Source organism: Oryctolagus cuniculus, chromosome 6 (genome assembly GCF_051225735.1).
Source record: "Oryctolagus cuniculus isolate XC-2025 breed Fujian yellow rabbit chromosome 6, ASM5122573v1, whole genome shotgun sequence".
In the NCBI taxonomy this organism is placed as follows: Eukaryota; Metazoa; Chordata; class Mammalia; order Lagomorpha; family Leporidae; genus Oryctolagus; species Oryctolagus cuniculus.
Genome location: NC_142872.1, coordinates 130,413,933 through 130,486,021, shown reverse-complemented (window position 1 = coordinate 130,486,021; position 72,089 = coordinate 130,413,933). Strand labels below are relative to the sequence as shown.

Sequence of the window (72,089 nt, the reverse complement as noted above, 5' to 3'; positions counted from 1 at the left end):
TGGTGTGTCTAAGGGTAAGCAAACTTGCAAGAGGGATTGGACCAATGCATGGGCATAGGACACAAATAAGACCAATAAAAATTCCTTCTCTTGAATTTTTCCCTTGAAACTAGAGCTAGAAGAGAAAAATCATTTTTTCCTCTTTAATTGTAAAGTTATAGGAATCAGAGCCTGAAGTTTCCAGTGGTCTATTCTCTTACTAAGAGAATCAAACGGGTATACAGAGAGCAGCTGAGCTAAGAGACCAAGAGATTCCTCTGCCACTCTAAAGGCCAGCTGCATCCCTGCCTTGTGCATATTTTGGTTAAGTAAGCCAGAAGCTCCATTCTTCCTTTTTATATCCTAAACTAGTTGTGGTGGGTTTATGACAGTCCTGCTTCCACTGACTACTGCTTTTGCCTCTCCTTCTCTTTGCCCCTAAACTTCTTGAAATAGAAGTCTACATTTATTATCTCTCATTTTTTTACCTTCTATCCATTCATAATTCCTTTGCTATCTGATTCTCATCTACTAGTCTATTAAAATGTGACTAGCAAAATGATTAAAAACATCCTATTAGAAATTTAATGGCCTAAGGCAAGCATTGTGGTGTAGCAGGTTAAGCCACATCAGAGTTCAAGTCCCAGATACTCTGTTTCTGATCCAGTTCCTGCTAATGCTCCTGATAAGCAAAGGATGATGGCTTAAGCACTCAAGTTCCTGCCATCCAAGTGGGAGACCCGGATGGAGTTCCTGGCTCCTGGCTCAATCCTGGTCCAGCCCCAGCTGACTGTGGCAGTCATCTGGGGAATGGACCAGCAGATGGACGATACCTCTTTCTCGGCCATTCTCTTTCTCTCTCTCTCTCTCTCTCTCTCTCTCTCTCTCTCTCTCACACACACACACACACACACACACTTCCTTACAAATAAATAAATCTTCTTTAAAAAGCCCATTTTGTATCATTATCCCATATGATCTTGCCACAGAGTCAAGGTGTACCAAGCTTCTTCGGATCTTCCTTTCCAACATGCCAGTCCTTGCTGACTACCGCATCTGAATTTTCTTCACAGGTTCCTTCTTCTCTGCCAACTTTAACGGTCTAGTAGATACCAGAAGTCCATAATTCATTCTCTCTTCCCTTGAATATCTTTTCTAGGCTTCCACTTCTTTCTCTGCACTGATGACATCTCAGTTTATACCTTTAGCCTAGTTCTTTCCCCGAAGCATCAGGCTTACAAAAGAAGCATTCCTAAGGATGATGCTCTTCAAACATCCAAAAATAATTCTCCAAGACAATGCACTTCAAGGCCTCACCATTCACGTAACAAATACTGACTATCTCCTACATGCTGGGAACTACTCTTAGCACTGAGAATGAATCAATAAACAATGAAGTCCTTGCTCTAGGAAATCCTAGAATTTGGCCAGTAATCTCATTTTCTTCTTCTTCCTCTCCTTGCAGTCTAATTGGTCTTCAATCCTGTCGCTCCCCCTCTTCGTGGAGGAACGACACTAAGCCCTGCCTAGGCTTCATATCCGAGTCACGGCACCATTATGTCGCTCCCCCTCTTCGTGGAGGAACGACACAGGACTCTGCGTTGTTCTTTTGTCTTCTCGGCCCTCCCCGGGTTTGCTGCTGGTTCTTCCCGGGTTGGCTACCGTCCCTTCCACCTCCGTGGAAGGGCGGTTCCCCCTGGCCACTTTCCCCACTTCCGCGGGGGAGCGGCACACCGCTGGCCGGCTCTCTCGGGGGCTGCACAGGTGTTCCTTCAGATAGATGTTCCCCTTAGATGTTCCTCGTGCATGTTGTCTCTCTCCTCCTTTATAGTCCTCTTCCACCAATCCCAACTCTGCTACCCACACGCCGAGTACGCTGCCCTCCTCCAATCAGGAGCAGGTCCTGCTGTTTATTGGTTGAACTGGAGGCAGCTGTGTAGAAGCTGTTTCTCCCTTCTCAGCGCCATATTGTGGGAGAGCAGATGCATAGAATAAGTCTTAATTCCAGTAACATAGTCTAGTCCGGGTTGCTCCCCACAAATCCTATACACTTTTATCTCAAAAACTTGTTCTATCACCACCTTCATTCTCACTCACTTTTTAAAAAAACAGATACTATTTGCCTTTGAAGACTCTTCACAATCTATTCTCTATACTACTGCCAGTTTTCTCATGCACATACACAAAAATGTTTGTTTTCATTTTCTTGCTTCAAAATCCCTGCTGGCTCACTATCATTGAATAATAAAATTTAAGTTCCTTAATTAGACACATACAGTTCTACACAATCTGGCCAGCACCGGACTCTTTAGATTCATCTCCTCCCCATCCTACTCCCAACATGTGAGCCATCCAATGACACCAAGCATCACACATCTCTGAACACAAGGGCGTTTTCCCATCTTCACCCCTTTGTAAGTGCTGAATTCTTATTCATAATCGCCTTTCTCTTGTTCCACCATCCCTTTTTCCCCATCTAATGATTCTATAAAATGTCATTTCTTTTATGCCTTCCCTAGCTCATAATGCTATTGTTATTCACTTAATTCTCAGATTCTCAAAGCACTTTTATTTTTTTTTTTTTTTGCTTTCAAACTTTTATTTAATGAATATAAATTTCTAAAGTACGATTTATGGATTACAATGGCTTCCCCCCATAACGTCCCTCCCACCCGCAACCCTCCCCTTTCCCACTCCCTCTCCCCTTCCATTCACATCAAGATTCATTTTCAATTCTCTTTATATACAGAAGATCAGTTTAGTATACATTAAGTAAAGATTTCAACAGTTTGCTCCCACACAGAAACATAAAGTGAAAAATACTGTTTGAGTACTAGTTATAGCATTAAATCTCAATGTGCAGCACACTAAGGACAAAGATCCTACATGAGGAGTTAAGTGCACAGTGACTCCTGTTGTTGACTTAACAAATTGACACTCTTGTTTATGGCCTCATTAATCACCCTAGGCTCCTGTCATGAGCTGCCAAGGCTATGGAAGCCCCCTGAGTTCACTGACTCTGATCATATTTAGACAAGGCCATGGTCAGAGTGGAAGTTCTCTCCTCCCTTCAGAGAAAGGCACCTCCTTCTTAAAGCACTTTTATAATAATATATGGTGCTTAGACCATTTTCATATATATCTACTTACAAATGTGTTTCTTCCTGGAAACAACATGCCACTCAAGAACAGGAACTGTGCCCTATTCCTCATTGCATTTATTAGAATCTACTATAAGGTAACACATATATAGGTATAATGAAGAGGAGACTAGTTTTCATTTGTTCAGTTTTATATCAGTTACAGTTGTAGATGGAAACTAATACCAATGAGTTCAAGCACAAGGAGATTTATACAGCAATTATTTGGCTCACCAAACTATAGGAATGGATGAAGGTACAAGTTCTTGATCAAGCTTTCAGGAACAACTCCTGACCCCCAGAATCATACTTCCTTTGTCACAATAGGGAAAATAGCCACTGCTGTGGGAAGCCACTCTTTCAGGAAACTGGTGATAGCTGAATCACATCACCTCTGTCCCAGCCTGTGTCTGCAAAACGAGCACTCTGCTGACTACCAGTAGCTCTCCCTGTCTCTGTTCCATATTCAGGTCTAATTTGAGTGAGTACAATTGAGAGAAGCTACATCATAACCAGAAGTTTAGCTGCAAGGGAGTCTAATAAATATCCTTTCCAGCTTTCCAGCCTCTAGGCTAATTCATGGTATGCACAAGTATCTCCTATGTAGCAGGCATTTTGACAACTGAGTGGAGTAGGTGCTAGTACCCTCACTTTACTAACGAGAAGACAGAGCTTTGAAGTAAAAAAACTTGTCTCATGGAAGACTCTATTGAAATGGGTAGACTCTGTTTCCAAAGATTGTATTCTTCCTGTCATGCTAGTTACTTATGAGCACTTAGGGTATGTCACAAAAGTCTAACTGAAACAAAACAACAGAAATTTAACCAACTATACCTTTCTTGTTATAATTACTATATATTTTAGAGAATACGTGTTTGTTATAGAAATTTTTAGTTCAGTTTTTTTATTTTCCTAATCTATGGCCAAGCACATTGACTTCCAGACTACTTATGACAGACTGGATTGGATAAATGTAAGGTTGCATAGAGCTTATCAAGAAATACCATTGTACACTGAGAACTCATAAGTTCCAAATGCAGACAGAGTGATAACTGCGAAATAGTGCCTTGTTAATGTTCTAAGCCACGAAACACCATCATCTGACTCAAGTCTATGCAAAATTAACTCAAACCAGTATCAGCATCAAACTGGGACTGGACCTTCTGGCTGTACCGTGAACATCCTTTCATCAGTACTCTGAGTCATTTAGTGATCGGTCTTAAGACTAAGATCAGCTGAACCAGCTAATCCAAACAGCGTCAGTAAGAGAAAATCCTCAGAAATACCCTGATTTCACATCAGCCTTCCTACCTATGAAATGCTGAGAAAGAGCAACAATAGGCAGACCACCCCACAGGTACCATCAAGGAACCTGCATTACGGTGCAGTGCGTTAAGCTGTTGTTTTGACACTGGCATTCCATATTAACTTGCCAGTCCAAATTCCAGCTGCTCCCTACTATTGTGCCTGGGAATGCAGCAGAAGATGGCCCAAGTACTTGGGTCCTTGTCACCTACAGGGGAGACCTGGATGGACTTCTAGGTTCCGGGCTTTGGCTCAGTCTAGCCCTAGCTGCTGTGATCATTTGGGAAGATTTGGGAAGTAGATTAGTGCATGAAAGGTCAGCCTCTCTCTCTTTCTTTCTCTCTCCCTCTCTTTTTTTAAATAAATAAAAATTAATCTTAAAAAACAACATGCCTTTAAAAAGCAAAAGTGCAGAGCTGACACTGTGGCATAGTAGATTAAGCCTCCGCCTACAGCACCCGCATTCCATATGGGCACCAGTTTGTATTCTGGGTGCTCCTCTTTCAATCAAGATCTGTGCTTATGGCCTGAGAAAGCAACAGATCACCCACGTGCTTGTACCCCTGCACCAGCTTGGGAGACCTGGAGAAAGCTGCTGGTGCCTGGCTTCAGATTGGCCCAGCTCTGGCCATTGCAGACCTTTGTAGAATGAACCAGCTAATGGAAGTCCTTTCTCTCTGGCTCTCCCTCTCTCTGTCTGTAGCTCTACCTCTCAAATAAACAAATAAATAAAATCTTAAAAAAAAAGTGCAGGTGTTGGCATTGTGCTGCTGTCATCCCAAATAGGTGCTGGTTCATGTCCTGGCTGCTCCACTGGTGATCCAGTTCCCTGCAAATGGCCTGGGAAAAGCAGCAGCAGATGTCCCAAGTGCTGGGGCCTTGTTACCCATGTGAGAGACCTGGAATAAACTTTCGGCTTCTGGCTTTATTCTTGCCCAGCCCTGGCCTTTGTGGCCATCTGGGGAGTGAACCAATAGATGGAAGCTCTCTCTGTCTCTCTGTCTCTGTCTCTCTCTTTGCAACTTTGACTTTAAAATAAATACATAAACCTTTTTTTAAAAAAAGTGCCATCATGTCACTGCCTAGAGTGACTCTCTGATTGAAGGTCCCAGAGAGACAATGGAATCCAAAGATTCCAAAACCAAAAGAGTCCATGACCAGAGGGTAAAATGGAGTCTTTGGTTATAAACAAAAAGCTATATTCCTTATCTTATAGGCAACATGACAGAGAGAATTAATAAAAGCATTGGACTAAGAGGCAAGAAATCTGATATCCTATTTCGATTTTTAGAAGCCAAAGTTAACTCAGCCAGGGGTGGGTCTGTCCAGGAGAATCAGCATTGGTGTGTGTCATAGGGGCCAGCAATTTATGTGGATGCTTCCCTGGAACAATCAGCAGTAGAAAATGTCAATATAAAGGTCAAAACCATGCTTCGAGGACGTTCAAAGTCAAAACCAGAGAAGCTAAGTTCCATTAACATCTCAAGGGAAATATGGCAACTAAAAACTGGAAACCAAAGTATGGGAACAACAAGTTAAGACAGACTATAACATAACCACAAGGGAAAGTTAGGACTGAATTAAAACCTGGGATAACTGTCAATTTTCAGATCACCTGACACTCATTTATATTGATTATTGAATACCTGAATTATTGTCCTATCTTTGCAATGTTTGCTCCAAAATCCTAACTCAGAAGTGTATTATCCTATCATCATATCCCCTCCTCTCCTAGTTTAGCTGCACAACCAGCTTGACCACACCTATTCTGGGACCTTCCCCAAGACTCCTATATATGCTGCCTTCCTGTATTCAACTTGGATTGTTTGCTTTATCTTATCAATCACTCCTTTCTCCACACCCTCAAGGTCCTTGCTCATTTTACCCTTTCTTCATCTACTTTTCTATGAAAATCTTATGTGAGACTGAGCATACCTCATGCCTTCTTCATGCCTTACCTAGACTTCAGAGAAGGGAAACACTCAAGTGGAAAGAATTTTATCAATGAAAATTCATAGTTGACAAACTTCAATGGGCACCTCTCTCTCTCTCTCTCTCTCTCTCTCTCTCTCTCTCTCTCCCCTCTCCTCTCTTCTCCATAATAATCTGAGCTCCCAATTTACTTGAAGCTTGCATAATTCCTATCTAGAGACAAGTACGTAAGAAAACAACTTTATGAAAGAAAGAGAGTGAGTCTCTCAAGCAGCACTGACACCTACAAGCACTAGGAGTCCTTGGGCAGCCAGTATATTGTTGGCTAAGGGAGGGCATGACAAGAAGTGATGGCAGCTCAAAGTGGACTACTCAATAGAAAGTCTCTAGGAACCAAGCAATATGGCTTTGTAATCATGTGTCCCTTGGTCAAATGGCTTGGCTAAGATTAACTCAAGTAGAAACTACAAGGTAAAAACTTGAGAAAATATTGGTGGAAAATAGAGGCAATTGATGCATTTTGGACTTAACAAGGATTGATGACAGCCAGCCTAGAGTAGATCATGTAGGGAAATCAGGATAGGAGGAGCTTCTTCAGAACACAGTAGAGGCCACCTAGAGGTTGAGAGGCCTGGGAAAAGTCTCAGATTCCAAGATGACAAGGGGAGAAGGCACACAAAATAAGCATCTTAGTAACAATGGACCAAACGGTAGAACTCTTTTTCAAGTCTTCTGAATTGTGTAAGTCCTGAGGTTATGATACTTCCTCAAGGAAAGAAGTTTATTCCTCCACAGTAAGAATTGAAATTGAGTTTCTCACCAACCCTGGCTGATCTGGGCCACCTCAGATATTATCTGGTTTAATTTTAAAAATGACAATGTTTATTGCACATCAAGTGTAGAATGAATTAATACAAGTCAGTATGCACATATAAGTCATGTACATGCACATGGAGCTTAATAGTTGTCAGTTTCTTCTTGGGACATTTCTTCTTATAACAGAAAATTCTATACTGGTCAAGTTTGTTAATCTCAAAAATGATGAAAGAAGGCTCCTGCCCCAAATAGTGCCTCGTGTTGGAAAAATGAAGATGTTCTAGTTATTTGACCTCATTGCCTCTGTTTCTTGAATTCCATTCCTATAGCCAAACTACTGCTTCCCTCAAGACTGTTCCAACCACTATTTTTAGTCCTTGAAGACAAATACAAATACCTAGAACCAGGCCTTTTTCTTGCATCTATCTCTTTCCCTGTCTGGAATCATCTTCCTTCTTTTCCCATTCCTCTGTGTCCTACTCTTTTTCTAAGCATCAGCTCCTTCCTTTATACCTCTACAAAGACTTCCAAGTGCCTATCAACAAGCAATCCAAAATAGATTGCTTGCACTTAATAGAGGCCATTCATTCAGACATATTTCATGTTCAAATATCCATTGGTTCATTTTTTTTAGTCTGCTCAGTGGGTCTCTGAAAGCCAAGCTGTTTTGCCTAATTTGCTCATTACTATGCTCCTACCACCTGTTATTGTGGTTTATATTTAGTAGATGTCAATGAATGAATGCTGGGGATACAGTGGGAAACAGAAGAAATGAGATTCTTGTTATTAATCGTGGAGTTTCCGTTTTAGGGATAATAACAGAACTGTCTCTTCCCCATGACTAACACTGGTAGTATTCCCTCGGGCTCTATCCTGGATGTTCTCTCTGTGCATTCACTCTGGTGGCAATGCCATCCTCCCCTGCAGCTCCAGCCATCAACTCTGAGCAAATTTTTCTGATTAATGATTGATTTCCTTCTTCCAAGGGGAAAAGATAATTTCTTTCCTGACTACATGAGTAGACCTAAACAAAAGATGTGCATCCTCAGGGTAAAGATGCAATCTGGCCTTCAGATCTCCTCCTATTTCCCAAGATACAGAGGGGAAGAAAGATGAAGGTGCAGAGACACAGAGGGAATCAGGGTTGCACTTTTCTCACTCTCCAGGGAGGTTCAACTCATGCTATCAGAGGAGAAAATTCAGCATTTCTTTTTTTAAAAAATAAATATTTACTGTATTTGTTTAAAAGGCGGGCGGGGTGGGGAGTGGATTTCCACACACTGGTTCACTCCACAAATGTCTGCAATGGCTGGGGCTCAGCCAGGAAGAAGCCAAGAGGCAGGAGCTTGTTCTGGGTCTCCCACATGAGTGCAGGTGCCCGAGGACTTGGCCATCTTTTGCTGCTTTCCCAGGCACATTAGCGGGGAGCTGGATGAAAAGCAGAGCAGCTGAGACTCAAAAAAAGTGCCCATATGGGATGCCAGCACTGCAGGCAGAGGCTTAACAACTTTGTCAGCATTTCCCACATATTACTTTGTACCTTAGTTTTTCTGATAAGTGTATTGTTCCATCATTATTTTGGAAGTTCCTAAGTTTCATAATCAGCCTTCCCTGTTTCCCTGGTATGTTGGTAGTTTTATCTGTCGACTTCATTAGGCTCTAGGTGTCCAGCTGTTTAGTTAAATGCAAGTCTAGATATTACTGTGAAGTTATTTTGTAGATATAATTAACATTTATAATCAGTTGACTTTTCATAAAGTGAGTGAGCCTTGGCCAATCAATTATTGACCTTGAGAGCAAAAAGCAGGATTTCCAAGGGAAGAAGGAATTCTGTTTCAAGCTTGTAACACAGAAATCTGCCCCCAAGTCTCTCTCCTACAGATTTTGGATTTCCTAACCTCCACAATCATGTGAGCCGATTTCTTAAATATTTGTCTGTCTCTGGCCCTGCATCTCTCTGTATCTCTGTCTCTGTCTCTCATTTATTTACAGATACTCATAGGTACATATATATATATATATATGCATATATATATGTATGAGTACATATAATTTATATTTATGTATACAACATATTGATCAGGTTTTCGTCTCTGTAATTCAAATACCCAATAATAGCTTCTTGAGAGGGAAGAAGGTTTATGTCAGCTTATAGTTTTAGAAGTTTATAGATCAGGTGGCCCCATTGGTTTAAACAGCTAGTGAGGCTGGTGTATGATGGAGGGGTGATCACATGGCAAACCAGGAAGCAGAGGGGAAATCCACTTAGATAACTAACTTTCTCAACCCTCTTCTGAGAACTATTTTCCAAGAGCATGCTCCATTGACCCAAGGACCTCCTATTAGGCCTATCTCCTAGACACCATAATTAGATCAAATCTCCATCCTTAATCCATGAATCCATTAACTGTATTTTTAAGATTTGTTTGAAAGTCAGAGTTACAGAGACAGAAAGAGTGAGAGAGAGGGAGAGAGAGAGAGGAGAGAGAAAGAGAGAGAGAGAGAGAGAGAGACCTTTTATCTGTTGGTTCACTCCCCAGATGGTGCAATGGCCAGGGCTGGGCCAGGCGGAAGCCAGGAGCTAGGAGTTTCTTCCAGGTCTCCCATGCGGGTAATAGGGGCTCAAGAACTCGGACCATCCTCCACTGCTTTTTCCAGGCTATTAGTAGGGAATTGGAATGGAAATGGAGCATCCAGAACATGAACTGGTGCCCATATGGAATCCCGGCCTCACAAGTGACAGCTTTACCTGGTTTGTCACAATGCTGGCACCTAATCCATTACCTTTCAACATAAGACTTGGTGGTTTCAATGTGTGCGTGAGTTTGGAGAGCCAAATCCAGTTCAAACCACCATATATAACACACACACACACCAAAAACAAACACACACTATTTGTTTCTTCAGGCTTATGATTAGGTCACATTTCATTTTTTTTTAAATTAACTAATTCAGATCACTATTTCTATTTATCCCATGAATGTATTTCCTTTATCTATACAAATATCCCCTGCACAATTCCCCAAGCCACAAAGTAAGTCAAAAACTCCAATAAGATGGGAAATTGGGTCTGCCTTCTGAAATGCCCTGTTCTTAGCCTCATGAGTGTCTACCAAAAACAGTCCCTTAACCCAACATTCCAGCAATCCTGAGCAGACCCTGTTTGCTCTTGGTCATGCTCTGGAGTCCTGAACCTTGCTGGGAGGGCAGTGTTCCCTCAGGCTCAGGGAAGGGTGGGAGTAGCTTCTCTCCCCCACCTTACGCTGAGCACTGCTCACTGCACAGCATGATTGGCTTCCAAAGCCACAGTATGTCCTAGGCCACGAGGTGTTCTAGCGCCAGCCATGCCCTGTGTCTGCCAGGGAGGATGCTGACCCTGGCCACCCTGTAAACTGCCCTCCTCTCTTCTTGAGTTTCCTCTTCAGGTCTCAGTTACAAACGACAGTCTTCAATCATGGTCACTTCAATCCATCAGACACATTATAGAACCTGAATGCTAAATGCAAAGGAATCAGTTCCCTCTGTCCAAGAACCTTCTACACAAATTTGCCCTATATCCACATAACTAAAGGGCTCCAATTGTTCTTTCTTAAACAAAGAAGATGTGGATGTAATAGTTCCACCTCTAGTATGGGAAGCTACCAATAACGTATTTAGGACAGATTTTCTAGTTTTCAGATAGTTGGGGGGCTGGCAATGTGGCATAGCAGGTAAAGCTGCCTCCTGCAGTGCCCACATCCCATATGGGTGCCAGTTCTAGTCCCAGCTGCTCCATTTCTGATCCAGCTCTATGCTATGGCCTGGGAAAGCAGTAGAAGATGGCCCACGTCTTTGGCCTCTGAACCTATGTGGGAGACCAGAAGAAGCTCCTGGCTCCTGGCTTCTGATCAGCCTAGCTCCAGCCATTGCAGTCATTTGGGGAATAAATCACTAGATGGAAGATCTCTCTCTCTCTCTCTCTCTCTCTGTGCCTCTGCCTCTCTGTAACACTGCTTTTCAAATAAATAAATAAATCTTAAAATAAAAGGCTTATTTGGTTTAAAAAATAGTTTGGAATTCCATTCACCATTTATCTCCTTTCATCTCCTCCAGTGACTTCTCAGGCAATAGATCTCAAATGAATCAATGAGTTGATAAACCAGTTCCTCTTTGGTCAAAATACCCCATCTTTTCTGCTCTCTCTGCATCACTGGAATTTCTCCTATACCTGAATACTATATGTGATGGTATTTAAGTCCAATAGAAGTAAGTTGCAATCTCATATTGAGCCTGCAGGTGTTGGGTGTATGTGATTCCAGCCCTTTCGAAAGACAGGCAAGGATATTCATACTTAACTTTAGTGAATGACGGGGAGTGATTGAACCTGAGTCCATAATTTCAAAGTGATAAAAGATGAACTCTCTGCTTTATCATGACTACAAATTCAGCACATTACACATTGAGTATTTTTAAAGCAAGGGATATCTCTGTTATTGTTTCCTTCTTTACTGGTAAGCTTTTTATGACTGCAAGGCAGGATCAGGGTTTCCATAAACTCCTGTAAAAAATAAAAAGAGTTCACAGGTTGGAGAATTTTCAAATTCCTCTCATTTTTGCACATCACACTTCCAAAGACAGAGTAAGTATTTGCATATTCAAGGTGAAATCCCATGGAAAGATGTCTCGTGCCCAGTTTTGTTTAGTGATTATTTCTACACTTTTGAACTGGCCCTATCTTCAAAATATGTCAGCTCAAACTGCACAATACATTTAGGTATTAATTAGCCAGGCTAATTATCCAGACTTGTTTAGACTAAGTAAGTGATGAAACAGCTTCAATCTGTTGGATTTTTCCTGAACAACTAACAGTAAAGCATGAACTTGTTATGACTAGTAAATTGCACAAACCACAATTCGCAAGGAAGAAACAGATTCTGCCTTCCCTGAATGCAGGCCCTCGTTTGCCAAGTCTGGTCCCCAGCCCTCTCCGCCTGCAAAGGTACTTTGAAGAAAGGCCTTTCTGTCTCCTCACAGCAGAAAATCAATACGGCACGCTGGAGGGGAGGATGGAGAGTTAAAATGTCCTCTTCAAACTGGTGAGTAAACACCTCCTCCGTGCTGGGGATGGTGCAGCCCAGAACTGCAAGCTGCAAGACAGACTCCAAATAAAACCCTGCTCCAGCACAAAGCATAAAACTCTGCCCCAGCATGGAGCAGCGAGGAGGGAGCTCGGCCCTGGCGCTGGCACAGCCAGCCCTTTGCCTCGTGTAATTTCATTTCTGTGCAAAATGCAGATCTGTGTGCGCCCGCAAAATTGCATAATTTGCCATTTACCCAGCTGTTATCCAGCAAACCTATTCTTTGCACACTGATCTGCCTGGCTGCCTAATAAATCCACAGGAAGGGAGGGCGGGGGAGGGAAAGTTTGCACCATGCACTGAGTTCTCAGCTTCTCCCTCAGCTCAAGCTGCCTGCCCCTCCCATATTTAGAGAAAATCACAGGCCTCAAAGCTTTCATGAATAGGATCTTGGCGTGGGTCCTTCTCTCCCCAGCCCTCACCCCTTTCTGGTAGAGATATATGCTTTTTATGTCCTTTGTGTTGTAACCTGGTTATGTCTCCTCTGCCTCAGGTCTGAAACAAAGCTCCCTGTCCTCTTGCTTCTCCCTTGCTGCTCTCCTATTTCTCCTGCGACACCCTGGTATTTCTGGCTTCTCCCCTACATTGAGTCAGCTCTGAGTATGGGTTGCAGAAAGCCTCTCACGTCATCCCCAAACACGAAAGGTGGGCAGGCTCTGACAGCTTCTGGCAGCCCACTTCCTCAGGCTAGTATTTTTCCGCTACAATGATGACAAAAGATAAGACATTGTTCAAATGTTCCTAAGCCAGGGATCATCTAAAAGCAGAGCGTGGAAAATACAAAGCAGTGCAAGTTGCCAGGGACAAAATGCACGTGTCCTTTTTTTTGTGCCACCACAGTGCTCTCCCACAACCCAGTAGAAGGGAACCCTCATTAGTTGGGGTGCTCAGAGTTGCTGTGAGGAGCACCACAGGGAGCTGGAGCTTGACAATGGGGGACTGGGGTGCCCTGGCCTGGGGACCTACGGAAGCCAAGAGAAGTTGCTGTTTCCCTGCAAAGCCCCTGAGCTCTGCTCAGAGGGAGCCACTGTTTTCTACTGCTCTTCATCACTGCTAATGAGATCAGGATATAAAACAATTTCTGAACTAGTAATTGCCCCTAGTGGTGAACTCTGCCAGTGTTAACTCTTGTTGTAGCATATACAATGCACATATGTACTTGGGTTTACAACATAGATGTGTCTTGGGAAATGTGGTGGATGAATTATATTTTATAAATATAAAAAAATGCCCTTGGGAGGTTCATTATTTAAAGACATTGTACCATTAGCTGTTTGTAAACAACATAACATTTTGGGTAAATATAGGTTTTCTCGGGCAAGTAGGGTCATATTTTCTTCTTTTAAAATGAGCATGATAGCATATTTCTTCAAATAGAAAATTCTGAAAAATTTCCTTAGATTCCTATACAATCTATGGTAGTGCTCATTAAGGCTGGATTTTGAATAAACAACAACTGACTTCTGGACGAATCAGAGGCATAGCTTGTATATCCCACACAAGAGCTTTTGTTTTATCTTTTCAGGAAGATGCAGCCACTCTGCTTTCAATGGGAGTGTTTCCTTTGTAAAAGAAAAGCTGCCCTCACAAGTCTGTAGCCCCTCACCCAGAACCACATCTTTTCTGTAGGCAAAAAATATCAGTGTGGGGGACATCTAAGACATCTGACAGCCTTTTTATCCTGATCTGTCTCCATAGGTGATGGATTTTAATTCACATTAATAGTGAATTTCTGACAATTAGGGCTTCCTAAAAACGAAATAAGCTTGTACAATATGGATAGCCATTCTTTAGGTATATTGTAGAAGTTCCTTAGATATGGAAGTGTATTAGCCAACCTATCAGATGGCTTTTGTTGCTAGTTCTTGGCGTAGTTTTTTATTGTGGTAAAATATTCCTAACTCAAAAAACAGCCACTAATGACATTTCCTACATTCTCAAAGTTTGCAACTGTCATCCAGTTCCAGAAGGCTCAGCACCCCACGGGAAAACCTGTGCCCCTTGAGCAGCAACTCCCACCCACCGCACTCCACCCTCCAACTCCTGGCACCCACGACCCTGCCTCCCGTCTCTCTAGATTTGCCTTTTCTGGACATTTTATAGAAACAGAATCACATGATGCATAGCCTTCGTGTCCTGGCAGCCCCTCCAGGTACACATCACCCCTACACCATTGCTTCCAGCTCTGCCTTTTATTCCCATCCCTCTCCTTTCCCTCCCCAGACTCACACCAGGTTGTTTGTTCAGTGAAAACTCTCCAGTTCCCAGATTCCCAGCTGTGTCAGAGCACCCCAGGGACCTCACTGGCAGCCTCTGCCACCAAGTTTCAGGCTGACCAGGGCACCGCCTGTGGAGGTGGAGGAGCACTTAGTCACCTCAACATTTTCCCGGATTTTCATATTTTAAAATAAAATGTGAGAGGCGCGTTTTCCCTTACTGACAAATTTAAGTGATAATTAACTGGTAACAGAAGATCTCCTCTGAAGTGTCAGGATGTGCTTGCACTGAACAAAGCCACACCAAAGATTCACTCCAAGGTTTGCCTGGGACCAAACGAGCTGGCAGTGCTCACCCTGTCCCAGGTGTGCAGGGTTCTACACAGTATTCACATTGCACCTGCAATTTCTTTGTGTTGCCAGAAGCAGCATAAGGAAGAGCAGAATGTGGTATGATGGGGGTGAGTACTGGAGTCCAGGTGCAAAGACCCAGCTGCCTTTTATTATCGACGTGACCTTGGGCGAGGCGGGAAACCACCTGGGCTGTGGATTCAAAGGAGGGTCAGTTGTAAGGTGGCTCACTTCACCAGGTCACTGCCAAGATTGACGTCAAGAAAGGGATCCCACAGACAAAAGCTCTTTGCACACTGACCACACCCCCGAGATGTGCGCCAGCATCATGTTATAGATCAGGTTATGTCCATGTCCGCCAGTGTGACAGAATCCAGTGACAGAGCCTACAAAGAGCTCATACAGATTAAAAGGGGTCACAGGGTAGGGTCTTCACAGGGGGAGGAAGCGATCTCTCTCTCCTGTCTCTCCACATGTACACAGAGAAGACAGCTCTTTACAACCAGAGAGGCCTCCCTAGAAACAGAATTTGCCAGCACCAAGATCCCAGCCTACGAGGCTCCAGAACTGTGAGGAAACAAGGTTCTGTCATGGCCTTTGGCTATGGCAGCTCTCACAGGCAAAAACATGTGACACGGGCAAGAACTCTGTTGTATTTTCTGCTTCTGTGCCTAGTACATTGCTACATTGCTCAAGACATGGCAGATACTTCGTAAGATTTTAATGAATTGGTGAGAGGGAAAAAAATTGTGTCATTAAGATCCTTGATAATAACCCTCAAGGGGGCATTCTCTACTGACAGCTACCCAGATGGTTCTCCTACCTTGGAAGCAGCTTGGGACAAGCAAGCGTGTTGCCCCATTTATCTTTCTTTTCAATGTTATTGACTTAGAGTGGAGACAAGAAAACTTGCTCATTAATGTAAAAAATAGGAAAGAAAAAATGACTTCAATCTGAGATGTATTCCTTTAAGCCTAAGAAAACTGACTCCAGATGTATTTCTTTTGGGATTTATCCTGCCTGATCTGTAATGTTGTGATTATACTTTTACTTCATACAGCAAAGTGATTCTCCAGTAGGTACAACATTGTAAGTGTTGTGTTTTCAAGTCTAGAGGTTTCTCCCAGACTGGAAGTAGCTCACTTTCTCCTTAATTCCTCTGTTCTTTATTTCTTGTTATTTCAGTAATGATTTTAATTTGCTTGTTTTTAAAGATACTTTTTGAAGCATAAGTGACAACATTTTAATGGAAATCTCTAACTTCATATTATTAACACCTACATTTAAAAGACAGTTTTTTATATAACCACAGTGTCATGAAACCTAACACAATAGCAATAATTTCTCATTTCATTTAGTACCCACTCTACGTCTGTTTCGAATTGCTCCAAAAGAATTCAACGTCCTTTTATAGTGGGTTTAACTCAAGGTCTTCACACAGCCTTTAACGTGTGGGGACAGAAACTTTGTGTCTTGTAACTCTATTCTTGTCCTTGCTTGCTGCTAATCCAGTGCTCAGTGAAGGGCTTTTCATAGAACAGACATTTATTGAACTGTTCCATGTGCCAAACATGTCTTAATTGCTAGTGATGCAAATACAAATAGGACATGATTTGGCACTCAGAACTCCAATCCTACCAATTTGGCTTAACCAAAATGAATGTTGAAGGAAACGAATGAATGCAATCAAGGTGAAGCTATCAGCCCTGATAGCTGGCTATTTTTGCTTCAGAGGTTTTTGGATTGGAGTTGGCTCAGTTTTCTTATGAGAAGCACCAGTTTAGCATTTCATGTAGCTGAGGACAAGATTTAAGTTTTCATTGTTTGAGCACCATTTCAGAAATGTTGCTGAATAATATATTACTGTTTTTTGTTAAAAATCCTTTTTTATTTTTTTATAAATTTATTTGAAAGGAAGAGTTACAGAGACATACGTACACAGAGAGATCTCCTACCCACTGGTTCACTTTCCAAATGCTTGTGGCAACTAGGGTTCAACCAGGCTGGAACCATGAGCCAAGAACTCAATCTGGGTCCCCCAAATAGGTGGCAGGGATCCAACTACTTAAACAATCACCAGCCTCTCAGGGTGCACATTAGTAGGAATCTTGATCAACACCAGAGCCAGGACTCAAACCCACACAGTCCAATATGGAATGCAGGTGTCCCAAGCAACATCTTAACCACAGGGCAAAGCTCCTGCCCTTACTCATTTTTCCCATTGGAGTTGGTCAAGAGATATTTTTTGTATTTTATTTCCACAAAAAAAAAAAAAAAACAAACTAGATATTAGATATCAGATCACCCTGCTCATTGATGAAAGCAATCCATCCTTTAGTAGTGTTCTGCTATCCACAAGATACGAGGCCACTCCTTAGGCAGCCTGCCAGACTGTCTTTAAGCTGGGCTTGCCAACTTCTCAAGGCTTATCTCCTAACATACATCCTTGTCTCCACCAAAATAGATCATTGAAAATTGTTAACCCCAGGTCTGACATTGTGGCTTAGCAGGTTAAGCTGCTGCCAGCAGCACTAGCATCCCATTTGGGTACCGGTTCAAGTCCCAGCAGCTCCACTTCCAATTCAGCTCCCTGCTGATGCTCCTGGGAAAGCAACAAAAGATGGCCCAAGTGCTAGGACCCCTGCACCTACATGGGAGCCCCAGAGGAAGCTCCTGGATCCTGGTTTCTGTCTGGTCTAGCCAGACATTTCGGCCATTTGGGGAGTGAACCAGTGTGTGAAAGATTTCTTTGTCCCTCTCTCTCTCTCTTTGCCTTTCCCTTTCTCTCTCTCTAATTCTGCCTTTCAAATAAACAAAATAAATCTTTAAAAAATAGAAGATATTGGTGCCCTGACTTACGTCCCTAGCCTTCTCCAGGCCTCGGCTCCTGCTGTTTCTCTGCAAAGAAGGCTCCACCTGCCCTTTTCACGTCCTCTGCTCCTCTTCACCCAACCCCTACACATCACTGAATACTCAGGTCAGCTGCCCCTTCCTCCAAAAAGCCTTCTGTGGCCCCTTGGACTTGGCTGGTACTACTCCTTGGTCCTCTGGGGTACCATGTATAGATCTTGCTCCACAGACAATATACCGAGCTGCAGTGATCTGGCAACAGTCTGGCCTCTCCTTCCCTCCCCTCTCTTAAGCAGACATGACCTTCTCCAGAGCCAGGATCACTTGACCTTCATCTCAGTTTCCCCAGAGCTGAGCCAAGGCAGGACAATAGGAGGCCCGCAAGAATTTGTTGGGCAAAATCCCTAGAAGATTACAGTGGGAATTAAGTACTGAGAAGAGTTTAAGAGGTCAAGGTCAAGATGTTCTAAACTACTACAGTCAGGTGTTGTCAGATGTCAATCAGATGATGTTGGTACTGAAAAAAAATGCAAAGAATCTTTAAGGGTAGCACTTTCATTTGGCAGGAGAGTAAACGAAAGCCAGAGAAGAAATGAACATGGATGTTGTAGACTATCTGCAAAGGTAGGTATGAAGTATAGGGGAACCACAAGAAATAGTTCTAGACTAGAAACAGCAGAGGAGCTAGTAGCCATGATGTAGGCAGGGAGATAGCTAACATAGGGGAGCTGAGATTGCCAGCCTTTTGCAGTCCCAGTTGTACTGCAGTGCCATCTGTACTGCCAAAACCACACCTTTCTTTCCATGCAGGAAAATCAAAACTTCCTTGGCGGGGCTGGCGCTGTGGCATAGCGGGTAAAGCCTCTGCCTGCAGTGCTGGCATCCCATAGGGCACCGGTTCAAGTCCTGGCTGCTACACTTCTGATCCAGCTGTCTGCTACGGTCTGGGAAAGCAATGGAAGATGGCCCAAGCGCTTGGGCCCTTGCACTCGTGTGGGAAGACTTAGAGGAAGCTCCTGGCTCCTGGCTTCAGATCTGTGCAGCTCCGGTCATTGCAGCCAATTGGGGAGCGAACCAGCAGATGGAAGACTTCTCTCTTTCTCTCTCTCTTTCTGCCTCTCTTTCTCTCTGTGTGAAACTCTGCCTTTCAAATAAATAAATAAACCTTAAAAAAAAAAAAACTTCCTTGGTTTCGCAGCTTGAAATTGGTACCAGCTAAAAATAACTAACATGGCTGCCAGCAGCATCCTCATAATTCCCTTTAGCTCTTACAAAGTCATTGTAATAAAATTACCGTGGCTGATACACCTATTTCCATCATTCACTTGACAGCATGACATTTCCAAGTTTTGAAAAAAAAAAAAGGCCAGTACTTGAGCCCCACCCCAAACTCCATCCCTTATGAATATTCAATTAACCCCTGTGCCAGACACTATCCCTTATGCCTCTAGATCATTTAAAGGGATGGACTGGAATCTCAACGAGTGCAGCTCTCTATCGAGCATACCTGCACTCTTTCTTGAGTGTGTACTTTTGCTTTGCATGCAAATAAATCTTGCTTCTTTGCTGACCTTTGCCTCCATCTCATCCTTGAATTCTTTCTTGCATTGGAGACAAGAGCCTAGACCAGCCACCCGACAATGATTCTAGAACTAGGATGACAAACTTGCCCCCATTTGTCTGGGACTTCCAAGTATTTTGTGTGTTTTTTTTTTAAGATTTATTTTACCTGTTTGAAAGGCAGTCACACAGAGAGGGATAAACTGAGAGAGAGAGGGAGAGAGAGAGGGAGAGAGAGAGAGAGAGATCCTCCATCCACTGGTTTATTCCCCCAAATGGCTACAAGCACTGAGGCTGGGGGCTGAGCCAGGCCAAAACCTGGAGCCTGGAAATACATCTGGGTTTCCCATATGGGTGCAGGGTACCAAGCACTTGAATCATCCTCTGCTGCTTTCCCAGGTGCATTAGCAGGGAGCTGGATTGGGAATGGAGCAGCTGGGACTTGAATTTGTGCCTATATGGGATGCTGGCATGACAGGCAGCAGCTTAACCCACTGCACCACAACATCATCCCCAGATTCCCAGTTTAAAAACTCAAAATCCCATGTCTAGAAATGCCCTTAGCCCTGGCAAACCAAGATTGCCAACCACCTGCCCTAAGGATGAGCTAAGAGGGAAGGGAAGGGTTATTTAAACCTGAAAGGAAAGACAGTTCCCTGGAAAGAAAGCAGTGATCTTCACAACAAGGCCACATTTAACCCAAGGTGATGGCGCAGGGAGGAAGTTAGGGGAACAGAACTCTGACCTTACTCTCCTCCCTCCTTCTAAACTGCCCAGGCTCTACAACAGGCTCTCTCCCAATGCCCTGAAGCCAACTAGAGGAGCAAGAGGCATAGAAGAGGCACTTGGAGCTGCAAATAAACAGGCCTGGCCTGTGGACACAAGAACAGTCCAGACATAAATGGCCAAACCCCTGTCCAGTGTAGACCTCACCAGTCTAATTGCAAGTAACAGGTAGGTGTTTCTCTGGGCTGGCATGGTGGCGTGGCAACTTAAGTCACCCCCTGCAATTCCAGCATCCAATATGGGTGCTGATTTGAGTCCCAGCTGGTCCACTTATGACCTAGCTCCCTGCTAATGTGCCTGATAAGGCAGCAGAGGATGGTCCAAATGTTTGGATCCCTGCATCCACATGGGAGATCCAGATGCAATTCCAGGATCCAGGCTTTGGCCTGACTCGGCCCCCAGTTCTTGTGGCCATTTGGGGGAATAAAGCAGAGGATGGAGGATCTGTCTCTCTTTCTCTCTCTCTCTTTCTCTCTCTCCTCTCTCTCTCTCTCTGTCTTCCTCTCTGTAACTCTACCTTTCAAAGAAACAAAATAAATATTTTTTAAAAACAAAAATATAGGATAAAGTAAATCAATTTTTTAAAAGAAGGAAAAAAAAACTGAAGGTGTTCCTCAAATCCTCAAACCCTTCCCATGATTTCCAATCATTTCCAAAAAAGCAGCAGGAAGACAAGGTGCTGGTGCTTAACATTTTCCTACTCCCCCGCCCCTCCCCCCACCTTCTTCAGTCTATGCACCTCCTCACCACCCTGTGAATGCTGTCTCTGACCAGCAGTGCACAGGCCTGGAGGTATGGTGCAGCCCCTTCCTTGGACTCCACAAAACTCCACTCATAAAAGGTGATGTTGCTGTCGCTGTTGACCAGATTCTATTGGAGACCTGGAGGAGGGCTGCAGAAGAGCTCCCACTGCAAAGATCTTCAAACTGATCAAGATGCCCTCGGAAGCCCTCAGCCCTTCCACTGTCCTATGGCTCTGGGGCCACACTGTGTCTCTACACCTTACCCTCCACCACTGCTCTTCCGTCACCCTTCTCCAACAGCACAAAGATGTTTCTTGTCCTTGTGTTGAGAAGTGTGCCAGTGCCCTCGGGTCTCTGCAGAACCAGTTAACACAGGCCTTCTCCAGAGTTGTCCTCTAGTGCTCTGCCCACCAGAGCCTGTTCCATTCCTGAGATGAATTTTGCTGCCAGCTATTGGAGGAGAAGTTTTTCACCTCTTGTTATGCATTATTCCAGAGAAAGCTCATTGATGTGGGTGTAATGCTTTGTGCAGTTTATTAATCAACCTACATAAAAGCCTGTATCACTGGCTTTCTTGTCTCGTGGAATCCAATACTTCCTCTGAACATGTCACAGTGCATTACCCTGCTCAGAGTTAGCGTAGTCGAACATCTTGTAGTCATTCGGTAGCACAGCCATGGTAGATTGAGCTCATCTTTTCCTTTCAGAGGCTGTGGAGGCAACTTAGCACCTCGGCTGCCTGCATACAGACTGTCAGTCCAAAAGTAATTTTGATTTCCAAATCTTATAAGGCTCTATATCTTAAAGAGTTATATTCAAAATGCCATCTGTATGCCTAAGCCTTTTATCAACTTTGCTTTTGCCCTTAATGTAAATGCAATTATGAACGAAAGGCCAAACCCTTTCAAGAGTGCTCAGAATGTTTGAGAGAAACTTTAGCTTAGATACTGCGGCCTGGATGTAAAAAGGCAAAGGAGAGTGTATGAACTTGTCTTGGAGAGCTGGAAAACTGCTCCCTAGCTATGCTATTTCCTTTGTAGGCAATAAGAAAATGAGCTCCACAGTGCCTACCCACAGTGTGACTTCAAGGTGAAGAAGAATCTAAGAGAAACCCCACAGTGGCAGGCCTGAGGACAAAGTAAACTGCCATAAAGTATTTAAATTACAGAGTACAGGATTTCAGCGCTTCTACATGGTTTTGTATTAATCCAAACTTAAATATTATGTAGACTTGTTTATGTTGGGACCTACTCTCTCACATTGCTTCTGCTGGATTTCATCAATTTTAAAGATTCTTCTGAATTAAACATGATTTGAAATTATATCATTTTCTATCCTATTACCCACACATCTTATTGTTCAGTTGTATAAGTACTTGGCAAGTACTTTTTAAATTTCTTTGTTTATTTTTTAACTTTTTGGTATTTCATATATATAGTTTTAAGGGCATAATATCCATAGTATCCTGACTCCCTCCTTCACCCTCACCTTCACTTCTCCTTCTAGTTTTTCTTTTAATTTTTACAATGACATACTGTGAATTTTCTTTATACTCACAAGCTTAACCATTTACCAAATAAAGAATTCAGCAAATATTAAATAGAAAAACTATACTCTTCTTCAAGAATATAGACAAGGACTATAAAGAATAATCCAATCTCAAAATGTATATGTACACAGTGCTAGGGTGCCTGGCTATTTAAAGCAAATGCTAATGTATCTAAAGGGAGAAATAGGCTTCAACACAATAATAATGGGGGATTTCAACAACCCATTTTCATCAATGAACAGATCAACTAGACAAAAAATCAACAAAGAAACAACAGAGCTAATCTACACTATTGACCAAATGAACCTAATTGATAAGTATTTCTTTAACTTCATAAACTACATATACAGAGTTAGAGAGGCATAAAGAAGAGGTTCTACCAGAGCTCGAAAGCCTGGGGCTTTATCGTTAACCTTGGTAATGAGTGTGTGAACTCTGGTTGCTGACCTTCAGTGGCCATTGTTACTTTTAGCTGCAGGTTATAAAACCATCACTGGAAATACCACCAAGGAAACAAGAAAATCCTTATGATTTAAGTCCCCTCTTAGTAGGGTTTCCGATTATGTTAAGAAGCTGGTTCTGGATTTCTGCAGTTCTGTCAAGGAGAGACTTTATCCTCATGCTTCAATCCCCAAAAGCCCACACAACCAGGTATTGGGCCAGTCCAAAACCAGGAGCACAGAACTCATCCCAGATCTCCCACAAGGGTGTTAAGGACCCAACTATGTGAGCTACCCCCTGCAGCCACCCACGGTGTACAGTAGCAGGAAGCTATAATTCAAAGTGGAGCTGGCACTGGAACCCAGGCTTGCTGATAGGGACTGCAGACAACCCGAGTGGCACTTCAACCACTGGGTCAGATGCCCTTCCCAAAGTGGGTAATGTTATCATCCGATAATGGTCAGTGGTGAAGAGGGAAGGTTGTTAGGCATAATTGGGGCGATGGTTGTTCCTGCAAATCTCACATGACCAGTGAAGCCACTTGTGAGAGCTGCCGTATTTAAACCTATTTCACAGCCTCATAACTCTCGACCTGGCTGGGTCCTGCATCATTCAAATGGTGACTGTAAGGAAAACTTTCCTGGAAAAAAATAATTCAAAAAGAAAACCAGAAAATGGAACATGGGAGAAGATTCAGAGGAGCTGAAAGCTGTCAACCACACAAAACCCTAGGCCCTTCATCACTGTAGTCACTTACTAGTAAATCAAAACTGGAAAAGTGAGCAGCAATTCCTTCACTAAACCACAACATGCCGTGAGTTAAGAGCAACTGTCCTGATAAATTGAAATCACAAAACAAGTTGATCAAGGCCTGTAAGTCTTTCTTTCCAGAAATCTCACTATCCTTCCAAAAGCCACTTCTGAGTCCACTATAAACACGGCCCTGGTAGGCTGTGGGGCACACAGCAGAATTAGTGCAGAAATTAAGCCCCAGCTTAACAGTAAGCATTGGTGACTCACAGCGCCACACACCATGAGAGAAATGTCATAGACTTGGCAGACACAAATGTCTGAAAGAAAACATTCCAATAGAATGTACGAAAACACACAAAAGACAAGGAGCAACCCAGGCTTTCCAAAGCAGTCTGGGCATATCCAGGGGTGGTAGAAAGATCAGATAAGTGAAAAAAATATGTGATACTTAAAATAAAATTCCAAATTATTGCCTCTTTATTTCTGTATGGAAACAATACATCTGACATTTAAGCTACTGTGCTAAACAAATTCAGGTTAGGGATTTATTAAACGCTTTTTGATAGACTTGTGAAAAGATTTTTTTCCTAGGAGTAAATATAGATCAGCTTCTCTAATTGACCATCCCAATTAGAGATAAATCCAATCAAATCCATGTATGTCATATTTTCACCTGCAGTATAACAGCCACATAGCCACATACACTTGTTGTTTGCTTGGCTAATAAATACAGAATCAGAGGAGAAGTCAGTGTGGGTCTTTCCTTGACTTCCTTTCCTGGACTTTAGAGAGAACAGAAGAAAGAGAGGTGAAAAGGTGAATCTAATCTCCTCAGGAGCAGGAGTGACTGAAGGTGAAGTCACTAAAAAAGGCAGGGTAGGGATCCCACCAGGGCGGGAGACACCGCAGCAGGCCAGCCCAGGCACCAGAGAAGCTTCCATTCAGGGTGGAAGCCATCCAGAGCCTTTGGACACAGGATCTGTGCACAGTCCAAACAGAGCAGAGTCCCAGCCTTGGGCATGGCCTTGCCCCTTGCAGTGGATAGTGGAGATTTCTGGGGATATTTTGGTGTCACAACTAGGGAAATGGGGGAGTGTTGATGACACCTAGTGAGAAGCCAATGATGCTATGAAACATCAAACAACGCACAGGACCATCCCCCAACAGAGGATTATCAAAGGTCTAATATCAATAGTGCCCAGGTGGAAAAGTCCTGCCATGAACCACGAGAGAAGAAAGGCAAGGTTGGGAAAGGAGAAGAGCTGCATCTTCCTCATCTCCTTGCCTCCAGCATTCAGAAGTTATCCTGGAAGTAATGCAAGAATTCTAAACCCAAGTCTACTATTAATATTCTCAACAACCTTGAATTTGATCAAAGCCCTTCATCGCACTCTTCCTCAACTTCCTCACCTGTGAATTGGAGATGACAACAATAGCTACCTAATAGATTTGTTGTGAAGATTGAACTGAATAATTCACATATTATATTCTGAGCCTCATAAGGTCATTTGTTAATACTATTTATATATTGAGGTTTTTCAAGGACATTTAGATAAAATGATTCATGTAAATATATTATGGAGTTTTAAAACACTATACAAGCTGTCAGCACAGCTCAATAGGCTAATCCTCAGCCTGTGGCACCGGCACATCAGGTTCTAGTCCCGGTCGGGGCGCCGGTTCTGTCCTGGTTGCTCCTCTTCCAGGCCAGCTCTCTGCTGTGGCCTGGGAGTGCAGTGGAGGATGGCCCAAGTGCTTGGGCCCTGCACCCCATGGGAGACCAGGAGAAGCACCTGGCTCCTGGCTTCAGATCAGCGTGGTGCACCCGCTGCAGCGTGCTGGCCACAGCAGCCATTGTGGGGTGAACCAATGGAAAAGGAAGACCTTTCTCTCTCTCTCTCTCTCTCTCTCTCTCACTGTCCACACTGCCTGCCCCCCCCCCAAAAAAACACTATACAAATATAAGGGATAAATTCATAGAAAATTGTTTAAGTGAGGGGTTGGCACTGTGTTGTAGTGGGTAAAGCTGCCGCCTGAAGTGCCAGAATCCCATATGGGCACAGGTTCAAGTCCCAGCTGCTCCACTTCCGAACCAGCTCTCTGCTATGGCCTGGGAAAGCAGTAGAAGATGACCCAAGTCCTTGGGCCCCTGCACCAGCATGGGAGATCCAGAAAAAGCTGCTGGCTCCTGGCTTCAGAGCACCGCAGCTCCAGCGGTTGTGGCCAATTGGGGAGTGAACCAGCAGATGGAAGACCTCTCTCTCTGTCTCTATTTCTCTCTGTAACTCTGTCTTTCAAATAAATAAATAAATAAAAAAGACAGGGACATAAGCAAAGTGAAAGTTCTCTCCTCCCTCTAAAGAAAAGTACCTCCTTCTTTGATGACCACTCTTTCTACTGGAGTCTCACAGAGATCCTTAATGTTGGACAATTTTTGGCTCAGTGTCTCGGCTTTCCATACCTGAAATGCTCTCATGGGCTTTTCAGCTAGACCAGAATGACTTAAGTACTGATTCTGAGGTCAGAGTACTAGTTAAAGCAATTGTCATTCTAGGAGTCTGCTGTATGAGTGCAATAGCTTTAGGAACCATGGATTCTATTTTGGTGATCTATCTATTCTGAGAGTCAAGACAAGTCTAGAGGGTTGATACAGGTTGAACTAAGAGTGTGTGTACTTGTGCCCATGAACTCTTCAAAAGAAAATTGGCCCAAGAACCACAAGTGGATGCAAGGGGTGATCAAGCATAAAAAGAACATTATTTTTCTCTAGCCAAGTCTCAAGGATTTGTTTCTGAGTTTTCAAAAAAAGGGACAATTATTAGGAAGTAAAAATGTTAAGAGTTTGATATTCATAAACTTTACAAGCACTTTTAGTGCTCTGTAAAATGGAATTCATAACTAGTAGAGTGAATATATTTTTCTTACTTGACTTTAGGTCAAAACTAAGAATGGACACACCAGTCTAACAGGTGAGCCAGACCCGCTGATGTCTGGAAGTCATCACACCACAGGGTCAGAAGAATTAGATTTCAATTCAAGAGAGAAGGGAGTGAAAAGACAGATAGTCCTCCAGTTCCACAGAGATATCAGAAGATGATAGCAAAGGGGTGCTGGAATTTTCTCAATTCTGGTTTGGGTGGAATTATAGGAACACTTTTGTCACTTTCATTGGAATACTAGTTTACTACTCTGTAGAGTACCTTCCCTACCTCATTTTTTTTTTTTTTTTGCCCCTGATACATATGTCAAATTGACAATATTAACTGCACATTGTCACTTTCCCTGATACATTTAAGAGAAGGTGGATTTATTTTATGCCCCTACATCTACTTGACAGTTGCTTTTCTGTTCCACTTCCCTTTTCTGTGGGTTTTTGCCTGGAGTCCCTGTTACACAATCTTTCCTCAATATGCCCTGTTATTGCACACAAAACACAGCCAGATAATCTCTCTCTTTTTTTTTTTAACAGGCAGAGTGGACAGTGAGAGAGAGAGACAGGGAGAAAGGTCTTCCTTTGCCGTTGGTTCACCCTCCAATGGCTGCCGCAGCTGGTGTGCTGTGGCCAGCGCACCACGCTAATTCAATGGCGGGAGCCAGGTACTTATCCTGGTCTCCCATGGGGTGCAGGGCCCAAGGACTTGGGCCATCCTCCACTGCACTCCCGGGCCACAGCAGAGAGCTGGCCTGGAAGAGGGGCAACCAGGACAGAATCCGGCACCCCGACCAGGACTAGAACCTGGTGTGCCGGCGCCACTAGGTGGAGGATTAGCCTAGTGAGCCGCGGCGCCAGCCCAGCCAGATAATCTCATCCAGAAGCTACGCCTTCCTATATTCTCAACCCTCCTGTGAATGTACACAAGGAATTTTATTGAGGGACTAGGAAGAAATAGTTAGAATTACAAAGAAACAAACAAACTGAATCTGAAACCTGGCGTATAATACCCCATGTAATACTTTGCCTCATAGGAGTGCAACATTTCCCAATCTCTCCTTGATATTCGGGACCTGCTTTTCTTTTTCTCCCAGAGAGTTGTTACTGTGAACTGAATGCTTGTGTCTCTCCCAAATCCATATGGTAAAATCCTAAACCCCAATATGGTTGTACTTGGAGGTCAAGCCTTAGGTAGGTAATTAAGTCAGGAAGGTGGAGTGTCGCTCCCCGTCTTCGTGGAGGAACGACACTAAACCCTGCACTGTTCTTTTGTCTGCTCGGCCCTCCCCGGGTTTGCTGCTGGTTCTTCCCGGGTTGGCTACCGTCCCTTCCACCTCCGTGGAAGGGCAGTTCCCCCTGCCACTTTCCCCACTTCCGCGGGGGAGCAGCACACCGCCGGCCAGCTCTTTTTGGGGGCTGCTCAGGTGTTCCCTCAGATGTTCCTGGTGCATGTTATCTCTCTCCTCCTATATAGTCCTCTTCCACCAATCCCAACTCTGCTACCCACACGCCGAGTACGCTGCTCTCCTCCAATCAGGAGCAGGTCCTACAGTTTATTGGTTGAACTGGAGGCAGCTGTGTAGAAGCTGTTTCCTCCTCTCCCAGCGCCATATTGTGGGAGAGCAGATGCATAGAATAAGTCTTAATTCCCGTAACTTAGTCTAGTCCGAGTTGCTCCCAGTTGCTCCCCACAGTGGAGCCCTTCAGGAAAGGATATGATTTTTGTCTACCACCAGACAAGGACGCAGTAAGAGGTTGCCATTTGTAAACAAGGGAGAGGGTATTACCAAGGCCCCAATTATTCTGTCACCTCATTAAAATGAAAAATCTTCATAATGGTGATTGTTTTTGTGATGTTTGTTTGTTACTTTATTTCTGGCAACTACATAGCAGGCACAAAAAAATATTTGCCAAATGAATGGATGAATGCATGAACTTCCAGAACAGACACACATGTACCAATGATAAACAATAATTCTTGGAGGAACAGTCTAATTTTTTTAATGATAAATGGAAAATTGTTCATCAATATAACCTAATTTGTATAGCTTTCCTTTCTGGAAATGGGTACACCACATTGTTTTGCAAAGCAGCTTCAGTTCCCTTTTCCTGGTTCCAAACAATGTTCAGCAACCTGCAGATATAGGGAAAACAAGGACCTTTTCAATACTTCCCAGAAAAAAAAATTATCCTCTATTCTCTTCATTTGCAGAAAACTTGGTGAAAGTATAAACTACTCCTTTCCTTTGTGCAAATCAAATTCTTCAGCGGTGTTCTCTCCAATGGCCCCCCAATCTCTACCAACTGAAGAGCTGAAAAGAAGAAATTTATTTTGAGTTTGTCCAGAGAAAGCATTCAAGGTGCTGGGAATGGAAGGAGAGTTCTCTCAGATGTGCATGATTTGACCATTGCTCTGCTTAGACTAGTGTGTTTTAAATATTAAGACACCTCAAGAGATTACCCACTTCAGGCCAAACAAGGAAAGCTCATGTGCAGAGGCGGATTGTTCAGGGCTAGGCATCAGTGTCTTTAATCTCTCTGAATCTCTGCTTGTTCACCTGCAAAACTGAAGCAGCAATACTGTCTTAGAGCTGGCGCCGCGGCTCAATAGGCTAATCCTCCGTCTGCAGCGCCGGCACACCAGGTTCTAGTCCCGGTCGGGGCGCCGGATTCTGTCCCGGTTGCCCCTCTTCCAGGCCAGCTCTCTGCTATGGCCCGGGAGTGCAGTGGAGGATGGCCCAAGTCCTTGGGCCCTGCACCCCATGGGAGACCAGGAGAAGCACTTGGCTCCTGGCTTCAGATCAGCACAGTACGCTGGCTGCAGCGCACCGGCCACGGCAGCCATTGGAGGGTAAACCAACGGCAAAAGGAAGACCTTTCTCTCTGTCTCTCTCTCTCACTGTCCACTCTGCCTGTCAAAAAAAAAAAAAAAAATACTGTCTTAGTGCCTGCCAGCCTTAGAGAAGGCTTACTTTTGGGATGAAACCTTACTTAATTTCCTTGAATTGAAAAAGGAAGGAAGTTGCAGAATTCCAGAATCCAGAGACTAGTCCAGGAAGTTTTCTCTCCCTCTGTCGTCCACCCAAGAAGATGCTTCACAAAAGTCAGATCTCATCCTCTCTGCTCCCATGTGTCTGCCAGAGTGAGAATACTTTACTGTCCAGTAACCCCAGGCCTCTGAACTGGAACAGCTCACTCGGTCAGAGACAGGGACCTGGGGAGTTTGCCTGCCTCTTTCAAATTCCTCAGACATGAACTGGCAACTCCTTCAAAGAATTCCCGAGTGGAAATGATAGTACAGTAGAGACAGCCAGTCATAGCTCTCTGCCATCTTTTGGGATATATTTCTTTATCTCTATATCCATATCTAGCTATATAGTTTGTTGTCTGTTCTTCAATGGAAACATTGAAAGGTAAATTAGCATACTTTTAGATGAAGGATTTTCCCAGGAAATTTGCAAATATTGCATGTTCTCTTTCCATTTTAAATATGCACGGTCTATCTTCTGGGAAAGGGCACTTGGATCTTTACAGAATCTTCACTAAGAAAAGCAGCAATCGTCACAGTCTGTTAACTCTGCTTTCTATCAGAAAGAAAAAAAATTACATGGTGAGTATCAGTGGTGGGGGAGGAGGCTGGGGGATGCTTAAAGCCCATGAAAGGGATTTCACTATGGGAGTTAAAATCATAATTACATATTTCATAGGGGTACTATAAGCTTTTAGTGAAATCAGAATGTAAATGCACAGCATAGTGCCTAAGCCCTCTGCACTTAATAAATGCTAGCTCCCGTCTGTCCTTTGTATTGGTATCAAAATGAGTGGCTAGCGAAGCACATAAAATATGTATGATTTGTATAATTGATTAGGTAAAATTAAGTCAAATATATATAATATACATTGCATGTCTGTGAGCTGGTGTGACATGTATTATCTGAGAGGGCATAATTCAGAGAGTTAAACATGAAATGTGTCAGAAAGGACAAGAGTGTATTTTCACTTTTCATGGCACACATGTGGCAGAAACTTAATTCTGGTTGACTTCCATACACTCCTCCCGTTCTCCATTCTTCCATACAGTGAGATGAGGTCATGTGGATCATTCCAGCCCATGGTGAGCAGAAGTGACATTCAGCAATTTCTGTCAGGGACTCTTCAAGTTATGAGTCTTTCAAGCAATCTCCCTACAAAATAAAAGCAGCCAGGATCACAAAGTTACCCATGGAAGATATCCTCCCAGGGAGGAACCTAAGCTGAAATAAAGATGTAGTGTGGGGAGGGTATCATTGTGTAAAGCAACTGGGATGTGAATTAAATACACTGTATTCGTTGTCTATTGAAGCATGACAAATTACCCCCAAGCCCGGCAGCTATAATCAACACACATTATTTCACGGGTCAAGAACTCAGGAATGATTCCAGCTCAGGACCCCTCATGAAGCTGTAATCCTGATGTCAGCCAAGGCTGTGGACACTTCCAGGCTCAACTGGGGCTGGAGAATCTGCTTCCAAGTCCACTCATGTAGCTGTTGGCAAGTCTCAGCCCTGTAATGGCTGTTGCCCAGAGACACCAGAAGCCTCTCCATTAGGTAGCTCATGATAGGGCGGCTTGCTTCCTCATAGTTAGAAGTTTTTTTAAAAAAAAATCATTTATTTTCAATTTTAATTGGAAGGCAGAGAAACAAAGAGAGAAAAAAACAGAGAAATCTTCTATCCACTAGTTCACTCCCCAGATGTCTGCAACAGTCTGGGCTGGGCTGGGCTGGGCCAGGCTTAACCCAAGAGACAAGACCTCCATCTGGGTCTTCCCATGTGGATGGTGGGGACCCAAGTACTTGAGCCATCACTTGCTGCTTCCCCAAGGCGTGCATTAGCGGGAAGCTGGATTAGAAGCTCAGTAGCCAAGACTCAAACCAGCCACTCTCATGTGGGATGCAGACATTCCAAACAGAGACTTTAGTCACTGAGCCAAACACTATTTCCAGAGTGAAAGATTTGAGAGAGGAGAGGAGAGAAAGAGAAAACAACATACAATCTACAGTCTCTTTTAACCAATTCTGAGAAGCAACATCCTGACACTGCTGTCTTACTCTATTTGCTAAAAGCAAGTCACTAAATCCAGCCTCCAAGGAGATCAAGGAGACAGGGACTGCAGAAGGGTATGAGCACCATCCCTGGACCACTGAAGGCCATCTTTGGGACTGACTAGCTCGGGCAGTGTAGCGTAGCCTACCCCAAACAATGCAATATCACTCTCTATTGTTTGAAGCTTTTCTATAGTAAGTACAAGTAAAACTTTGCATGGTATTTAAAAAAAAAAAAAGCAACCCAGCTAGACTCTCAGAAGATTTCTCTCCCACCCCAAATAGCTACCTAATAGGATAGCCAAATAGTTAAATGATTCATTTTGCGTCTACCCAATGTAGCCCGTTATTCTCAAGTTCTTAAATGCAGATCTTAGAAGTGACTCATTTTATCTTTGCTCCATTTGTGCTTTTGTCACACTAAAGAAATTTTCTTTGCTACCATCTAAACTATCAGGAGGTCTCCTGAGCATTTTCTTCAGAAAAACACTTTTTTCTCCATTTCCTAAGTGTTAATTGCACAGAGCAGCAGCCTCTGAAGTGAAAATACAAAGTGAAGCAGACAGCACCTCCTTTCTAAAGTCAGGCTCCCGAAGCTGACATCAAGCTTAGGAGATGCTGCCTGCTAGTAATTAGCTATAGATCTGCTCCTGGCTGCTACCATACAACTGCCTTCTTATTTACCCACATCTTCCTGTAGCTCCTCAAAGTTCTGGGATGATAAGGCAACTGGGAGATTAGGCTACAACCAAAGCCCATCAGCACACCAAACAAGCAAGATTTGGGCCAATCTTGCAGAATTTTACCCATCTTAGGTGTCTGTCTTTCTGAAAACGAAGCAAGGAAGAAAGTGAATAAAATTAAATAGTGGGCACCTTTAAATAAGGGTTAAGGATAAAACAATCAAGGAATTTCCTTTGTATTTCAGAAAAAAATAACTAAGCAAAATCCCAAAGACATTTTTAGTAGGAAAACATTTTCAAGGTAAAAATAAGCAGAGCTGGGGCTGGCACTGTGGCATAGCAGGTAAAGCCGCAGCCTGCACTGTTGGCATCCTATATGGGTGCTGGTTCAAGTCCCGGCTGTTCCACTTCCAATCCAGTGCTCTGCTATAGCCTGGGAAAGCAATGGAAGACGGCCCAAGTGCTTGGGTCCCTGCACCCTTGTGGGAGACCCAGAAGAAGCTCCTGGCTTCTGGCTTTGGATCAGCCCAGCTCTGGCTGTTGCAGCCATTTGCAGATTCAACCAGTGGATGGAATCTCTCACTCTTTCTCTTTCTCTCTAACTCTGCCTTTCAAATAAACAGAAAAAAAAAAAAAGCTGATTTAAGAAACCTGATCTAGCAGATAAGAAACAAAATCAAATAAAATTGGAGGTATCAGGAAAGTACAATTGACAAGGATGGTGTAGTGATTTCAACTTTCTAAATAGTAGTCATCAAAATTTGAGAGTGGACAGGCTTTGACCATCTGTGTCCTTTTTAACAGCTAGGTAAGATTCAAGGGACTCGAACAGCATGGTAAAGTTGGCAAGTGACTATAAATCATTTTTAATAGTTGCAGTTTGCAAAATAATGGGTCCTGTGGGAAGAGAGTGAGGAATTTTCACCACAGCTGGGTAGTCCCTATAATTTCCCTCAATTTTCCTCTAAAAATCCCACATCAGCAATGTAATTGTCTGCTTCACTGTTTCCCTTCCACCCCAGATGGAAGACAGAGAGCACTGAAGAGAATAATAATGTGACATTCAATAAAGTGTTCTCAGCAAAGCTCCGGGCTGGGCTGCGGAGCTGGTCTGGGATGCAGAGGGGGAGGAGGCACAGTGAGTGTTGTCCTGGGCTTCCCACGGCCACAGCAATTCCGTGGAGCCTCCCCTAGAGCCAGAAAAGGAAAGACTCAGAATGCTGCCCTTTATCGCCATCCTTTTCAGAGCATTTTGGCTCATGTTTATTTTAATATTGGTTTTCACTGAGATTCCACTCGAAAGAACTCAGAGGCAGGAAAGCAAAAACATATTTTTTAGAGATATTGTCTAGTGGACTATCCCAAATGACTGGCATTAGCTCCTTTTTTTTTTTTTTCTTGTTCTTTCCAGAATAGGAAGGCAAGTAGGGTGGAGGCGAGGGAGGGGGTTGTATGCCAAAACTGGTAAGAAACTCATTCTCTGAAAATGAGCCCAGGACTTCCTAGGAAGCAGCAGAAGTGGTTCACCTGAGCTTTCTGCACTTGGCTTGCCTGTTCCAGGTTTTCTAGTCTAAGAGTCTATGGGTGGAAAAAGGATTTGTGAGTCTTACTAGTTAGCATTAAGTATAGCAGCATGTGCCTGATAATCTAGCCTAATGCTGGTCTAAATGAGACAGAAGTGGGGCAGCACCACAAATCGTTAGGGGCCATGTGCCTTCCGGCTCAGTGCCCCACCATCCCTGGAATCTGGCCTTCATCCTCACTCCTGACAAAAAAATCACTAGAGCTTTAGGGTCAAATCTGATTTTCCAGACAACAGAGGAAATGAAGGGAGAGAAGACACACACCAACTGTCCTTTAAGGAGGTTTCCTCTTTCAGGTAACTACTATACTGTAATAAATTCCTCTTGTGCCTGTGGCTCTCTGATCTAGATTGGGCTCAGCAGGATGGCTCTGCTTCATGCTCTGGCTCTGACCAGGCTTGGTGTCATACTGGGGTTTGGACTCAAGTCTGCTTTCTTTGTACTCACTCTGTGGCCCAGACTGATAGGAGTCAACAGCTTCCTGAATTGTATTCTTTGTACGGAGGAATTCAAACGTTCCGAGAACAGCAAACAAATCATGCCTCTGAGGTATAAGCTTCGAGCTGGCACAAAGTTGCTTCTATCCACATGCCAATGGCAAAAGCAGGTGGCCAAGTTCAATATCAATCAGATGGAAAGCTACTATTCTTATGGAAGTTGAGGGAGAAGAGTGAATATTTTCTGAATAATAACATGTTACACAGTCCCAATTTGGTGATTCACTAGGACTCACAGGTCTCAGAAGTCATTATACCCACAGTTATAGTTTATTACAGTAAAAGGATGCAAAGCAAATTTAACAAGAGGAAAAAAAAATACATGCACTCCAGAGAAAACCAACTGCAAAGTTCTGAGAGTTTCTCCCAGTGGAGTCACACAGGAAGCAGTTAATTCTTCTAGCAACATGTTGTGAGAACCCATGCAAAGTGTCGTCTGTAAGGAAAACACATCTAATCTGGGCTTCTATTAAGAGTAGGCGTTCTTTTCATTATGTGGAATATAATTACTGTGTAATTATAGTATATAATAATAACATATTTAATAATATAATAATATATAATTACAATTATGTGGATATATCCATTTGTCAGAAATACATGTTGCAAATAATTTTTCCAACTTGTGACTTGCTTTTCCACTCTTTTAGTGGTATATTTTGACGAATAAAAGTTTTTTGTTAATATAGTACATTCATTCATTATTTTCTTTATAATTAAAGACTTTGGAGTCTTGCTAAACACATATGTGCTCAACCCCACCTTATGAAGATGGTTTCCTATATTATCTTTCAGTAGTTCAATTGTTTTACTTTTCACATTTAGATTTGTAATCCATCTGGGGTTGATTTGGGGCATGGTGTCAGTCAGAGGAATGAAATTATTTTTCTCCCCAGTGAGGCCATCCAGTTGACTCACAGCATTCATTTGTCATAATCAGCTTTGTCATAATCAACACTTAGAATTCATTCTAGAATTCTGAAAGAACTCTTATAGAAGTACTTTGAAAAACCATCATACACCACTGTTTTGCATATATCATAAGGAAAATAAATAGGCTAACACATACCTAACACTTTGACTTATTCAGTCTGACTCTTAAACCTTTCAGCTACTCGGCTCAGGGTCACTGATGACTGTTTCTCCACAAAGTACGGTCCTCAGTGCCATCGAGAGTCTCAGTGATGCAGCAAACGAATGCCCCACTGTTGTCCCAGAATTTTCTTCAAAGGCCTCACACACATTCTGCGCGTTTTCCTATCCATGTGCAGAGAATGACAACTTTACCCCAAATAACAGCGATTTTAAGATACATTCTGACTGCACCATTGTGAAGTGTATAAAAATACATGTGATTTAAATTCAAAGAAATGTGGTTCTTGTTTTAGGACCAGTTACTAGAAGCCTGAGATGGTGTATATGCTTTTGTTGAGAAAATGCTTTATAGTGGGAAAAAATAACATGAATATGAGGGAGAAAAGCAGGATAGGGAAGGAGAGGAAGTTAAGAAAGAAAGGGATCTCAGGAAGTGCAGCTCTGGCCTGCTCCATGTTCAGGTGGAGAAACAGAGAGCTAGAGCTTGCAACCTTTGTTATACCTGTCGGTCAGTCATCGCCTGTCAGTGACAGAGGGCAGAGTGGCTAACAAACCTTCAGCTAGGTTCCTCCTCCTTGAGGAGAGCAAGTCTGAGATCTCTTCGCATCCACACTCAAACAGCTAGAGGCTTGGTGCCCTGGTAAAGGCAAAACTATTTACTGTAGTCGTTATACCTAAAATGTGTTTAGCATTACTGTTTGCCAGGCACCCTCTCCTTTTCTCACAGATGAGGAAACTGAAGTTTGGGGAGGGCAATGAACTTATCCAGGCAATGAACTTTTTTTGTTGTTTGTTCATTTTTTAACTTTTATTTAATGAATATAAATTTCCCAAGTACAGCTTAAGGAGTACAATGGCTCCCCTCCCCCATAACTTCCCTCCCACCCACAACCCTCCCATCTCCCGCTCCCTCTCCCCTTCCATTCACATCAAGATTCATTTTCAATTCTCTTTATATACAGAAGATCAGTTTAGCATATATTAAGTAAAGATTTCAACAGTTTGCACCCACATAGAAACACAAAGTGAAAAATACTGTTTGAGTACTAGTTATAGCATTAAATCACAATGTACAGCACATTAAGGACAGAGATCCTACATGAGGAGTAAGTGCACAGTGACTCCTGTTGTTGACTTAACAAATTGACACTCTTGTTTATGGCATCAGTAATCACCCTAGGCTCTTGTCATGAGTTGCCAAGGCTATGGAAGCCTTTTGAGTTCACCGACTCTGATCATATTTAGACAAGGTCGTAGTCAGAGTGGAAGTTCTCTCCTCCCTTCAGAGAAAAGTACCTCCTTCTTTGATGACCTGTTCTTTCCACTGGGATCTCACTCGTGGAGATCTTTCATTTAGGTCGTTTTTTTGTTTTGTTTTTGCCAGAGTGTCTTGGCTTTCCATGCCTAAAATACTCTCATGGGCTTTTCAGCCGAATCTGCATGCCTTAAGGGCTGATTCTGAGGCCAGAGTGCTGTTTAGGACATCTGCCATTCTATGAGTCTGCTGTGTATCTCGCTTCCCATGTTGGATCATTCTCTCCCTTTTTTATTCTATCAGCTAGTATTTGCAGACACTAGTCTTGTTTATGTGATCCCTTTGGTTCTTAGTCCTATCATTATGATCAATTGTGAACAGAAATTGATCACTGGGACTAGTGAGATGGCATTGGTACATGCCACCTTGATAGGGTTGAATTGGAATCCCCTGGTATGTTTCTAACTCTACCATTTGGGGCAAGTCAGCTGAGCATGTCCCAAATTGCACATCTCCTCCCTCTCTTATTCCCACTCTTACATTTAACAGCATTCACTTCTCAGTTAAATTTCAACACTTAAGAATAACTGTGTATTGATTACAGTATTCAACCAAAAGTATTAAGTAGAACAAACAAAAAAAAAATACTAAGAGGGATAACGTATTAAGTTGTTCATCAACAGTCAGGGCAAGGGCTGATCAAGTCACCGTTTCTCATAGTGTTCATTTCACTTTAACTGGTTTCCTTTTTGGTGCTTGGTTAGTTGTCACCGATCAGGGAGAACATATGATATTTGTCCCTTTGGGACTGGCTTATTTCACTCAGCATAATGTTTTCCAAATTCCTAACAGGGATCACTTTTCAGTTAAAATTTAAACACCTAGGAATAATTGTGTGTTACTTACAGAGTTCAACCAATAGTACTAGAACAAAAAAAATACTAAAATGGATAAAGTATTACATTGTACATCAACAGTCAGGACAAGAGCTGATCAAGTCACTGTTTCTCATAGTGTCCATTTCACTTCAACAGGTTTCCCCTTTGGTGCTCAGTTAGTTGTCGCCGATCAGGGAGAACATATGATATTTGTCCCTTTGGACTGGCTTAGTTCACTCAGCATGATGTTTTCCAGATTCCTCCATCTTGTTGCAAATGACCGGGTTTTATTGTTTTTGACTGCTGTATAGTATTCTATAGAGTACATGTCCCATAATTTCTTTATCCAGTCTACTGTTGATGGGCATTTGGGTTGGTTCCAGGTCTTAGCTATTGTGAATTAAGCTGCAATAAACATTAATGAGCAGACAGCTTGTTTGTTTGCCAATTAATTTCCTTTGGGTAAATTCCAAGGAGTGGTATGGCTGGGTTGAATGGTAAGGTTATATTCAGGTTTCTGAGGAATCTCCAGACTGACTTCCATAGTGGCTTGACCAGTTTGCATTCCCACCAACAGTGGGTTAGTGTCCCTTTTTCCCCACATCCTCGCCAGCATCTGTTGTTGGTAGATTTCTGCATGTGAGCCATTCTAACTGGGGTGAGGTGAAACCTCATTGTGGTTTTGATTTGCATTTCCCTGATTGCTAGTGATCTTGAACATTTTTTCATGTGCCTGTTGGCCATTTGGATTTCCTCTTTTGAAAAATGTCTATTGAGGTCCTTGGCCCATCTCTTAAGTGGGTTGTTTGTTTTGATGTTGTGGAGTTTCTTGATTTCTTTGTAGATTCTGGTTATCAACCCTTTATCAGTTGCATAGTTTGCAAATATTTTTTCCCATTCTGTCCATTGCCTCTTCACTCTCCTGACTGTTTCTTTTACAGTACAGAAACTTCTCAATTTGATGCAATCCCAAATGTTAATTTTGGCTTTGACTGCCTGTGCTTCTGGGGTATTTTCCAAGAAGTCTTTGCCAGTACCTATATCTTGCAGGGTTTTTCCAGTGCTCTCTAATAATTTGATGGTGTCGGGTCGTAGATTTAAGTCTTTAATCCATGTTGAGTGAATTTTTGTATAAGGTGAAAGGTAGGGGTCTTGCTTCATGATTCTCAGGCAATGAACTTATTACATAGATGGTCATTGGCAGAACTTGAACACAGGCAGCCTGACCCCAGGATCTCTTGTTTTAAATTGCTATCCTATACTACTTCTAAATAAGAGAATAGAATAGAGACTCAAGAGAATTGAATAGAGACTCAAGCACATTATTTTAAAATTTTATTTATTTTTATTTATTTGAAAGGGAGAGAGAGAGAGAGACAGATACAGATATCCTCCATCCACTGGTTCACTCCCCAAATGTCTGAAACAGCCAGAGCCAAGGCAGGCTGGCCAGGAACTGGAACTCAATGCACAACTCTCATATGGGTGGTTGGACTCATGTACTTTAGTCATCACTTGCTGCCTCTCAGGATGTGCATTATCAGGCAGCTGGAAATGGAAGCAGAGCTGGGACTCAAACCAAGCACTCCATATGGGATGCAAGCCTCACAAGTGGCTTCTGAACCCATGGACCAATGGCCAAACACCTGCCCCCAAGTGCATAATTTATGTAGGGGATATGATGAAGCCCCGTGTATATTTAATGTTGTATAAATAAGCAAGACAGTAAAATGATACTCATGTTTTAGATACTGGTGATTTTTCCAAACTCACGATTTTAGTTTGACTTTAATCTAATTTTCTTTATTTTCCTAGACAGATTCTCACTTCAACTTTGGAGTTAAGGGACAATATTAATAGAAATAATTACTAATAGAAATAATTATTCACCCCACTCCTTTAACTATGGACAGGAATCAGCATCACTGCTTTAGCCTTCTTAGACCAAAGTTGCTCTTCAATGTCTGCCACGTAGAAGTAGCAGTTCAATCTGTGTCCTGGGAAAATGGAAAAACTTTATAAAATATGTGGCTGGGTTTTGAACAGTGGCAATTGTTACCTTTATTCTTGTAATTGATTCTTGTAGTTTCATTAATTCTTGGTTTTCATTAATTCCATCTTTGACATTGAAAATCATTTTCTTCCTACATTTCTTCATTAGCTTTTTTTAAAAGATGGTAATGCCACCAACTGTGAAAGGTAAGTCATTTTCATTTTTAAAATTTGTTTATTGAAAGGCAGAGTTACAAAGAGGCAGAGAAAGAGAGAGAGAGAGAGAGAGAGAGAGAGAGAGAGAGAGAGAGAGGTCTTCCATCTGTTGGTTCACGCCCCAGATGGCTACAACAACCAGAGCTGTGCTGATCTGAAGCCAGGAGCCAGGAGCTTCTCCCCAGTCACCCACACAGGTTCAGGGTCCCAAGGACTTGGGCCATCTTCTACTGCTTTTGTAGGCCATAGCAGAGAGCTGGATTGGAAATGGAGCAACCCTGGGACTCAAACTGGCACCCATATAGCAGCAGCTTTACCCTCTATGCCACAGTACCAGCCCCCTTAATTAGCTTTTTAAATTGTATTTGTTTATTTATTATATTTTTAAGAGAGACAAGGAGACATGGTAAGACACAGAGAGAGAGACAGAGAACTCTTATCCACTAGTTCACTCTCCAAGTGCCCACAATGGCTAGGGTTGGGTTCCAGCCAAAGATGGGAGCTCATAAATCAGTCAAGTTTTCCCACATGAGTGGTAGGAACACAAGTACCTAAGCCATCATCTGCCACTCCCCAAGATACACATGAGCAGGAAGCTTGGTCGGAATCAGGAGAGCTGGGACTCAAACACCAGCACTCCAACATGAGATGGGATATTCCAAGTGATGACTCAACCAATGCACCAAAACCCAGCCCTTCAGTAGTTTTAAATAGCCCCTGTTTAGACCCAGACAGCAGAATGTTAAGAATCACTTTTGTGTCTATTTGAGTGGCTTGTCATCAAAAGAAGCACAAAACTGGGTTTTTGCAAAAACTATTTGGTCTCAGAAGGAGGTACCTTTCTCTGAAGGGAGGAGAGAACCTCCACTTTGACTATGACCTTGTCTAAACAAGATAAGAGTCGGAGAACTCAAGGGGCTTCCATAGCCTTGGAAACTCATGACTGGAGCATAGGGAGATTACTGATGCCATAAACAGGAGTGTCAATTTGTAAAGTCAACAACAGGAGTCACTGTGCACTTACTCCTCATGTAGGATCTCTGTCCTTAATGTGCTGTACATTGAGACTTAATGCTATAACGAGTACTCAAACAGTATATTTCACTTTGTGTTTCTATGGGGGTGCAAACTGTTGAAATCTTTACTTAATGTATACTAAACTGATCTTCTGTAAAAAAAAAAAAAAAAAGAAGAAGAAGAAGAAGAAATTATCAATTCCCAACTTGACTCTCACTGGGATTAAACATGACAATAGGTCTGATCTGGTTTCATCATCATTTAAAAAATCATCTATTATTTTTCACTTTATGTTTCTGTGTGGGAGCAAACTGTTGAAATCTTAATGTATGCTAAACTGATCTTCTGTATATAAAGAGAATCGAAAATGAATCTTGATGTGATTGGAAGGGGAGAGGGAGTGGGAAAGGGGAGGGTTGCGGGTAGGAGGCACGTTATGGGGGGGAAGCCATTGTAATCCATAAGCCGTACTTGGGAAATTTATATTCATTAAATAAAAGTTAAAAAAAACTATTTGGTTTCATCTAATTCTCTGGTCACAACAGTTATTGATTCACCTACATTCTTTACTTTACCTTCTTAGCTTCCATATTAATGTCCCCCAAAAAGTGTTACTAATATGACAAACCAATAGAACATATAAGCTGTGTCCTAAACTAGAAACCAGTGACAAAAGAGGCTGTACTGCAATCTTCAAAATTAATTCTAGGGCACCCCTGGCTTCTCTTACAATAAGTTGCAAGTCCAAGATTATATGGGTTACCCAGGGACTATACCATGTCCCATATTAGCTCTTCTAAGTGTACCTAGCATTGGTCTATGTTCTCATAACTAACTTTATGCTTCATAAGTGAGCCATGGAATAGGAAATCCACCCCCTCAGTGGTTCTTTGACAATACTATAGGAGGAGAAAATGGCACTAGGATGTTGGAAGGAATGAACACTGGCAGTTAGCTGAGAATCTTCATAGACATGAACGTACTCTAAGAGCAAAACTGATATCCAACTTGAATGTTGTGTGTAATCTTCAATTTGCAAGTGAGACACCTACAGAAATATTACAATTCACATTGCTGCATCAGTCCTTGCTGTTGAGCATCTTTCATACTACTTCGAAGGCGTCAAGGTGGGGCAGAAGGAATTGTTGCTCTGCAGAATAAACCTAGGTTGAACTCGGAGGAGATCTCCAGTCTTAATTTCCTCTTTAAGCCATTCTTTCCCTTATGTAACCAGTGTCTCTTTCTCTCCAGGAATACCTGGCCTGGACCCCACTTTTCCCTTTCTTCTGTGCAACAAATCCAAGGGATTTGAGCAGAAATTAATGCTTCAGTGCAAAAAAAAAATGGAACCTCTGATGATGAACCTTTAGGCAATGATGATGGAACTGATCACACTTTGTAATGTCAATGAAAAGGAAAACTGCTGGCCTGGAAGGGGCTAGAGATGAGGACATGTAAACAGTCTGGAATCCTTGTCTCCTACTCAGTTTGTGTCTTTCCGGCTGCCATTGTTTTGTTTCTAATCTTGAGAGAAGGAAGAACAGCTGAGGGCTCGATTTCCCAGTTGATGACTGTAGACACAGAAGACTAAAAGGATTTGCTTCCCTGGTGTGAGGAAATGGAACATTGTTGGGTTTTTCTTCATGGGGATTCAAATGAACCTTAGTGCCTTTGTCCTGTAGGCTAATAAACAAATCTTTTTAATCCTGGAATAAATGATTCCAATATTTATAGGGCACTAACAAAAATGGATTCCCAAATATTTCCTCTCTCACTTTTTCACAACTCTGTGAAACAGGATGGCTTGTGTATTTTTATCCCTACCTTAGATTAATGGACAGGCCCATGTATATACACAAGAGTTGGTAAAAAGAAAAAAAGAGTTGGTAGATAGGTCAGAATGTAACCCAGCATTCTGGCTTCAAGTCTTGTGGCCCTTCCACCATAGCCTTAGGACTCAATGTTTGTACTTCTTCCTAGGATTCTGAGGTTTGAGCTCATACTGCAATCTGTAGCAATTGTTACCTCCTCCTCTGTTTCCCTGAGCCTGGCTAATAAAATTGGCTTTGTCAAAGACTCCATTCAAACTAATTTCATTTGTTTTATTCCTTCTCCCCAGTTCTGTTGGTTTTGGTCTAAGTCAGCTTACTCAGTGCCTCTTCTTCCCACTGTTAAGAAAAAACACATAGATGAATTGTCTCCTCCACCTGGGAAAGAGGTTAAGTGAGACATTGAAAGGAAAAACAAAATAGATCAATAGGAAAACAAAATAGGAACTCATATTTTTTATTATCTATATTTGAAGATTGCCTTTATGACAAAGCTACTCTGAATCACTTCTTCAAAATCCTAGTAAACAGTCATCAAATGCCATTTTAGTGAAAGGGCCATTTTGAAGAATTCAAGGGCTGCCATAAGTAGGAATTAAATCCAAGCAACATTATGGTTGTTATAGAAATGGGTTTGATGAGCCATCCTTTCTTGCCTGGAAATCCTGACTTAGCTAATGGCTGCTGCAGAAAGCAAGTGTATTCTATATTTTATCAGTAGAATGGGTACTTAGGATAAATCAATAAGCAAAAGGATAAAACCTCAGAGAGAGACAATAAACTTATTGAGTAATGACAAATTCAATTCTACAGTGTGCTACCACTGTAGAAAAAGAAAAAGTATCATAGGCTACAAAGAATTAGGAGTGCTGAATTTATAGCTTGCAGTTTTGAATAGAATGATGAGGTAGACCTCAGAAAGAAAGGGATGGTTTAGCAAAGACTCCAAGGAAGTGAGGAGGTTAGCCAGGGAAACTCAGTGCAAAGGCCTTAGGGCACAGGCGTGCTTATTACAGCTGAAGGATAGCAAAAAAGGCCAGTGTGCTTGCAACAGAGAGGGCAAGGGAGAAGCATAACCAGAGACAAGGTTCAAGAGGGAAAGGAGAGCTGCTTTCCTGAAGCCTCAGAAGCCATTGCAAGGATTTAGGCTCTTGCTCTGAGAGTGATATGGTTTCTGAGGCGAGGACAGGCACAGTGGAATGTGAGTCACTCTGAAGGTTTTGAGGTTATGTCAAAATCCTAGGAAGGAGAGAATGGACAAAAGTGGGAGTCCAATTCAGTTCATGAATTCTTAGTCTTTTCTTTCATGATCCAGACATTGCTGATGAAACTAGCTCTTATTACTCATTTATAAATTTTTCATAGATGGACTAACTTCTGCCTTGAAGTGTGGGAATACTTGGAATCTGTTGTTCTCAGCTGTAAGGCTTCAGACCAGACTGCAAGATAAGAAGAGTCTTGTTTTCACTGGCAATCACTCACTAATGAGGCCTCTTCTCCCGTTCTGGCTATCCCGAGGGGCACCCTTCCTGGGGATGCCTGCCACAAGGTAACTGGCAGTGGCAGGGTCCTCAGATTTTATTCTACGTCAGCCCTAATCACCAAGGCCCTGGTAGCATCTCATTTGTTGTCTCCTGAGAATCAAGATCAGTGCTAAAGATCCTTCAACAGCAACACCAAAATCCTTTATCTTCAAGAGCTCTGAGAGTAATTGGAGAAAACACGTCTGTAAATAATAACTACAATACTGGAGAGAAAATGGTGGGTGCACCAAGCCAGGTCTGAACCAAGTGCTCTGGAGACAGACAGGCACTTCCTTCTGCTTGACTGACAGAAGAGGGCCCTCAGACAAGGCAGCATTTGAGCTCTGCCTTGTAAGTTGAGTGGGCTTAGCTAAGTGCACATGGGAAAATACATTTCAACAGAAGCAGGCAATTTGACCTCAGCATCAATGCTGGCAATTACATCGCAGATTCAAGGCCCAAGAGAGGGGTCTCCTGGGACTGGCTTGTCATCAGCATGGGAGCTGGTGTGTGAAAAAGGCGGCAGAGCATATGATGGCACTGGGGGTGGGGGTGCCCTGGGCACTTGTGAGGTGCGAGTCACTGGGGCCTTCCACATTATCCCAATCAGTGGAGAGCCAGCAGCAAGATTTAGGCCAAGTTGAGCAAATCGTCTAGAATGTGGAGGATTAAAGGGAAATGAATCATCAACTAGCATCTTTTAAGATAGGTAACAGCCGCCCACCCCAGCCAGAGCAGTGACCCAAGAAGTAGAAAAGAAGGGACAAAGTCAAGGACACTTTGCAGGTAGACTATAAAAGGGGCTGGCGTGTGATTATCATGTAAATGACAAAGGAAAGAGGAGATAACGCCTTCATTCTGAGGGAGTACAAGGCAGCAGTACCATTATGAAACTAATAACCACAAGGTGAATACAGGACTAGGGAGAGAAGTCAAAGTTGATGGTCATAGTTTCTGTGTATGAAGATTATTTTCTTTCCTTAACAAGTGCTTATTACCATGCCGATGATTCTGTACTGTAAATCTATCATGCTAGCAGAGTTTGAACAGAAGAAATCAGATGAGTAGGTAAGTAGAAAGCAAAAGTAAAACTGGGAAAGGGCTGTTAAAAGAAAAATATTAGATAAGTTAAATTGAACAGAATTTATTCAGCAGAGAACAATTTATGACTTCGGCAGCACTCAGAATTACAAGAGGTTCAGAGAGCTCCACCCAGCAGAAGGAGCCACAAATTCTATAGGCCAAGTACAAGAGTACACTTGATCTTAGCCAAAAGGCCGAGAAGCAATCAAACACAAGAGTAAAGTTGGAAAAAAACAGCCAGTTGGCCACAACTCTCCATTTGCTGTAGAGTTAAAATCAAAATGGAGTGAGTGTGGCTAAAAGCTAATTGCAGATCTCTTGCTTCTGTACCTATTAGCTTTGCTTGCTAATGGCTAAGGGTGCATCTTGTGAACCAATGTGGGCCCAAATTCCAAAGAACTGAGAAAGGACACAACCTGAGTGTTTTGCCTAAGTTGACAGAAATGCTCCCTGCACTGTTATCTTACAACCTTGTGTTGGTTTTTTGTTGTTGTTGTTGTTCCTGGGTTTATTATTGTTAACTGTTATCTTACAATCATATTCTGGATTTTTTTATTTTATTGTTCACTGCATACCAGGGATTCGGAATTGTGAGCCCTAGTGGACAGAATACTGTAAAAAGCTGTGTAACTCGCTGTTGGGGGCCACACTCTGATAAGGTATATCAGTCCCAATCCGTTGCCTTGCCTCTCATTTTCAAAGCAATTCATGTGTGACTGTCACTAGTTTTTGTAATATTCTATTTTAGCTGACGAGTGGAAGCAACATTGCTTTTTTATTATTATTTTTTCTGATCAGTGTGCTGTCCATGATTGGCTGGAACTCAGCTTTTTTTTTTTTACGAAATATCATTGTTAGACTTTAGTTTTTGTAGGAATTCAAAGTACAAGAAAGTTTTAAACCTGTGGCCTCCTGCTTGTATAATTTAAACATCCAGGCAGGTAAGAGGCCACACCTACAGGAATTGGTTAAGATCTCACCTAGCACTAGAAACGCTCTAAGCAAGTGAGGCAAGAGTCGCGAGTTTACAGCACAGGGCATTCCAGACTGAGCCTGTAGAGCTGTTGCTCTGGGATCCAAAGAACATGTGGCTGTGATGCCCGCCTCGTTCTCTGCTGCCCACAGCGGATGGAGAGCCCTGGTCGGGGGCTGCTCCAGGCAGCTGAAGGGCAGTTGGGAACCTGGGGCCAGCTCCTGCCCTTGACAGAGGCCATCCTGGTCCCTGATTTAAACTGCTTTCTTCCAACCTCGCTCCTTACTGAGATAATAGTTTGGCATACAGTGAGAGCATATTTTTCCTCGTTAATATTTTAAAACACAGCAGGGGCACATGCCGAAAATACAAAACTGTTCCGAAAGCACAGAATGACAATTTCCCCTGATAACGGCACTGGAGGAATATATAGAATCAGGTATTCAGGCCCTGGAAGTCCCTTACTACCTTTCTTTTCTCACTCTCGTCTTTGGAGACAGAAGTGAAGGAGGCAGGAAGAGGAAGAAGCACTTCAGAGAGAGAAAGGTGTGGGTGTACTGAAAGGGAGTCAGGAAGGCAAATCAGAGAGGCTGGAAGAGGGAGGGGAGAAGGGAGGACAGTGTGAAGCCAAGTCACCTGAGCCAATTCAAACACCACCCACAAAACTGTGCATGAGTAGGGAAGGGAGGGAGGGAGGGGGACAGGGATGGATTCTCTCAACATAGAATAGGAGCGAGAGTGCAGACCATCCTCAGGTACATGGTTCAATTAGTTGTTCTTGTTCTGCAAGAGGGTGTCCAGGTTGGGTGACCAAGGTGGAACCCGCACCTCCGTTTCAGTGGTGCCAGGAATCAGCCAAGACAAGTGTTATTTATTTTCTGATTTTCACTGCAAGCCAACATTTCCATGGCACACCTGCCTCTCTTCTCAATTAGTTTAAAAGCATCCATTTGCTTGTCTGCCACCTCATCTTGTCCTAATTGTTTCACCAGGCCCTTCTCAGACTTCTGGCTGACTCTCATGTCCCAGACCTGGGGACAGTCCCTTCCTGGATCATTGATGCACGCAGTGGGAAGCGCAATGAGAAACTCCAGGTTCACCTTCTCTTCAAGCCCCTGCTTGCTTTCTGTCCTTGCACAATCAAAATAGCTCAAGGTTCTAGGTTTGCAATTCAGAACTTGAACAGCTCTCCAACAGTTACCTGCATAACTTAGGTACACTAAGCTTCCACAAGGCTGAGATGCGGGGGTCTTTCAGGCAGCCATTAGGAGGCTGTGCTTTGCACAGGGAATGGAGGGATTCTTAGTGGCCAGAATGCTTGCTGGTGTCCTCTTTACTCTGAATACGAGCAGGTCACTTTCTTCAGTTCTGCTGGCCTGATCTCAGTTACAATATGATGATGATGTCAAGGCTTTGGGTAGGATCAGACAGGGTAGAGTACACAAAAGTGCTTTGTAAACTAAAAACACTATACCAGGGTTTTTAAATGTATGTTTCAGAAAAGAATTCCCCAACAGAGCCTTAGTGAGTGAGGGAGAAATGATTGAACAAGGTTCCGGGCCACCTCCTCCCAGTTCAACCAGGAAGTTTAGCTTTTTCTTAGAGTTGGGTATGCAATTTACTTCAAAGACAAGGGGTTTGGTAACCTTTAAAACTCAGAAAATTATTATACTTGACAAATTGTTCCTTTTTCTTCACTTTCCCTCATGGTAATCTCCAAAGTAAACCCTTTCCTCCCTCCTACTGTATTTAGGAAAAAGGAGACAACAACTCTTCCTTAAGCCCAGCCATGATCCTGCACTTGTCATCTATTTTTCATCCTTCTTGGTGACCCTCAGAAAGCATGGAGATCAGTGGTTCCCACCCCATGCAAAAGGTACTACTGAACGTGCACTCAGTGCACCTCAGCTGTGTCCCCCCAGGCCAGCATTGTCTCCCTTCCTTCTTGCTTCTCATTGGTGTTATTTCCAAACCCTGATGTGTCTGCAGCCAGCAGCCCACTCCCCAACTGAGCCTCAAAACCAAGATGGCTACAGATAGAATGTAAGAAGGGTCCCAGAACCCAGTGTAGGAGGAAAGGTGAGGAAGCCAGGAGGCGCACAAGCACAGAAAGTGAGAGTTAAGGGTTCTATTAAGCAGACCTTCCCTCCCAGGACCTGAGGACCTGACCAGGACGCTAGCCTGGAACTGTGCAGGCAAAGCAGCAGCAAAGAGCCCCACCTCTGCAAGACCCTGCATAAATTTGGAGTTCAATTTTTGGCAGCCTCTGCTTTCCCTTTCTGCTCTCTTCCCTACAGCCTTACCTCTCTTGCTAATTAGTTTAATGAATTGCCTCTCCTGAGATGTGTACTTTTAAAAAGGCAGCTCAGGCCGGCGCCGTGGCTCAATAGGCTAATCCTCTGCCTGCGGCGCTGGCACCCCGGGTTCTAGTCCCGGTAGGGGTGCCGGATTCTGTCCAGGTCACTCCTCTTCCAGGCCAGCTCTCTGCTGTGGCCCAGGAGTGCAGTGGAGGATGGCCCAAGTGCTTGGGCCCTGCACCCGCATGGGAGACCAGGAGAAGCACCTGGCTCCTGGCTTCGGATCAGCGGGGTGCGCCGGCCGCAGCAGCCATTGTGTGTGTGTGTGGGGGGGGTGAACCAATGGAAAAAGAAGACCTTTCTCTCTGTCTCTCTCTCTCTCTCACTGTCCACTCTGCCTGTCCAAAAAAAATAAAATAAAAAATAAAAAAAAAAGGGCAGCTCAGCCATGTCAACGTTTAACACAAAAAATAGGACATGAACCATCAGAAGTCAGTGACAGGCCAGTCAGGAGCTGCTTGCTTGCCTGCCTGTGAAAGTCATAACTCAGAATCCCGAAATTCCACCTTCTCCACCTGGGATACAGGTGAAATCCCGGGCCTAATACCAGCTCCATTGCTGACAACTCTTTTTGGATCTTCAGCAACACCCTCTAGATCTCTGTCTTAAGAAATGTCAGCAGATCCTGGCATTGTGACACAGTGGATTAAGCTTCCCCCTTGCAACACCAGAACCCATATTGGAGTTCTAATTGGGAGTTCTGGCTGCTCTGCTTCCAATCCAGCTCCCTGTTAATGTACATGGGAAAGCAGCAGAAGAGGGCCCCTCTCACCCACATGGGAGACCTGGATGGGGTTCTAGGCTCCTGGCTTCAACCTGGTCCAGCCCCAGCCATTGCAGCCATTTGGGAAGTGAACAAGAGGATTAAAGATCTCTTTCTGTCTTTCCCTCTTACTCTGTCACTCTGCTTTTCAAATAAATAAAATAAATTTTAAAAAAATTAGAAATGCCCTAGATCTTCTAGGGTGGGGGGATATTGACTTGCAAGGTCCACACCTCTAGCCTCCTTCCCATCTGTTCCCCTTCTCTGTCACTTTGAATTGCATAAGGCTATGGCCAGCAAGCTGTAGCTTCTGAAAGCATGTAATGAAGTGGCACTGCAAAAGGGATGGCTTGATTGCTACCTTGATGAGAGTGCCATTCTTCTAATACACAGAATCGCAACAAGCACGTGAAGGCATTACGTGACCTTCCATCGGGTCCTCAGGACAACAAAGTAATTAACTTGCTTAGCCACTGGTTTCCCCCAGAAAAGATTTAGCACTCTGGTCTATGGGCATATTTATGTTCTGTATTCCTTGGAATAGAGGGTTGTTTTCCATGAGAATTGCAAACATCTTTATGTTTATTTTAAGCTGTCTATTCTCTGAATTTGTAATTCTTTAAGTATTAGTTATGGCTTATCTGGGACTTAAGAACAAGAAAGAGGCTACCACTCCAAAGTGCATTAAATAACGTAATGTGTAAGCTCCAGCTGGGTAAAGAAATTGTAAAGCTAAAGAATTCAATTTAGTTTCCAACTCCCTCTGGGCTATGTAACCTTACAAAGCCTTTGAGGCACGTTCCAGAATTCCTGCCGGGCTGAATTGGGATATTTTTTAAAACATTGTTTGAATTAAATGGAGATGGGGTCCCTAGGATTCCACAGGGGACAGTCCAAGGTTATACAATAGTTTTCCCGCAGGAAATTTCTTGATTCATGAAACAATCCACTTCAGAATTAATGGCCTCTGTCTATCAGAACATCCCAAAGAAGTCACCCCTCCTCAGCCCAGTTTCCTGTTAAACCTCCATTAACCTATTGTCCATCATCATTGGAGCTTAAATTTTTAAACTCATTGAATATTTTCTGTACAGACTTGCTCTAAGATGCCTCAAATGACCTAGATGCTGCTGTCATAATCCAGTTTTGGTTGGTTTATCTGGGAAACTCCCAGAACAGTGAATTGAGGACAAATAAGAAATTCTTTCAGACAGTCGTCTGGAAGGCAAGAAGAGGGCTGTCCCACCGCACAAGGTTGGCACTGTAATTTGGCATCTGTACTTCAAGCCCAGCTAAATCATACTGCCTTTGAAAATGCTTAATGAGATGCCCATAAGTGGGACAAGAACAGTTCTGCACTCCTATGCCTTGGATGCAGTTGTGAATACTGCTCCACAGGAGAAGAACTGAAAATATTTTCAAAGCAATAGTAACTCCCCACTCCCAAGCACAGGCCATTGTCTACGGTACATATCCTACATTTCTCTAGTAATTCTAGCCCTGTTGTTTCTGGCATACAAAATACATCTAGGCACATCATTTTTTTTTTTTTTTGACCCTAATACTAAACCCAAGAGAGCAGATGTTCAACCTGCATTTTACAAAGAGGTTAGTCAAAGTCACGTTGCTATTGAAAGGTGAAGCTTCATTTAATCCAATACCCTCTCATTCTGTTTCTAAGTTTGGTGCTACTTTTAGATCCCTGGGTTGCTTCACAGCCTGACTTTGCAATAATTTCTCTAAGATGAGTCAGGGGATAGAACTGTCTGCCACACTCTGGATAGAGGTTAACTAAAGAGAAGAAGAGAGTTTCTTGGATATGGAAACCCTGGAAGGCTGCAGTGAATTATATTTCTAGGTGCTCAAAGACAAGTTGCCTAAATGAGTGAATGATTCAATATCTGCTGGGCGCTAGGGATTCAATACAAATTAGGAGCCGGTGGAGAGTTTTAAATTTAATGGCCAGCCATAAACATAACCAATGGCTAGGGCATTGATTTTAGGGTTCTGGAAGATTGCACAAATAAGGATACTTTTCCTGGTTGGATCTTAGGAAATAGGATTTGACAAATTCCATTGGACTAACCAGTTTCAAAGGAGATAGGAATTCTATTATTTTTTTCTTATCCCTATGATGTTAAAGACAAAACCAAACCTTGCATTTTCACCAAATATTAGCACAGAGATTTTTAAAATTTTTGGGCAACCATACTCCTAACCAAGAATATTAAGACAAACTACTTTTAAACATAGCAACTGTGAAATATAATATTTATACAGAAAGGTAAATACATTATAATAATATGGCTTAATTAATTTTCACAGCCACTCACCCGGTAACCAGTACTCAGGTCAGGGATGTTTTTAGCACCCCAGAGCACCCCCTTGTACGTATCCTTTAAGTCAGTTCTATTCGCCCAACAGCTGCCCCTCTCCTAACTTCTAGATTTGGTTCATCTCTCAAAAATGAATAGTTTAACTTCCTGTTAAAATATTTCATTTCAAAGCACCTCTCAACTGTGTGAAAGCTGAGGAAGACCTCAAATAATTACCGATTTACAATAGACAGCTATAATAACAATTCAGGGAGTATAGCCAAAGCACATACACCATTTTCTAAGGCCTTTTATTCTCCACAGAGACCAGCAGAACCTCAGACGTGCCGGATTCACAGACAGTCAGGCCTGACATCTGAATCTTCAACTTTTTCTGAGAAAGAATTCTTTTGTAAGATGATGAGTGCGAGTAAATATTTTCAGGCCATTGCAAGAAGTGCTTTTGAAATCTCTTCTGTAAGAGCTTGGGTCAAGCTCTCCATTTCTATCCGTCTTCATTCTTTCTGTTAAAATCTTGATCTATTGTTCAGTACAAGGATTATTCCCCTGTCAAACTCAGAGCTACACACGTGTTGTTAGAAAAGTAGTTAGTATTCAAGGCACCAGGAGAAGTCTTTTCTAAATTAAATGAAATTTCAGTGTGGTTATATAATACCAAATCAGATTGTCTGATTTTAACAGAGATTTGGTTAAACTCAATTTTATATGTAATTTTCTATTTGTAGAAACTAATAGAACGAAATTGTAACAGACATGAAAGAGAACAGGAATCTTATAGAGTTTGTCATATTCTGTTATGTATTAAAATGATAACACTGATTTCATGGTCCACTATTTCATTAAATTTCCTGCTGTCATTAATGCTTTTATAATTAAAATAACCTTAAATTTAATTCAGAACTTACCACATATTTACAACTTTCCCCTAGCACTTGGCAATCAGATTTGAGAGGGTTTTCCCTTAAAGGGATGTGATTAACCTTTGCACCAGAACCTGTATTTGATTTTTGTGGTCCAAAAAATCAGGAAAGAAGAACTTATTAGATGAGAATTTTGCATAAAGGATTTTCTAGTGGGTAGGATTACATATCAAATAAGGTTTAGTATGCTCTGAGGGATTTTCTTTTGAATTATTAGTCTGTTAGTAAGGGATGTCTTTTCACTGAGTGTAGTCCTCTTAACTCTTTGAAGTTAACACTTTATTACACGTGTGTGCATATAGACATAATGCACTCAGTCATGTAAAGACACAAATGTTTCCCTTCTCTATTCATATTTCTTTTATTATAAATGTTTATGTGTCTTCATAGCTATAATATATGTACTGTATGTATTTATTTATTTATACATACATACACATATAAACATGTGTGTATATGTGTGCATGTGTGTGCGTGTGTGTGTTTCTTCTCTGGTTATGTGGGATATTTTCTTTGTTAGAATTACATTCTTTGTATGGAAAATATACATGAATTGATCAAAGATAATAGATTCTCACTAAATTATTTGAAATCTTGCACCATTTCCAACTAGATTTGTGATATATTTTATATCAGTTAAAAATTACTAATAGCCAACATTTAGTGAGTACTAACCAAATGCCAAGCATGTTGCTAAGTACTTTAATCAGTTCAGCAAACTTACAAAGCAATTGCTATTACAAGCCCCATTACACACATGAGAAAGCTGAGGCTTAGGGAAGTCAAGTACCTTGGCCAAGTCCCAGTTCTGCATGAAAGCACCTAGACTCAAAGGCGGATCATTCTAGTGGCAAAGTCACATTATTATCCACACTGCTATACTGCCACCTCATGCTCTTAACTTCTATGTTACTCATCTCTCTTTTCTAGAATTTCATTGCCATATTATGTAAGGTGTTGTTCTCTATAAATTTACAATTAAAAATATTATTTCCAAGCAGCTTATTTGGATTTTGATTGCAATTACATTGAACCTGTAAAAATATTTAAGAAGAAAAAAATTTTTTCACATATATTTAATCTTCCTATGTGAGGAATATAGCATTGTTTTCTATTTGTCAAGGTTTCTTTTTTAATTTGAATGAACTATTCCATTTTTCTCATATAGATAAAAACTACTTTTTCCATAAATTATTCCAATATAATCCATATTTTTATTGCTACTGATGGAGTGATCTCTCTTTGTTATGTTTTGACTATTATGGAGCAGGGTCTCAGATTTTATACTAATAACAATGTAATAAATTTGCTTGTTACTGTTCTATGAATACTGGCAGAAGACATGAAGCTCCTAGGTCAGAAAAAGAACATTATTATTCATAGCTAAAGCGGTAAACAGTGCATCGGCATGCAGTTCATGTGGGATCCCCATATTCCTACAAGGATGAAGCAAAGTGTCCACGAAGGATGCCTGCATGTGTAGCAGGCTGCATTTTCCTGTGAAGAACACAAGTTTGGGCCATTCTCCACTTCAGCAGTGAACAAAACAAAGACTGTCCTGAGTCTGAGTGGAGATGTTACCTTAGCCCTCTAAGGGGCTTGCTGCAAACACAACTGAGAGATGGCCAGGGTAAAGAATGGTCAGGTCAATACCTTGCATTCTGTAGCAGATTCAACAAACATATGCATGGCTACTAGGGCTGATAGTGAATTGGCCCTCACAAAAGGCCCATGTGAAAGCTGTTGGGTATATGTGCTTGTCTCTTATGTAGTAAACTTGTTGAAGTCACTCTTTTGGATCCATCTACATAGATAGATAGATAGATAGATAGATAGATAGATAGATAGATAATCTATAAGCATATATGTTCTTATGGTCAAATAACGTGATCAAGGTACCTAAATAGCAAACTCTGTATCTGGAAATTAAACCTTAATTTTCAAATGCATTACACAAAGAAAACTAAATGTCTATTTTATTAGAAAATATATTTTAATAGAATTTATATTATTATATAGTTTGCCACTATTGTTTACACATCAGTCTCTGAACTTGGGTTGTAAGATGTTTGATAAAAGGCTGAATTCTTTCACCTTACAGCTCTGATATCTCATGCAGAGCCTGGAGTGGGTCAGGATAGATATGGCTGGATGGATGGGTAGATGTTTGTTCTACATTTTCAGTATGTCTAAGAAGACTTATTTCTTTGACAACAACAGAAATTTTCATCTAAATAAGATTGTTTCTGGATAAACAGAAACCACCAGTGTGAGTTTATAAAGTGGCCTCACAAAGGTTAAATGGTGAGTTTAATTTTAATGAAGACTAATATTAGATAGGACTAATGAATATAAGTCCTCACATTTACTGCTACTTAACAAGCAAATATGAAGCAAAGTCAGCATACTTTGGTGTGCTGCCATTCTAAGTTCTTGTTTCTATATGCCGTTTTTATAAAATGAAGATAAAAAGAACCTGCTACCCACAACAATTTTACAGTTTGCTTTACCTAGTATACCTGGTACTGATGTGTACTGCCAAAGCTAGCTCTCAAAAATGCACCTCTGATCACCTCATTGCTCTCCTTGAGGAAAAAATGTACACACATACCTTTCAGAGTTTCCTTCTTTGCCTTCCAGATATGATCAAATTGCTTGTGAAGATGCAAAAACCACCATGATCTGCCCACTTCTGAAGCTTTGCCACTCAGCATTACATTTCTCCAAACCTAAGCTTTAGGAGTTGGAGTTTCCCAAGCAAGTCCAGACCTCCAGGCTTTCTCTACCTGGAAAATCTATCCTTGCACTTTCTGCCTGGCCAGTGCTTCATCATCTTCAAGATTCACTTGTAATTTCACATTCCATAGAAAGATTTTCCTGGATCTTCCCCAAAAGTAACTTAACCATACTCTTCGTCATGCCTCCACTGAACTCCAATTGTATTTCATACAGAGTTCCCATGATACTTTGCTGCAATTACATATTTGCAAATGTGTGTATTCATATCATGTCTTATTATTTTATCTCTAGAGTTTAGCAGGGGGCCTGGCATATAGTAGGTACTTACAACCATTGGCTTTTCTCCCTTCTTTTCCCTCCCTTACCTAGCCCTCATGGAAAAAGTCATTACCAATAAGGGTACTGGCGAACTTCTTAACTCTGAGACCTACTTCCTGTGAAACTGATATACCTGTACTTCCTTAACTTGTCTTATTATTTCATTTTATTTTATTTTATTTTATTTTATTTTATTTTTGACAGGCAGAGTGGACAGTGAGAGATAGAGACAGAGAGAAAGGTCTTCCTTTGCCGTTGGTTCACCCTCCAATGGCCGCCATGGCCAGCGCACTGCGCTGATCTGATGGCAGGAGCCAGGTGCTTCTCCTGGTCTCCCATGGGGTGCAGGGCCCAAGCACTTGGGCCATCCTCCACTGCACTCCTGGGCCACAGCAGAGAGCTGGCCTGGAAGAGGGGCAACTGGGACAGAATCCGGTGCCCCGACCAGGACTAGAATCCGGTGTGCCGGCGCCTCAAGGTGGAGGATTAGCCTAGTGAGCAGCGGCACCGGCCCCCTTAACTCGTCTTATACTCACTTCAAGACATCTTATACTTGATCTGCTGATGCTTCTTAGGAACTTAGGAAGTCTGAAGAAAGAGGCATTTTGCATTCTATGTGAGAACACAGATTCTGGGAGTAGAGAACAGTTATCCCCGTACTTCAGAGCAGTTAGTGCTGCAATAATAGCACAAAACAGAGCCAGCCTTGGGCGGGTGTCGTGGTGAACTTCCAGATACCTGATGTTTCAGGTGAGTCCCTCTCTGGAAATCGTTTCCACTCTGAAAGTTCTTCCAAGATCTTGATCCGCCTTTTAAAGAGCCTGCTAGAATAAAGTATTGCTCAACTAAAAGGAATACATCAGAGCAAAAAGTGCAGAAGATATCTGAGGACAATAGGAAAACCCATGTACCTATCCAATCAAACCCCACAGAAATCATCAATTCCATCATCCCTTTGAAGTCCAGAGAGGTGATATGTGCCCATCTCACAATGTCTAAAATAAATGAGAAAAAGAAGATAATACCCAATTCTCTCTCTCTCTCTCTCTCTCTCCTTTTTCTTGCATTTCTGAAATAAAGGTCTTAGTATTTTACTGATATGAAAAGAAAAAAGTAACCACAAAGTGTTGTAATTGTTAAAAGAATTCTTCAGAAGACAAAAATAAAACTAAAGAACTAAAAATCAAATGCATAAGGACAGGCCACCTAAAATGGCCCCAGTTATAGAGCTCTGGAGAAAGAGGCAGCGGCCACTTCCTAATGACTCATACCAGACAAATGCTCCCAGGCTGGGAAATTGCATGTATGCTGCCCACACTCTGATGCAAGCAAACAACACAAGGTCTTGGCACCAGATGTTAAAAATAAACCATGAGCTCTCAGAGAAAAGACAGTCTTTGTGCTGAGGACACCCCATAGCGACTTCAGTAAAGAAGCTGTGGAGAACCTCCACAGTGGACACAGCTGCCCCAGCCCTCCCACCAGCCCCAGGGATAAACCCAGAGAGATCCTATTGCCTCCTTCCTGAGAAAGGAACAAAGAAAGAAGCAGTGCTGTTGAGTTCTCCAGTCATTTTTGTTCTAACATTTTCAAGAGAGACAAAGCCAGCCCAGATGGGGGTTAGTAATCAAGCATCTATCATTTTCTTGCATTCCCAAGTAGGCTCAGCAAAAGTCTCTGCAATTTTCCAAGGATATTTTTCTCTGCATCTTGAGCTCATGGATAGTTTAAGAGAAGATTAATCTAAGGGCTTGCTGTATTATACTTCCTTGTTAAAATATTGCCTTGAAAGACATGCTTAATACCCAAGAATCCTGCTGATCCTCTTTATTAAACTCTTTAAAGGAACTCTTTAAACAGTGAACAGAGCTGAACATTATAGTTTCTACTTAAGCTCAAGATTGACTTTACTACCAGGGTGCTTACATTCAAAGTTTGATGATCCCCGAGGGCATCCAGGCACTGGCTCTGTAATCTAGACATTATCCTGAACTTTTCCAAAGATGGAGAAAATGAAAGGGTCTGCCAGGAGGGAGAATAAAAGATATCTGATTTGCCCCAGATTTCTCTTCAATAACTTCACATGCCCATGTAGGATAGAAATCAAAATAGCAATTTCCATAAAGTGTTTCCTATGTGGCAATCACTGCCCTAATGGAACTAATGATGTGAAGAGATGGGTACTACCAGGAACCCTATTTTTACAGATGAGGAAATCAAGGCTTATGGAGTTGCCCATGTAACCTGCTCTAAACCCACCAAAGTCTAATTCCTTAGATCTCTCCCCATTGCAGTTCTAGCACTGAAAGGCTTGCCCCGCATGTTTATCCTTCCTTACTTCATGACCTGGTCCCTGTGCTTCTGCCTCAATCTTAAAGTCACGCATAACTTAAAGCAGCATAGGAGCATTTCACCAGAAAGAACTTTCGTAGGCTTCAGAAGAATCTGTTCCTTCTCCACCTTTACCATTTTTCAGCTGAGTTGTCTCAGGCAAGTATGAGCCTCAATATTCTCATATTAATGGCAATGGTTATGAGGTTCATATGAAATAATAAATGTGAAAAGCAAACTGTAAATTGTGAATAGTTGACAAACATTAGTCATGAGTATTAAACTGTGAGAGGTAGTCAATAGCAACAAAATAAAATATGACCAGTTCAAACATAGTTCATATATGTGGGGGAAAATCAAAAGTATATGGATAGTTGAATGAAGTAATAAAATAGAGTAGAATATAAATATGTTCCTAGGATGCAGAGCTGGTAACAATGAAAGGAGGTCATGAACAAATCTTCATGATTCTTAAAAGCTACATATATATATATATATATATTGTAAGGTTTATAGGGCTCTTTGGGTTGGTATTTTGTTATATATGAAGGCATGAATGCAGGTGAGGCTTTGTCAGCTGGAGTATGTGAGCAGGAAAATGGTTGCAGTGGACATTCGTGACCAGATAACATTTGCAGCAACACTTAAGGACAGGTCCTCAGAGCAGATGGAGCTCTAGAGCAATCTGACTGGCTTCTGGAAATAGTGTGGTCAGGGAATGAGAGGAAGGGAAGAACCACAGAAATAGTTTCCCCATCCTCACTCCAAGCTTTCGTTTTCAGATATTTCTGTGAGAGTGGTCCTCAAAAAATTCAACGTGTACTGATTTTTACTGTCAGCATAACTCAGAGATCACTGGGCTTAAAATAAAGACCTTGCAACTTCATAGTTGGTTTTGCATATACTTGTTAGGTAGAACTCAAAACACTTGCATGGAAGAAGAGGCTTCATTGAAGGATAACTAGGAAAAGAGGATTCAATCTATACTGGGAGAATTAAATATGTTGGAGGGGACAGGCTCAAGCCTGCTTCCCAAAGGGACCTCTCAAAGATCTCTAAGGCTTAGAGAGAACAGAAACCAGAGTAGTGAATGTCTCAGAATGTTTTCAACTACAAAGGATAGAATATTCAGCCAAAAGGTATGGTTTGAGCAACACAAATATTTATCCTCTCACATAATAATGAAATGTTTGGCATAAAAGAGGCTCCATAGAAGTCCTAGCTGCTAGCAATAGTAATAATAACCTGCAATATTAAGTGTAATAACTATAATCATTGCTATCATTATAACAAAAAATTCAAGATAGGTAACTTCAAACATTGATGCAACAGCTCAGAGACCCAGGTACTTTTCTTCTTTGTACTCTGACATTAATACCTCCTTTCATGACACCAAAAGGGCTGCAGTGGTTCCAAGGATCATATGTGGACAAATCACACACAGAATAAAATAAAGGGATGCTTCCCTTTTTGTAGGAAAAGAAACCTTTCCCCCAGGCCCTCAATAAATATTCCTTTGGGTCCTCTGAACCAATACTGAGTTATTTGCCTATGCCCTAGTTATGAGAAAAGCTGTGGAAAGAGTAACTGGCATTTTTCATAGTAAAAGGGCCTGGCCAATAAAGTAAGTTTCTGGAAAGAGTGTCAGCAATCCATAATATTAGGTTAGTTGTCCTACCAAAGAGGATCGCAGGCTAGCAGTCCTACAACACTGGGCTGCCTCTGGAGGTAGGGAATTTCTCCAGAAGAAAGAGATGCTATTGGGCAATCTAAAGTTTGCGTAAGTAGTTTTATACTTTGAAGTCAGCCTTTTTCCTATTTTAGGAGATTAAATATGGGGCCCACCCACCTTTACCAAGAGTCAGAGTATGGGAAATGGCAACTGTTATAATGGAAGCTTCCAGAAAAGGAGCTGAACACTTTCAGCACAGCACCTGCCCCTGCCTGTCTCATAGTCAGACTCAGCTGGGACAGAACAGCCAGAAGCTAGAGAACAGACTCAGCAGGAAGTTATAGTCACTGAAGGATGGCCACTGATCAACAGCTGTGAACCACGGAACACCGGATGCAGCTATCACCACGCTGCCTTAACTGCCCCCATGACATGGGAAACTTTAATGTTTAGAGAAATGGAACAGTTCCAACCACTGCTGAAATAGAAGAAATTCACCAACCCCCAGGAGAAAATACTGTTTTGTGGGTTCAACTCACCATGGAAATGACTGGATGGTGACATAACCTGGTCAAGACAGATTATTTTGAGAAAACAGACACTAGGAGGTGAATTTCTGTGACTCTGTAGAGAACCAATCTAATTTATTTCCTCAATACTGACCCTTAAAGGGGCATTTATCAGAGATTTTGCTACGGATAGGCATGGCACACTACTGGGAAGCAGGCTAGACCTTGGGCGACCCAGGCAAGCAATGGCTGGATGTTGGCCTTGGTGCTAGCTATTGGAAGTAGAAAGGACTTAATCACAAGGATAGTGGGCATCGGAGAACATGGCCCCTAGCTAAGAACTAAGGCTCTAACTTCAAACAGATTATGCTTCAAATCCCTCTTAATAGTCGTATGAACTCTGGCCAATTATCTAACCTCTCTAAGCCTCAATGTTCTTACATACAATTAGGGAATAATAATTATACCTTCCTCAGTGAGTTGATGTGAAGATTAAATGAATTAATACACGTAAATTTTCAGACTGTTACCTTGCATGTATAAATATTAGCAACTCTTAATAGAGGAGAAGGCTATGAGAGAATCCAGCCATAATCAAAATCAAACCAATCCAAAATCAAAGAGAATAACTAAACTGATTGTGGTTTAGTCAGTTAACAGCAGAACTCAATGCAAATGCAAGGGAGTTGACAATTGAAATCTGAGGGGCGGGGGAGTGCATCCTTTTTTACCCATGATACAATTTTTGAATGCATTAATTTGACTTTTATAGGTTGCTTCCCCATGTTAGAGTGAAAGTTGAGCCTCTATAAAACAATTTGGAGCTTCTCTGTGAAGTGCAAAGTAAATAAGCTGGGTTGGTGAGGGCTAGATCATTTGTAGTAATAACCAAATGTCCTGCCAACTTGAGTGCACACAGGGTACACGTGTTATTTAAACTCCCTTCTGTTACCTTGAGGAACAAGACCCAATTAGTGTATGGGTAGAAATGAGGACAATGTAATATCTGGAACCCGAGAATACCTTAAAGATTAGGCCTCCCAGAGAGGCACAGAGCTCAGGAGTTGGTTTAGGCAATTCTAGATCTCAGTTACCTTGTCACTACCTCAGCCCCAGGAGTTCTTAGAGTTCTGCTAGTACAATGAGTCAGCTTGTTTCTATTTCTCCACCTCCCTCTCTGCTATAAACAATGACCTATGTCATCTGGTTTCCACTTACTCATCACTTTGGTTGACTCATTACTTCTGCTGACCATTTCTATTACTCATGCTCCTTCTGCCTTATGGCTTTGCTGCCTTCATTCTCTAAGTTTCTTTTCATACTTTATTTACCCATTTCAATCCCCATTGTTTTGATTGATCAAAGTTCTTGTTCTACAACCTCTTGGCTTCTAGATTCTCATCAATAGTCCACAAATGGTCTAATTACTGTGCCCAAGAAGATGAGCTCCCACAGTGCCATCGTGAATATATTTGTTTAAAGAATTGCCTAGGGCCTTTCTGGGATGGAAGGTGGTCCTCTAAAAGAGGACTGTAAATATTGCAGGCATATTGGTCTACCCACTTCAGTAAGTATCTCAAAACAGAGACTAGATCTGAGCAGGGAGGAATCGTCTAGAATCATCAAACCCACAAAAGTTTGAGTTTGAATAAATAAAGGACTTTGGCACTTGACTGGGCATAAAATAAAGTTCTGAGGGCTAGGCAAACAATCGCTAGTGGAGGTGTCCAAGTTACCAACAACACTAGGAGAGAGAAAAGCCATATCAACTTTATGTTACAGTAAAGAATGGTGGGAGGTTAATACAGTATATTGATATTTCATTGAGATAGTAGATGCTAGTGCTAAAATTCAGAGACTTTATTGTTATTGCACTATTTGTTTTTTTCAGACATTTCAAATATTTCTTATTCCTCACTTTCTAATAGTCACTTGTGAAAATTGCAGCTTGTCTTACCAATGCTCAGGTATGCGCCAATGTAAAGAGAGAGTGGTGCCTGCCTAGGCACCACTAGTCACAGAGGAAGGTAAATATCAAAGAAGTTTCTTGCCTTAGAATTGGGTCTTTAGAGCTCTTGATTATTTTGGTTTTTGTTTTCCACAGCCAAGAGGTGCTTAGGAGACAATTTCAACTAAATGTGATGTGACATCCTGGATGCAATCCTGGAATAGAAAAAGGACATTTGGTTAGAATTAAATAAATCCTAATAAACTATGGACTTCAGTTAAAAACTTACCACATTGGTTAATTAGTTGCAACAAATGTACCACATGAATGTAAGATGTTAAAAACAGAATCTGGCGCAGAGGTAGAGGAAGAGGGAAATGGAACTTCCATACTATCTGCTTGATTTTTATGTAATCCTAAAACTGTTGTAAAAATAAAATCTATTAATACAAAAATAGAAATACCCCTAGCAATGCATAATTTAGACATCTGGTTCACTCAAAAGGCAAGTGATTTAGGCCATCGCCAATAATCTGTGCTTTCCTATAATAACAAAAGATGAATTATGCTACTAGGAGGAAATTATTAGGGAAAGTGTTAGGCTCTTCATTTGTTGGGCCACCATCCGACCTTAACAACAATCAAGTAGCCAAATTGCCCTCTTTACTCTTCAAAATGCAACTATAACTTACATACAGGAAATATTAATCAGGGGAAACCACATGCTATCATTCTGATGCCATGACTCTAAGCTTCAGATCTTAACATGATGGGCTACTTGACTTAAAAAAAATAAGAGTAGAAAGTGCCAAACAGGTGGCAGCACTTGACAGAGAGCTGGGGCAGAACAGTGAGTTCCTCATAATGAGAAAGCTTCTGCCAAGAGCCATTTCAGACATAGGTCAGGAAAGAAGCTCAGCAGAACAGAATAAGCATTCTAATTGAATTTATATTATTATATCGATGATGCACTTATATATTGCTTTTTTTCACCAAGGCTTTCAAGCATTTCAGGCTAAGTTCTGCACAACAGAATTTAGAATATTGAATAGCAGAGCCACACTTTAAAATCCTCACCTTCAAAAGTCTTCAAGGAAATCCACAAAACCACATGTTTGGGTAGTTATGAGTTAGGAATTACAGCTGCCTCGGGAGAAACGTTTGTCAAGGTTTTGCTTCTCTTTGTTTTCAATCTTCTCTTGAAAGATAATTGCCATCTTCAGTTTGACAATGTTCATGGCCAAAGATGGAAAATCTAAAAACCCAGTATGGTGCTGGCAGTGCTTTCAATGTTCGTTTACCACCAAAATTCATATAGAAACTTAAAATCCCCAATGCAACAGTGCTAAGAACAGGGCCTTTGGGAGATCATTAAGCCTGAGGGCTTAGCTCTGGTGGATGGAATTAGTGAATTCATCCCACTTACCTTCTGCCACCCACCACATGAAGAGGCAGGAAGGCTCCACCTTGGAAGCAGAGAGCAAGCCTTCCCTGACACCAAATCTGCTCGCATCTTGATCCTGGCCTTCCCAGACTCCAGAACTGCAAGAACTAAATTCTGATTGTTTCTAAACTACCCAGTAACAAGCCCTTTGTTATAGCAACAGGAGCAGACTAAGACAGGGCTGGGTGTGTGGGTGAGCCTGCTACAGAAGCTGTGGCTGATGACCTTCAATCACCCCTCTCCGGAGGCCTACCGTGCTTCTCATTTCAGGGTATGCACTTCTGTCTTTACCGAGGCTATCACAATGGGCAGAAACTCACTGCAATCCAGAGATAAGAGGGATTTTCTTTTAAAACTGAAGCACAATTTCACAAAGGCTCTGAAATCCAGAAATGAAATAGAGTTGGTCCAAGCAGACATAGGAAGTGGAGGGCTCCATGGATAGCAAGATTCTACCTTCCATTCATCAGAAGGCCATTTGGTTTCTCAGCTCTGCTCCCTTCTGGAATCTACTTTTGCTCCTGTTCCTGCCCTGCAAGCTGGCCTTCTTGATTTATCCAGAAATAATAAACCTGCTCTCCCATGCTTCAGTTGCCTTGGTGTGTCATGGATCCCGCCCACTCTGGATCCTGCTCTGCATGATGGTTCAGTTTAGCACTCATCGTCTGACTCTGTCAATTTCTCAATTCCAGATCCCCAGACAGAATACTCAGGACAGGTGGGATTCTCTGTCACATAGTTTACCAACTGCTTCTAGGAACTAAGGGTCATTGACAGTAGGGTCTCTAAGACTAGAATATGAGAAGGAAGGAGGAATATACTTGTCAGTGTCCTCATCTCACCTTTAAAATTAATTTAATTTATATTATTATACTAATAACATATTCCTTACTGAAGAACGAAATATCAGGATGGAGTGAAGAGGCTTAGTAATTAAGGTGCAATTGGGATGACCACATCCCATATCCAGGTGCACGGGTTTGATTTCTGCCTCCTGACTCCAGTTTCCTGATAAACAGATCCTGGAGGGCAGCACTGAAAGTTCAAGTGTTTAGGTTTCTACTACCCATGTGAGAAACTTGGACTGAGTTCCTAGCTCCTGGCTTTTGTCATGGGCCCACCCACAGTCAGCCATCACAGGTATCTGGAGACTGAACCAATAAATAGGATATCTCTCTCTCTCTCTCTCTCTCTCTCTCTCTCTCTCTCTCTCTCCCCCTCTCTCTCTCATTGCCTCTCAAATAAATAATAAACTGTTTAAAAAATCAGGATAAGCAAACACATTTCTAAATGTCTGTAATTCCACAATCCAAAGGTAACGATTGCAAACATTTCAGCAAACCTCTCAGAATTTTTAAAATCAATGGCTGGCACCTTGGATCAATAGGCTAATCCTCCACTTGTGGCGCTGGCACACTGGGTTCTAGTCCAGGTCGGAACACCGGATTCTGTCTCGGTTGCTCCTCTTCCAGTCCAGCTCTCTGCTGTGGCCTGGGAGTGCAGTGGAGGATGGCCCAAGTTCTTGGGCCCTGCACCCCATGGGAGACCAGGAGAAGCACCTGGCTCCTGCCTCCTGGCTTCAGATCAGCACAGTGCGCCGGCCACAGCGGCCATTGAGGGGTGAACCAACAGTAAAGGAAGACCTTTCTCTCTGTCTCTCTCTCTCACTGTCCACTCTGCCTGTCAAAAAAAAAATCAACATGGATTTATATATGCACCAATATTGTTAACCAAATAGAAATATATACACTATTATAAAATTTGTTTTTTCACTTAAGAGGATATGTGAATATATTGAAAATAATTTCATGACCATGAATACAAATCATTATTTTTAATTATGGCTTATTTACTCATCTATGTACTATAATTTAACCAGGTGCCTATTGTTAGCATTTAAGCTGTTCCAGTTTATTTCTTGCTATTAAAAACAGCAGAAACACTCAGATTAATGATGTCATCACATATGTCTATACAATCTCCAGAAACTTTTTTTTAATATAAATTCTAACAAGTGGATTTGCTTATTTAGAAGGTGTGTGCTATATGATCTGAATGTTTTGCCCAAAGGTAGCACTGAAGTACATTTCCATGGTACTATATCTGCATGATATGCCAGCATCTCATTATCATGGATGTCATCATTCTCTTTAAACTACCCCAGTTTCTCCTTAACTGCCTGATGTTCCCTTAACTTGTCATGTATGTGGCAACTTGGGCTAAAGTGGTATGGGTTATAGCTCCCTTCAGACCAGAGAATATATGTCAGTGGCTCTCCTTGGCCAAATGTTGCATTTGAGAGAGGATTATTTTCAGTTTGACCTTTGTTTCCTCTTTATCTTTGCAACTTGCTAAAATGTTTGTGTTGAGCATCTGCCTTTCCTTCCCCAGCTGGGATGAATTCTGGAATGGAGTTTTCCTTCTCTATTTAAAACTGTCAAATATATCATTTCCAGGTTTAGTCCGGAGTGTCTACTGAACAGCCTTCTTTGGTCAAGGAGTACGGACATATCAGCTGACAAAACTGACAGTCTGATAAATGATCTGAGGGCTTATACTGAACAGGCTTTGACATACTAGTGCCTGCTTTTTGTGTGGAGGAAACACTTATTCATTCACATAGTCATTTACTTTACGTATTCATTTACCCATCCATATTTATCAAGGACCTCTGAATTTTCTCAGGGTGATTATTTCTTAAATATCATATTTGTTATTTCTGAGATGCTGTACTTTTATTGTACATTATCATCAAAGGCTTATTGGCTCCACCAGATACAGAGTTCAACAAATAAAAAGTGAAAAGGCCATAGTCCAACAGCAAAATAAGCATGGGCTAAAAACAATAATCAAAGGAAAAGATGTTCAATGTAACTCATGCAAAGTAAGTTTTAAAATAGTCACAAAATCTTTAAAACTATAGTAGTATATCATTTCTATCAGTTTGTTCGACAAATACTTACAGAAAAGTTTGGCAAAACACTGCAAAAAAATTTTTTTGAGAGATGGGACAAGAGAGTGAGCTCTCATCCACTGATTCAATCCTCAAATGTCCACCCCCCACCAACCAAGACAATAGATGACAGGAACCCAATTATTTGAGCCATGCCCATTGCCTTCCAGGGTGTGTATTAGCAGGAAGCTGGAGTCAGAAGCTAAAGCCAAGAATTGAACCTGCACTCTGTTGTAGCATGCAGACACCTTAACTGATAGTCTGAATGCCCACCCAACAGGATTATGTTTTGTTAAAGTCACCCTTAATGTAGGTGCTGGGATGGTAAGTACATCATCAACAAGGACAAAAGAGAAAGAGGTATGTATTTATATAACAAATTTAGGTGGCCAATAATAAAATATTTCAGCTATTTTTAATAAAAGAAAAATATCTGATTATTGTAGCAGTTGGCTTAATTACAAAAAAGGCAAAAGCCAAAAACAATCTGTAATTATATAACCCAGAGGTAATCAACAAAGACCACACATTAATTTCTGTTTCCTGAATCTTTTTCTTCAGTACAGTCCCAAATAATAGCTGCCAAAGAATCACATTCAAAAGGGCCTTCAGGATAAAAACATTTTTGAAGCGGCTGTTTGTATAAAATGAACGATGATAATTAATCACAAGGAAGGGAGAACAGGAGGCATCTGGGCAGTGTTGAGGGCGAGGGTGGGGAAAGTAGGGAGGGGAAAGAAGGTAAGGAAAAGAACAGAAAATTGGAAGATTGGATCAGTTGGTGGCTTATAAAAGCAGAGGGGAGAACACAGGAGAAAGGCAGCGAAAAGGCCAGAATCAGAGCAGATCCTTGCACCCATCAGGATCCTTTTAAAGGACACAAGTGACAAAAACCCAGTGCACAGCAAGCTATGCAGAAACCAGGGAGTATTTGGAGGCATGCATAGTGCTAGTGACTAAAGGGAAAATTCTGCAACCAGACCACACAGAGTTAAACCGTGTCTCCCAAACAGTAGGAACCAGGGACTCCAACACTTCCAGGACTCCTGTAGTGCTATCTCTTGTCTGCTTTTCTCTTCACCCCACGTATCACATTCCACTGCAGGCCAGCTCACATCTTGTGACAGAAAACATGACTTCCAAGAGCTGGCCAGCTTCCTACCCCAAGTCTCCCACAACCAGGTCCTTAGACTGTTCTCTCAGTTCCAGTTAGGGAAACTGCAGAGACTACTTTGTCCACTTTGAGTAAGTTGAGCACCCCGAGCCAGTCAACTGTGGAAAGATGGCTGATGTCAGGCAGGAACATGGCAGCTCTCTCTAGAGCCACAAGGTTAGAGTAGAAGAAAAGCTGCTCCAGAGAAACAGAAGTTTTCTCCAGGTTCTGGACAGAAACACAAGAGACATTCTTCCATCTCAATGCAGCAGGACTCCAAACACTTGGAAGACTTGAGAGAGAACACAGAGCACCGCAACTTCCTGTCTCCCTGGACCTCTGTGGGTGCTGTCTTCCCCTTCAGTGTCTGTTCGCTTCAGGCATTTCATTCATCTCCTGGCAGAGCCCCATACATCCCAGCACAGTCCTAAGAAGCAAATAGAATCCTCCAAGGCCAATTTAGGTGCTTGCTCAAGTCCCTTACAAATCTCAAACTTTCTAAAAGAGTTTTCAAAAATTTTAGTTGATGCATAATAAAATACATATTTATGAGGTACAGTGTGAATTCAATATATGTATGCAATGTGTAATGATCAGATTAGGGCATTTGATGTATCCACGATCTCAAACATTTATAATTTCTTTGTGCTGGAAATCATCAAAATAGCTCTGTCAGTTATTTTGAAATAAACAATTGGATTTTGTCAGCCTTAGTTACCCTACTTAGCTATAAAACGTTAGAAGTTATTACTTCTATCCAGTTGCACCCCTGTACCCATTAAGTATCCTTTCTCCAACCTCCCTACCCACACAGCACTACTCTACTTTCTACTTCTCTGAGATAAATTGTAAGTGAGAATATGTGGTATGTCTTTCTGTCCCTGACTCACTTCACTTAACCAGTTATCTAGCTCCATCAAAATTGCTACAAAGTACAGATTTCACTCTTTGAAGGGTCTTTAAAAAGTTCTTGAAAAATGTATATTATGAAAAACATATGCGTGGATTTCAAAAATATTTGTCCCAAAACATTATACTTTTTTAAAAATGTATATTTATCGAGCCGGCGCCGTGGCTCAATAGGCTAATCCTCCACCTTGCGGCGCCGGCACACCGGGTTCTAGTCCCGGTCGGGGCGCCGGATTCTGTCCCGGTTGCCCCTCTTCCAGGCCAGCTCTCTGCTATGGCCAGGGAGTGCAGTGGAGGATGGCCCAGGTGCTTGGGCCCTGCACCCCATGGGAGACCAGGAAAAGCACCTGGATCCTGGCTCCTGCCATCGGATCAGCGCGGTGCGCCGGCTGCAGCGGCGGCCATTGGAGGGTGAACCAACGGCAAAAGGAAGACCTTTCTCTCTCTGTCTCTCTCTCTCACTGTCCACTCTGCCTGTCAAAAAAAAAAAATGTATATTTATCTCCACCTATTTGAAAGGCAAAATGATAGAGAGAGGAATCTTCCATCTGCTGGTTCACTCCCCAGATTCCCACAACATCCATGGCTGGGGCAGGCCAAAGTCAGGAGTCTGGAACTCCACTGAGGCCTCCCAGAGGGTGACAAGGGCCCAACACCTGAGCTGCCTCCCCTGGTATGCATTAACAGGAAGATGGCTGGGAAGCAGAGAAGCTGGGACTTGAACTGACACTCCAATATGTGATGTGGACATCCCAAGCAATGGCTTCACCTGCTGTGCCATAATGCCCACTCCATAAACTTATCTTTTAAATCATCTTTTCCATGAATTTTTTCAAGTACCCATGTTTAGCACATTTCCTTTATCCTTTCATCTGCTAATGGGCACCTAGGGTTGTGTCCATATCTACAAATCCCAAACTTTTGAAACTGATTGCCTAATCTTATAGCTCAGGAACAAGGCAAAGCAGTAGAGAACATCTGAAAAGCATGTCCAAATACATGGAGGATTGTGAGGTAGGGTAGAGGAGTCACCATTGTTGCTTGGGAACTAACCAGTGTTGACCAGTTTATGTCAAATTCCAGCTAAGTTACTCAACAATGGGATAGGTAAATATGTAAAAAGTTGAGGTGACATTGGAAATTAAGAGAACCAGTATTAAGTCTAGAATAAGAAACCCTGGCTCCAGAGTATCTCATCTACCCCAGAAAATGATGTGCTCCCAATCCTTGTTTTTTCTTTCTTTTTCTTTTTTTTTTTTTTTTATTCTCAGGGTAGTCCCTTTGTTTTCCATTCACTTATCTTGTACTCTTTGAGTAAGTGAAGTAAGATTTTGCTCAAGTACATTCCAGCTATTTCTATTCCCCAACATTTTCAAGCATACCATCATTCTAATCCAACTCATTTACTAGATTATAAACTCCATAAAGCAAGATAACTGATACTGCTTATACTTCTTTGTCTTCTCTCTCCATGTTGTGATGTAGTATGGATAATGGTGCTCAGCAAATATTTGTTAAGTTGAATCAATATATAATCACAAAGTATTTGGACATGATGACTATGCCTGCAATTAAAGGAGGCTTAGAATACATTCTATAAATAAGATTTTGCTAATCCACCCTTTCAATTACTTTTAAAATAGTATTCGACTCACTCAGCCAATATTTATTGAGTGGTCAACTCTGCACAACTCAGGTACAAGGCACTCAGGGTATTCAGGGTAATTATCACTTACTTCCAAAAAGACTGAAGTTCCTAAAGAAAAGTTAGACCGCTGCAGGAACAAAGAGTAGGCAAGCTTAAATTTAACCACTGTTTGCAGACAAGATGTGAAGGGTGAAGCAGACATCTACAAGCTGGCTCCATATCCCAGGAACCCTCAGCAACTCTCACACCAACAAGTTCCAGTGGCTAAACCCAGCGTTCTGCTGCTGCTGCTGTTGCTGTTTTAAGAACGAGTAAAATGACTCAGAGGGTTGCTTTTTTCTTCTCATCATGTTCTCCAGAGAAGGGCATGGAGCGTTACTCTATTTAAAGAGTCACAATTAGTGTGGAGTCATTGCCATATATTAACTACACTATTCAGGAGCTGTTTGCAGACCACTTAAAACTCAACTGTGCTTAATTGCCCATTTGGACAATTAATATTGTAGTCCCGTTATTTTTTCCTGGTGCTATTCTCTTTTTTACTTTAATGTTCTTGTTTTTTCTTTTTAATTTGGAAAAAGTAACTTTTGCTTTGTGTTGTTTTAACTCAGTGTCTTATGAACTTCCATAGAAGAAGCCTTTTCCATTCTCTCCATATATGAAGCTCCCTTTGTGGAAAGCATTCAGAGGAAAGTAGCAAAGTCAATCCAAACAAAAAATCCAAATTCCCTAGGTAATCTAGCTTCAGAAATTCCAAGAGGCTGAGCCTTTGCTTCTTAGATATCCTGAGACTAAAGCTGTAACACAAGCTATGACATTAAGAGAAAAGATACAATATTCATTGAATCTGTCACACATCTCTCACCATTCCTATGGAGTGAGCAGTGGATCTAGGGAATAGTAAACAGATCCAGTAGCCTGACCACATCCTTTTAAAGTTTGTCCCTACGTCTCATAAGGATCTGGCCTCTCTTTTTCTTGATTATATACAAAGGAACCAACAACACCTATTCTTTTAAATGTGCAAAAAAATGATTGCCTGCCCTTGTGATATTTCTCTCTCATTATCACCTCTCTCTCTTTCTCTCCCTCTCTCCCTCTCTCCCCCCTTCTATCTCTGTGACTCTGCCTTTCTTTTTTTTTTAAACTTTTATTTAATGCATATAAATTTCCAAAGTACGACTTATGGATTACAATGGCTTCCCCCCCATACCGTCCCTCCCACCCACAACCCTCCCCTTTCCCACTCCCTCTCCCCTTCCATTCACATCAAGATTCATTTTCCATTATCTTAATATACAGAAGATCAGCTTAGTATACATTAAGTATGGATTTCAACAGTTTGCTCCCACACAGAAACATAAAGTGAAAAATAATAGATGATTTTTTTAAATGATGATGAAATGAGATCAGACCTATTGTCATGTTTAATCCCAGTGAGAGTCAAGTTGGGAATTGATAATTTCTTTTTTTTTTTTTTTTTTTTTACAGAGGATCAGTTTAGTATGCATTAAGTAAGGATTTCAACAGTTTGCACCCCCATAGAAACACAAAGTGAAATATATTGTTTGAGTACTAGTTATAGCATTAAATCTCAATGTACAGCACATTAAGGATAGAGATCCTACATGAGGAGTAAGTGCACAGTGACTCCTGTTGTTGACTTTACCAATTGACACTCCTGTCTATGGCATCAGTAATCTCCCTATGCTCCAGTCATGAGTTTCCAAGGCTATGGAAGCCCTCTGAGTTCTCCGACTCTTATCTTGTTTAGACAAGGTCATAGTCAAAGTGGAGGTTCTCTCCTCCCTTCAGAGAAAGGTACCTCCTTCTTTGATGACCTGTTCTTTCCACTGGGATCTCACTCGCAGAGATCTTTTGCCAGAGTGTCTTGGCTTTCCATGCCTGAAA

General features: G+C 42.0%; 2 long non-coding RNA genes across 2 annotated transcripts; one reads left to right on the top strand and one right to left on the bottom strand.

Annotated features, from left to right (window-relative positions):
- Positions 1 to 12,082: 12,082 nt before the first annotated feature.
- On the top strand, positions 12,083 to 18,887 carry LOC138850008 (uncharacterized). The gene is made up of 2 exons (XR_011389393.2): positions 12,083 to 12,247; positions 18,517 to 18,887. It is a non-coding gene; the product is annotated as an uncharacterized LOC138850008 (long non-coding RNA).
- A 9,570-nt stretch (positions 18,888 to 28,457) lies between these two features.
- On the bottom strand, positions 28,458 to 70,535 carry LOC103348109 (uncharacterized). The gene is made up of 5 exons (XR_011389500.2): positions 70,267 to 70,535; positions 62,175 to 62,286; positions 30,521 to 30,654; positions 29,898 to 30,054; positions 28,458 to 28,604 (listed from the first exon to the last, which is right to left on the bottom strand). It is a non-coding gene; the product is annotated as an uncharacterized LOC103348109 (long non-coding RNA).
- Positions 70,536 to 72,089: the final 1,554 nt, after the last annotated feature.